This window comes from Nelumbo nucifera, chromosome 5 (genome assembly GCF_055504915.1).
Source record: "Nelumbo nucifera cultivar China Antique chromosome 5, China Antique-T2T, whole genome shotgun sequence".
NCBI lineage: Eukaryota > Viridiplantae > Streptophyta > Magnoliopsida > Proteales > Nelumbonaceae > Nelumbo > Nelumbo nucifera.
In genome coordinates, this window is record NC_142653.1 from 53,485,222 (window position 1) to 53,546,169 (window position 60,948).

The 60,948-nt window shown below is 37.9% G+C and overlaps 1 protein-coding gene, 1 long non-coding RNA gene and 1 pseudogene across 4 annotated transcripts; 2 read left to right on the top strand and 1 right to left on the bottom strand.

The window, feature by feature from the left end:
• The window catches only part of LOC148791621 (G2/mitotic-specific cyclin S13-6 pseudogene), a 5,078-nt pseudogene extending 349 nt beyond the window's left edge, over positions 1–4,729 (bottom strand).
• Positions 4,730–8,587: 3,858 nt separating this feature from the next.
• On the top strand, positions 8,588–17,527 carry LOC148791622 (uncharacterized). 3 transcript variants are annotated; one of them, XR_016075975.1, is made up of 3 exons: positions 8,588–14,282; positions 14,443–16,123; positions 16,245–16,679. It is a non-coding gene; the product is annotated as an uncharacterized LOC148791622 (long non-coding RNA). The 3 variants fall into 3 exon arrangements; XR_016075974.1 differs by having other exon boundaries at positions 8,589–15,717; positions 15,930–16,123; positions 16,245–17,527; XR_016075973.1 differs by having other exon boundaries at positions 8,589–15,396; positions 15,512–16,123; positions 16,245–17,527.
• A 13,177-nt stretch (positions 17,528–30,704) lies between these two features.
• On the top strand, positions 30,705–60,708 carry LOC104596743 (uncharacterized). The gene is made up of 5 exons (XM_010258020.2): positions 30,705–33,497; positions 47,080–47,507; positions 55,765–56,647; positions 56,744–56,899; positions 59,353–60,708. The coding sequence occupies exons 1-5, from the start codon at positions 30,803–30,805 to the stop codon at positions 60,531–60,533; spliced, it is 5,343 nt and encodes a 1,780-aa protein (XP_010256322.2). The 5' UTR covers positions 30,705–30,802; the 3' UTR covers positions 60,534–60,708.
• The last annotated feature ends 240 nt before the right edge of the window (positions 60,709–60,948 follow it).

Here is a 60,948-nt window from a genome sequence, read left to right on the forward strand (position 1 = left end):
CAGGCCTGAGATCGAACTTGTAATGAACTTTTATCAACTAGTCAATGTCAAAATTGGGTTCCTTGGGCTTATCAACAATGCCAGAAGAATCCTTGCTTCAAGCAGTTAGGATTGAAACAAGAGTCTAGATTTTCTTCCTCGATGAGCTCTCCTTTTTAGTGCCTTCTTCTGTTTGAGTCACTTCCTTTTTGGGGCTTATCTCCATTCCAGTGTCCAGGGTTGGCTTCACAAAAACCTTCTTTCGAGCAGGCTTTGTAGCAGTCGCTCCTTTTGGAGCAGCTTTGCATCAACCACTCATTTCTTAAACATTGTAAGAAATGAAAACAATATTTTTGAAATATGGTAAGAATCATCATCCATGCGGAGACCAAGGACAGAGCATGGTTTACGTTAGGTCCATCGACCTAATCACAAAGAGCCTATAGTTATATTGGTTTGATACTAGGGTGCCAAGTGACTATCTCATCTACTGGGTCATTGATAAGCTTCATAGTTAAATAGTGGCCAATGAGAGCTCCTTCATTTTGGTGCTTAAGCAACTCCCCTATATCAATCCCTTTTTTATTTTTAATGGTGTCGATTATTTCACTTACTGCAACAACCTTACCACCTCTCTCTTGAATGAGCTTTGCTGCCAAAGACCTAGATGCAAAATGTCAAATCTGAAATGGCCAATGAGAACCCACATTGCCAAAGCCCTAAAAAGATTTACAATTCAACAAAGCCTCTGTTGGCAAATGTCCAATAACCCACATTGCCAAAGACTTGCATGGAAAATGCCAAAATCTGAAATGGACTTTCCATGTTCAGCAAGTAAAGCCTCTGTTGCATAAACAAATCTACAATGTCCAAGAACCCACAATTAAGTATGTTTTCTTATCTAGTAGTTAAGTTGAAGAGAAATATATTTATTTGCTTATGTTATTTTGATGGCTTGGATTTGATAAAAAAAATTTGATTGTAAGATAATGATTAAGGTTTTTTTTGAAGAGATTAAGGAATCAAGAAATTGTGGCCAAAGTAGTTATAATCAAAGACCCATGTAAAAAGGAGATACTGAATTGAGTCAAGATTTTTGAGAGGTATATGTTGAGGTACTGATAATTCATGAGGAGCCTTTAATAAGACCCCATGGACGTTATAAGACAATTAGAACATCTATTGGAGCTACTATTGCTTGGCCTTCGTTTTTGGTAAATATTACAAATTTACGTATAATTATTTTTATTTCATTTTTTGTTGCTACATGTGATTAAATAGTCAATGGCTATTAATTTACAAAAAGTATACCTATTTACTTTGTTTCTTTCTTTTTGTTGCTTTTCTTTGAAAGTTGTAGAAGAAGAAAGGGTTGATGAAGACTACAAAAAGCATTTTTTTAAATGTTAAAAGAAATTTCTTTTGAACTGTTCTATATTTGATTTGTAGGTTGTTAAAAAAGAAGTCACCTACTCAAAAGGAAGAATGAATATAATGAGGGCTAAATGTTGTGTTTTTTTGTTTTTTTGTTTTGTTTTTAAAATGATGATGGAAGTCAATTGGAATTTTATGGATAAGGTGTATATTTTTGGATTTTATATATGTTTTCGTACGGGTTTTATGTTTTGATTGAATATATTTTCATACAGGTGTATCAATTGAAATTTTTATGTAGCAATATACACAATATATTGCACTTTATAAAAAAAAAATTGGAACATTTTTAGAGGTGGCCAAAACTGCCACTATTAAAGCATATATCTTTAGAGGTAGCCAAAAAGTGCCTCTAAATATTAAACTATACAAAATTTTCCTTTTCTTAGATTTCTTTTAGAGGCACATACAAGTGCCACAAAATCATTTGAGGCATTCAAATGTGCCTCTAAATTAAGCTTTTAGAGGCACTTTTAGATGCCTCTATACAGGACTTTTAGCGTCAATGCAATAGAGGCAGTCGTATGTGCATCTAAAAGTACAATTTAGAAGCAGATCTAATGCTCAACCAAGTACCTCTAAAACATTTAGCGACAGAACTTTTAGAGGCACTTACGTAGCTACCTTTTATTTACTTTAGATGAAATTCTTAAGCTTTTAGATGCAGTTATGGCTACATCTATAGATGAATTTTCTAGTAGTGAAATTGTAGATAAAATTTTTCTTGGCTTTTCTTTGTCTAGTCCCGCATCAATACAATATTGGCATTGACACTATATACAATATCAAAACTACTAAAGTATGTTTTTGTTTTATTTTCATAGTAAATGCTTTGTCACCTAACTCCTAATGCTATTTCAACAAGAATATGAATACCATGCTTTTAGGAATTTTGCTATAAGAAACTTCATGAATATGAACATTAACACTTTTGTCTTATATATAATTGGTTTACCGTAGGTGTTTGCAATATTCTATATGTATGATTCCATGGAAAATGATAGTATATAGGGCATGATTGGAGCAAGGATATTGTTTCATTTGATTTGAGTAGATAGCCCGTTGTTATATGTGATTAAATATCTTAAAGCTATTAATTTATAAAAATTATACCCGTTTATTTTGTTTTTTTTTTCTTTTTGTTGCTTTTCTTTACAAGTTGTAAAGGAAGAGAGAATTAGATGAGGATTACAAAGAGCTTTTTTTTCTTTATATGTTAAAAGAAATTTCTTTTGGATTTTATATTTGATTTGTATGATGTCAACAAAGAAATAATCTATTGAAAAGGAAGAAGGAAGATAATGAGGGGGTTGAATGTTGTATTTTTTTTTTAAATGATGATAAAAGTTAATTGAAATTTTTACAAAACAATCACAATTTATGGATAAGGTGTTTCTTTTTGGATGAGGTATATATTTTGATATAAGTTTTATGTTTTGATTGAAGAATATATTTTCATACAAGTGTATCAACTGGAAGTTTTCCAGAACAATATTCACAATTTGTTAGACTTTTTTTTTTTTAAATTGGAACATCTTTAGAGGCGACCAAAAGTGCCTCCAAATATTAAAGCATATATATTTAGAGGCGGCTGAAAATGTCGTTAAAACATTTTAGTTGAGATTTTTCCTCTTCTTAGATTTCTTTTAGACGTACATAATAATGCTACAAAATCATTTAAAGGCATTTAAATGTGCCTCTAAATTGAACCTTCAAAGGCACTTTTAACTGCCTCTATATATAACATTTTGCGCTAGTGCAATAGAGACAGTCATATGTGCATCTAAAAGTGCAATTTAGAGATGGATTATCTATCAAGCATCTGATTCTCAACCAAGCGCTTCTAAAACATTTAGCGACAAGGCTTTTAGAGGCACTCACCTGGCTGCCTCTCCTTAGTTTTAGAGGCACTCACTTGATTGAACCCCAATAAGGTGAATCAACTGATAATCCTCTAACCAGAGGATAAAATCCTCGTCGGGGGATCCCTCAATCCCTCCTAATCCTAATTGTTTCTCAATCCCTCCTAATCCTAATCCTTTGCATCTAAAGAAATCCTTTGCTGCTATTGTCTCTGAATTGTGTGCACTTGAGCAGGTACATTTTTATCCTAAACCTCCTTCCTTCACTCAGTTTGGGGAACCTGCTTGTTTTTTACTTCAGAGGAGATTGCCAAGGCCTGCAAACCCTTCAGATTTTCACTAGTAGCAAAGTTTTCTTATGGAAGGCCTAGAATACCTGAGATTAAATCTCTTCTCCAAGGTCGTTTTTCTTTAAAAAACGATTTTGTAATTGGTCATCGATCACAAACACCATTTGTTCAGGTTTAAAAATGAAGAGGACTTTCTTCTTGTTTGGTTAAGAGAAGTAATCTATGTCAAGGGTTTTTTGTTTCGATTTTTTAAATGGTCATCGGAATTCAAATCAGGGGAGGACCCCTCCGTTCTTCCTATTTGGATAAGCTTTCCTAAGCTTCCCATTGATCTCTTTGGTGAATCTTATCAACGATCAATTGCTAGTAATGTCAGGAGAGTTCTCAAAGTTCCCCTGGCCACTATGCACTGCACGACGGCAACGGAGGCAAGAGTTTGTGTAGAACTCAACATCATAAAGCCAAGACCCGAGAAGATCTGGATAGGTCTAGGTAAAGGAGATTTTTTTCAGAAAGTTCTCTATGAGAATATTCCAAAACTTTGCAATGAATTTCACAAGGTTGGTCATCTTTTTCGCACTTGTAAAAAGAGCAAGAAGACTACCAAGGCTCCAAAAGAATGCCAATTGAGAACAGAAGGAGAAGCCTACCTCAAGAAACACAATGGTCCTGGTTGACCTTGAACCTGGCATACTTATGAGAAATGACAAAGAAAGAGATTCAAAAGTGTTAAGGAAAACGAGGCAAAAAATAATAAGGGTAAAATACAAAAACCTCTCCTGAAGTTTTTGATAATCATAAAAACCTCTTTTATAGTTTTATTTTTCGCAAAAATCTTTCGTCTAGTTTTAAAAAATTCAACAAATACCTCCCTTTTGTTAATGATCAAGACCGAAAATGTTGAAGAGATGATTTTTTTTCAAAATACCTATTCTACCCTTTTACGAATTAATGTGCATCTATTTTTACTAAAATAGTCCTAAGGCCCCTTTGCCTGTTCCATCGCCATCGTCCCATGAACAGGATCAGATCCTCGATGGCGGCATCGTCAAGCAAGCTTTCAACCCATATGGCATCGCTGCTTATGCCTTCATCCAGATGGGTACTTACAGGGGTGGCCTCGACACTTTTGCTGTTGTCGGTCTTGCCTCCAAGCCTCTCCATGTCTACGATAAGCCCTAGTCAGGCTTGGAAAGCTCACTAGTCTCTATAACTTCGACGCTTCAACTAACAACCACAAAGGAGATCTCTCAGAACTCAGGCCCTTGACGCAGATCATCTCTCTGCAACTCTTTGAGAATAATCTATCGAGAGAAATCCCCAAAGAGTTTGGGGATTTTAAGTATCTCATGAATTTGACGGTTTACCAGAACAACCTAAGTGGTACTCTCTCTCAGAGGCTTGGTTACTGAACGGACTTCAATACCGTCGATGTCTCTGAGAATTATTTGATGGACCTGATTCCGCTTGACATGTACAAGAACGACAAATTGAAAGCTGATGAATCAATTTTTGGTGGAGTATCGATTTTTTGGCTAAGTACCACGTCAGTGACATCTACTCCCAAGTGGCTTGTGACTCAGAGGCTGAAGTGGAGCTCCCTAGTGGCGAGCTACCAAGTGGCGAACTGCCTGGTGGCGAACTACCTTGATGAGCTGCTTGGTGGTGATTTACCTGGTGGCGAGCTGCCTTGTGGTGAGCTACCTTGATGAGCTGCTTGGTGGTGAGCTACCTACCTGGTGGCGAGCTACCTGTGAAGTGCCGGGCAAGTGCCGAACTGACCAGGTGCCGAGCTGCCTGGTGACGAGCTAGATTGATGAGCTTCCTTGCTCTTTAGAGACCTACAAGGAACTAAATGTCAAAGGACCCGAGGTGGCTAACCCGATGAGGTCGCTCCGATGCTTAAGTCAGTACTATCATAGTAGATTGCGAGCTAAAAACTCATAAAGTATGAGAGCTAGAATATGCCTACTTGCCTTTGGGGTTGGTGCCTTTATATAGGCATTGTTTGGCGTGGGCTTCACGCACCATATCCGAGATTTCTACGAGGTCGTCTAAGTGGTTCGAGATTCCTAGAGGTAACCGCCATGCACGTTGACCACCCTTTAGATCGTTCAGTACGTGGGCTAACTTCCAAGGATCGTAGGAGAGTTAGGATATGCATGCCGAATTTGTCGGTGAGCATATCTCGTAGGTCACCAGGTCGGCGCCTGTGCCAAGCCGCCAGGTCGCGCCTGGGCCAAGTTGCTAGATCGGCACCTGGGCCAGGCCGCCCGGTCGTGCCTGTGCCAGGCTGTCAGCTCGTGCCTATGCCAAGCTGCTAGCTCGTGCATGTGCCAGGCTGCCAGCTCATGCCTGTGCCAGGCTACCAGCTCGCGCCAGGGCCAAGCCGCAAGCTCGCGCCAGGGCCAGGCCGCCAGCTCGCGCCTATGCCAAGCTGCCAGCTCGTGCCTGTGCCAGCTGCACTAGGGCCAGGCCGCCAGGCCGCGCCTGTGCCAAGCCATGCCTGTACCAGGCCGCGCCCGGGCCACCAGGTGGGACACCATCAACTTGGCTAAGGCAAGTTGTTTCCAAAGCGGTTACGGGTGTCACCTAGTTGTTCTTAAGTGCCATGTGTCACAATATCATTGGAGGGCCAAATCCGCCCTCATCATTCGCCCCCACTCCCGAGCCGAAAGTAACTCGACGAGGGGAGTAGATTTCTCCTTTTGGCCCGGAATGAATAATTCGATGAGCTCGTAAGCGTCGATTCAATTCCTTAGGCTTTGGGAGTGACTTGTAGTCCACTCCTTGATTTTGCCCATGCCAAAGAGGCAACTAGGTTTTATGCGGTGAGGAGGTCTCCGCTAGTTTGGTATTTTGTCCCTTAGCTCTCTGGGAGCGTCATAGTCCACTCTCCTTGTTCTTGCCCATGCCGAAGAGGTGACTGGGTCTTATGTAGCATTGTAGCCCTTAGGCTTTGAGAGCGACTCATAGTCCACTCTCCTTGATTTTGCCCATGCCGAAGAGGCGACTGGGTCTTATGTGATGAGGAAGTCTTTTACCAGTTCGTCAGTTCACACCTGGGCCAGGCCGCCAGGTCATCACCCGTGCCAGGTCATGTCAGGTCGAACGAAGTATGTGCCAGGCTGCCATGCTGCCATGCCGCCAGGCCGCGCAGGCCACGCCAGGCGCCAGGTGGGCGCCTTAGAGCTATGATTGTGTTGCATCAGCCTCGTAATGCTAGTCACCTACCCCTACAATAAGCTACTAGGAACTCGACCTTCGGGTGGCAGCACTACTAACTTTAGGTCGCCAGCTCACATGGGAGCCTTGGAAGGCTCGACCAGCAAGGGCTGCCTTGTAGTCAGTTGGCCGCCAACTCCCGCGGAAGCCATGAAGAGCTCATCTTTGTATAGGGGACCTCATGAAGTGGACTAATGAGGTTTCATCTGGATTGAAAGTAAAGTTGGTAGAGCTGCTTAGTCTGTTAGCTCCCTGCATAGTCTTTGAGTTCATAAAAAATGGAAACTATAAAGTGAGAGCTTTAGTTTCTAAAAAGTGAGGACTTAGCCTTTTAGAGGATGAGAACTTAGCTTTTCCCACCTTGTAGCATTGTAGCGTTTCCCACAAACGGCGCCAATCGATGAATCGATTTTTTGGCTAAGTACCTCGTTAGTGACGTCTGCTCCCAAGTGGCCTGTGACTCAGAGGCTGAAGTGGAGCTCCCTAGTTGCAAGCTGTCTGGTGGCGAGCTACCTAGTGGCGAACTACCTTAATGAGCTGCTTGGTGGTGAGTTACCTGGTGGCGAGTTGCCTTGTGGTGAGCTACCTTGATGAGTTGCTTGGTGGTGAGCTACTTGGTGGCGAACTGCCTTGTGGTGAGCTACCTAGTGGCGAGTTGCCTCTGAGGTACCGGGCAGGTGCCGAACTGACCAGGTGCTGAGCTGCCTAGTGACGAGCTAGATTGATGAGCTTCCTTGCTCTTTAGAGACCTGCAAGGAACCAAATGTCAGAGGACCCGGGGTGGCTAACCCGGCGAGGTCGCTCCGATGCTTAAGTCATACTCTCATAGTAGACTGCGAGTTAAAAAATCATAAAGTATGAGAGCTAGAATATGCCTATTTGCCTTTGGGGTTGGTGCCTTTATATAGGCATTGTTTGCCGTGGGTTTCATGCACCATATCCGAGATTTCTGCGAGGTCGTCTAAGTGGTTCAAGATTCCTAGAGGTAATCGCCATGCACGTTGACCACCCTTCGGATTGTTCAGCACGTGGGCCAACTTCCAAGGATCGTAGGAGAGTTAGGATATGCATGCCGAATTTGTCAGGGAACACGTCTCGCAGGTCACCATGTCGGTGCCTGTGCCAGGCTGCCAGGTCACGCCTAGGTCAAGCTGCCAGGTCGGTGCCTGGGCCATGCCGCCAGGTCGTGCTTTTGCTAGACCACCAGCTCATGCATGTGCCAGGCTACTAGCTCGTGCATGTGCCAGGCTGCCAGCTCGTGCCTATGCCAGGCTGCCAGCTCGTGCTAGAGCCAGGCTGCCAGGTCGCGCCTGTGCCAGGCTACCAGCTCGTGCATGTGCCAGGCTGCCAGCTCGCGCCAGGGCCACGTCGCGCCAGGGCTAGGCCACCAAGTCGCGCCTATGCCAGGCTGCCAGCTCGTGCCTATGCCAGGCTGCGCCAAGGCCAGGCCGCCAGGCCGCGCCTGTGCCAGGCCACGCCTGTGCCAAGCCAAGCCTGGACCAGGCCGTGCCCGGGCCGCCAGGTGGGACACCATCAACTTGGCTAAAACAAGTTGTTTCCAAAGCAGTTCCGGGTGTCACCTACTTGTTCTTAAGTGCCATGTGTCACAATATTATTGCAGGGCCAAATCCGCCCTCATCAAAAGCCTTGCTCATGCTGCAGAACAAGGTTACTGAAGAAATTCTGACCACTTACGCAAATTGTTCGAATCTAACTCGTTTCCGCGTAAGCAATAATTCCCTTTCTGGCAGCGTCCCTGTGGAGTCTGGGGTTTGCCCAACCTCAACATCATCAATTTCGCTATGAATCACCAGGAAGGAGCCGCTACATCCGACATCGCGAAAGCTAAAGCACTCTGTCAGTTATACATCGCAAAAAATAGATTTTCAGGTGAATTGTCGTTGGAAATCTCAGAAGTGATGGCTCTGGTTTCTATTGACTTGAGCTCCAACAAGTTCTCAGGTGACATTCTGCTTAGTATTGGAAAATTAAAGAAGCTCAACATTATTCAGCTGTAGGATAACATGTTTTCTAGCAGCATACCCGATTCATTAGGTTCATGCGTTTCTCTGAACGTCATAAATTTCGCCGACAACTCACTCACCGATCAAATTCCATCGACACTAGGTGAATTACCCTCCCTAAACTCGTCAAACCTATCGAATAACTAGCTAACTGGATCAATTCCGACGAGTCTATCTTCTCTTAGGCTTAAACTTTTCGATGTGTCACACAACAGATTAACAGGATGCATACCGCAATCTCTTGCGCTGGAAGGTTATAACGGCAGCTCCGCTGGTAGCCCCGGACTTTGGGGTCCGAACAATGGCTGCTTAATTTGGTCCCTGTCCATCAGATTCTGGCAGTTCAGTGGGGCTCCTTACACTTGTATTTTTGCTTGGTAGCGGGAATTGTTGTGTTGATAGCGTTGCTTGGGTGCTTCATTTTCATAAAAAGCAAGAGATGAAATGATGAGACCGTGCGTTGTCAAAAGACTTAGAATGTAAAATCGTTTTTTGTGTTGAGTTTCAGCTAAGAAGATATATATTGAATTTGATAAAAAAGGAGAATTTGATTGGGAAGGGAGGGTTTGGGGAATGTTTATAAGGTGATCCTGGGGAACAGGAAGGAGCTAGCGCTAAAACACATATGGAATTTAGAATCTGAGGGCCGGAAAAGCCAGAGTAGTAGCACGACAATGCTGAAGAAGAAGAGATCAGGAAACCTGCCAGAATTCGACGCGGAGGTGACGGCTCATCTCTTTGCTATCGTGTCAAATGATAGTACTGCTCACGGCTCTGGCTGCAGAGCGATCTGGTGTTGCAGAGCGAAATGGTGTACTGGATCTCCGATGCCAATTCGATGGTCCGAGTATCAGAAGATGTGATGTGTCTGGAGGGGGAGTGCACCGCCATTCTACCGCTATGCATCTTGAGAAGGAAGATGAACAGTGTTATTATGGAGTAGCTGAGACTGATTATTTTAGTAAAAACAAATACACATTAATTCGTAAAAGAGTAAAATAGCTATTTTGAAAAAATTGATCATCTCTTTAACCTTTTTCGTCTTGGTCATTAACAAAGGAGGTATTTGTTGAATTTTTTCAAAAATAGAGGAGAGGTTTTTGCTAAAGTAAAACTATAGGAAAGGTTTTTATGATTGTCTGAAGATGAACAATGTTATTATGGAGTAACTGAGACAGGGTTATTTTGGTAAAAACAAATACATATTAATTCATAAAAGGGTAAAATAGGTATTTTGAAAAAAATGATCATCTCTTTAACGTTTTTCGTCTTGGTCATTAACGGAATGAGGTATTTGTTGAATTTGTTCAAAAATAGAACAGAGGTTTTTGCTAAAATAAAACTATAAGAGAGGTTTTTATGATTGTCAATCACTTCAAGGGAGGTTTTTGTATTTTACCCAAATAAAAAACAAACGATCATTAGACAGGAATGGGCCCCAATAGGTGTAGTAAGTCGATTTGGTTTCTTAACACCAGACAAAGTTATTGAAGTCTCTGCCTCTCCTTCACAAGTAAATATTCTTTGCAGTGATGAATTAACGGTCCAAGGCTTATGCAATGCGATGGAGGCTGCTCTGCATACAACTTTTGGCACCCCGACTCCTGTTCCCACGGCTCAGTTTGTTTACGATACGAACGCCGAACTGGGGTATTTATGTACCCCGTTTTGTGTTTGCAAGTGTTTGTTTGAAATGTAAAAAAGTAATGATTATCAAAGCAAAAATGTATTTTGACACTTTTGTGCTCTGAGAAGAGAGCATTATTATACCTATTTTTTTAATACAATTTTGTGTTCTTTTGATAATTAACTTTTTGACAAATTAATGCATTGGAGCATAAGATAGTTGGAGCATTTAATGATGGGCCCACACTTTTGCACCGATTTCAAACAAACAAGATGAATGCAAAAATGGTTTAAAATGTGAACCGTATTTGCATACATGAATCGAAAAATGGATAAATATGTAGTGTACATATTTCTATTTGCATTGCGACCAAACACAGCCCAAAGCTCAATCAAGCAGTAGTGATCTTCGTCCTAAATCGGTAGACAATGACTGTAGAACTTGCATCGGTAATAGGAATGAGGTTGTTATGTTGCTAAAAGACTTCCATAGAACTCTAGAAAACAGAGTTGCTCTGGCTTTAGAGAGAGCTGGTGTGGTGGACACTGAGGTCTTGGACACTATTGTCATGGTCTGACATAGGCTTAGCTTGCCTACGCTTAACGGTCTTATTTTAAGTGACACCATCGTCACTTTTGCCAGTAAGATTATTGGGAGAAGTCATGTTTCCTATGGTAGACCACCAAAAGTTTAAAGTACTCTTTGAGGAGGGGTGGTCGACTTCCTTTGGTGCCTAACCTTGGCACTCTTAGACCCACATCCCTTGCAGGATGGCCCTAATTAATGGCTAACCACGAAAATGGCATCTTCCATGAACCGACAAGAGCCAGCTGAGAGCCCTAGCCATGAGCCTTGAGGTCATGATTTAGTGCTACTAACCTAGGTGAAGCCATCTCATTGGGCAATTTCTAGCCCTAAGCACACATATGGCTTATCCTGGCCTCCCTTGGCTTGGACGCAGCCCGGGTTTCTTCTGCTGTAGAACTAACCCCATGGCTTGGACGCAGCCCTGAGCACTCCGGAGACGGGGAACGAGAATTTTGAACTGATTTGGACAAGCCCAAGAACTCAGCGGTTGGATCAACTGAACCAATTGGTGCTCAAAATCGGGTGAAAAAAATAGGAAGATTGCTAAATCTATGCAAGATGACCTTGATTTCTCCCCTAGTTTTAAATTATGATTAGAGGCATTTTTTGGAATAGAGATCTATCTACAGATTAAGGAAACTTATTCAAATCCACAACATTTACTTCATTACTCTTTTGGAGCCAATGATTGATGCTGCAAATATCCACAATATAAAGTTTAGGCTGGGCATGGACAATGCCATCTCCAACGGATCTGGTTTATCAAAGATTTGGATTCTATGGAAGAACCCTTTTCAAAGAAGGGAAGTAAGTTCAATGCCACAATGCTTAACTGTTGAGGTCTGCTCACCTGGTTACAATTTGTTGTCATACTCAAAGAAGGGAGCTTTGGAATTATCTTACTGAATTTTCTTCCTCTTGTAATCTTCCTTGGTTGGTGGGGTGGGGTGGGGTGGGGGGATTTAATAGCATGATTGACGTGGCTGGCTTCGTTGGCATTGGCTTTCAGGGATCAAGTTTTACTTGGTCCAATGGCTATTCCTGGGCTTGGTTAGATCGCATTATGGTGAATACCTTTTGGCTTAATGAGTTTAAAAATCCATTAATGCGCCCATTCTTTTCTCTTTTGACAACGCTAATACTAATGGACCCAAGCCGTTTAGATTCCATCATATGTGGGTTAGCCATCCTGAGTTCCAAAATATAGTCAAGGAGGTGTGGGCAAATCATACGAGGGCAACTCGTTATTTGTGTTATCCTCTAAACTTAAGCTTCTGAAACAAAAACTTAAGAGCTAGAATTCTAATTTCTTTGGGGATGTGTTCCTAACTGTTAAGAGGGCTGAGCAGGCAGTGTTAGAAGCTGAAAAGGCCATTGTTTCTAAAGACAATTTCTCCAATCAACAAGCTTTGTTTAATGCTACTAACATTCTCGATCAAACTATTTTGCAAGAGATCTTCCTTCGACAAAAATCAAGGGTAAAATACCTTCAGGAGGGTGATAAAAAGTCATTTTACTGTTATTAGAAAAATGCAAATCAATGGTGTGGCGACGAAGATGTGAATTTGATAAAAGCTCAAGCCGAATAATACTTTTAGGGCCTTTTATTTGAAGAGACTAAATCACACCAAACAGAACGAATTACAGATAAACAAAAGAATAAATAAATAGTAATAGCATGAACTAGAGATTGAAAGCATATAAAGCAAGATTACCGTAGAGAGATAATTACAAGCAATAGTAAAACTAAAGGGGGTGGGGCGGGGCAGACGGTGAATGTAAAATATGATGGAGCTGGTTTACAAGTAATAGTTGAAGCAACCTGATGGTTCAACAGTGAAACTTTAAGACAGGGAGTAAAAGGATGCGATACTAATAAAAAAATGCTTGAAAAATAATCAAATGAGGCTAATAAACCAAACAATGAAGTAAAGAATTAATATGACAATTGTATGCCGCTACCGTAATTATGAGGGGATGATGGAATAGAGTAATTTGTACAAGAATATATTAAACTAGCTGGAGAGTTTGTGAATGAATAAATATGAATTCCAACCAACAATTGAATGGTCGATGATACGTGAAGAAAGAATAGCAGGGTTTCAACAATATTTACTCCTAGTCTAGACCCAAGTATTTTAATGGTTTGATTCAGATTCTCCAAATGCAGAAATGATCTAGACCTGTTTTGACGAATATTGCAAAGATGAATCATCCAATTCTGCTACACTACAGAATGAACATATAAATCAAGATTAAATACAGAGATAAACATACGTATAAGTATATAGCAAAAAGAAAAGAAAAGCTAGATAGGCAAGAGGTTTCAGGACTTCCCTTGATTGCAGTTCGGCACAGCTAAACGAATGGTCTCTTGTTTTTTTTTTCTTTCAGAAAATGGTGTGACTGGAAGCATTGCCAAGGTGCGTTGGCATCACATCTAGGTACGTCTCATGCTTGAGTATCTTGGATGACTTAGGGAGGATGGTGGGCTGTGAAGCAGCCCTGTTGTGAAGCTGATGGATCGGTTGAGATACTAGTTGCCCCAATGGAGTGAGAGAGCAGCAGAGAGGTTGACGAAACTTGATTAATCCGAACTTGGACGCTGAATGCTGGTGAAGGCCTTGAAGAAGCAGATGTCTCTCTTTTTTTTCTTTTTCAGGGCTGATTTTTAGGGATTCTAAGAGGGCTTTCTAGAGACGTTGGGGGAGAGGGAAGCCAGAAAAGGAAGGGGAAGATGAGAGAGACTTTGGGAGCAAGAATGGTAAGCAAGATGGGAATCAAAATAAGAAAGAAAAAACAGAGGAGATACAGTGATAAAGAGAGGGCGAATGAAGGGGAGGAATTATGGGAGGGGGGGGGGGGGGGAGAGGGAATGACGGGGAAAAAGAGAGAGAAGAAAGGCGAAGAGGGTGAGACGAAAGGGGGAAGAAGAAAGTGGGACCCATTGGGGTCAGAAGTAAAAAGAAAGAAAAAAGAGGGGGGGTGGAGTTTTGCTACTTACAGAGACAATTGTGGATCATGACTACTTACTGCAAAGTATCCCTCAATTGGTCACTGAAGATGAGAACCAAGCTTTGATTCAACCTCCGATTCTTGATGAAATTAAGGACACTGCTTTAGCATGAATGGCAATTCAGCTCCAGGCAACGATGGTCTTGATGGTTTTTTCTTGATGGATTGTTGGGACCATAGTAGGCCCTGTTGTTTGCTCAGCAATTAAGGAGATTTTTATCACAAAATCTCCACCCAGGTACTACACCTCCACCTTTATTGTCTTATGACCAAAGGTTAAAAACCCTCAACATTTTACTGATTACAGGCCTATAAGTCTTTACGGCTTCTGTAAAAAAAATTTTGCAAAAATTATGACTGCAAGGCTTAAACCAATCTTACCTCGAATCATTTCCCAGGAACAAGGAGCTTTTGTCAATGGAAGATTGATTGGAGACAATATGCCTATGGTCCAAGAAATGGCTAGTGAAATAAATAGGAAGACAAGGGCAGGTAATATTATTTTAAAGCTAGATAATGAAAGCCTATGACCGGATTATTTTCTCTTCCATCTCCCTTTTCTTTTCCTCCTTTTTGTTCTCTCTAGTCCTCTTATTTTTCTTCTCTCCTTTTCTCACTCCTCTCATCCTCCTAATCTTTCCGTTCCTTTGTTTCAGTTCTTTATCCTTCTTCTATCATTTGTCGTTTCTTTTCTCTTTTACATGTTTTTCTTCTTTGTTCATTTCTTCATCTTTTTTCGCTTCTGTTGTGCGGGGAACTTGGTACAAGGGGTGAACACTTGAGTCTTTTCTTGTTGGGTGGTGGGCACGATCGCTGTTTTGGTTGCCATCCATGGCTGTTCCCCGAATCCCAAATCCACTGCTGTATTGGTACAAGGGGTAATTTTGCCGCCGGTTGCAATTTTTTGGTGGCAGTTGCAGTTGCAGTTGCAGTTTCTTGGTGGCTGTTTTGGTGGCAGTTGCACTTCACCAACAGATTCCATTACGGAAATGGATGCAGTTTTTTGGGGCTTTGCGCCTTTTACGGCTTTCTCCGATTGTGCTATTTCTGACACTTGGCCCTTTTCTTTGAACGTCCCCCCTGGCTTTTTCTCTCATATTTGGTGGATGGATGGAGATGCAATTGATTGCTGTTTCTTCTGTTGGTGATTCTTAAGTCACATTTTGTTATTTGAAGTTCTTTTCTTCTCTCTGTTCTTTCTAAAAATTTGTGTATGGGCTTTCTTGCTTGGTACTGTTACAAATTGAATAGAATATATTTTACTATTGCCTTTAAAAAAATTGGTAGAAAATTGCAAATATTCGAAAAAAGATTTAGGGCTGGAGATCAAAACTTTTATATATCTTCAGGAGGTAAGCTAACTCTCTTAAAGCCTGTGTTACAAAGTTTGCCCGTACATATCCCAAGTTCTGTGGCAGCCCTAAAGTGGGGTCATTCTGATTTCGGTAATAATCTTCATTGGCGTAGCTGGGAGCAAATTTGCAAACCTTACAATGAGGGAGGATTGGGCATTCGCTCTTTATTTGATGTGAGAAAAGCTTTTAGAATCAAATCGTGCTTCAATGACTCTCTTTGGGCCCAATTTTTTACCTCGAAGATACCTACGCTCTATTCCTTTGGCTCTCTCTTTTTTGAACACAGCTAGCTCAAGATTTTGGAAGGATATGTTTCAGGTGAGGGACCTAACTATAAATCACAGCAGATGGCTGGTGGGACATGGTGAAATCTCTTTCTGGTATCACAATTGGTTAGGTCATGGTATACTTATCCATGAAACTAGCAATGTCAATGAAGCTAAGTAATTCTATAAACAAGTTAGTGTGGACAGGTAACACTAACGGAAATTTCTCTATCTCTTCTGCCTGGAACCTTGTAATACCTACAGGAGCCACTGTTAGCTGGGCCAAGCACATATGGGATGCTGGTTTACCTTCTAAAGTAGAAGATTTCATGTGGAGGTTTATGTATAACTCCCTTGCTGTTGATGAAGCCATTAAGCTTAAAGGAGTGTCTCTTGCCTCTAATTGCCATTGTTGTGGACACTTTGAACAAGAAACTATAAATCACTTGTTCTTAATGGTATCGTAGCATCTAAATGTTGGAATTTGAATTTCTTTGTTATTATTTTCGAAATTCATATTCATCAATCCCAACATGTTGGAGACAGGGTCAGTAATTGGTCGAATTTATGTGATACTAGCTCTCAAAGGAACCAAATCCTCAGGATTGTTCCCTCTTTCATTCTCTGGGAAATATGGGTGGACAGATGCAGACGACACTTTGATGGAAAAGCTATGTCAGACTTCTTCCTTCACGTCGAGTGGAAGATAGAAATAATAGGTGGGCCCAGACCTCCATGTTCCTCTTAAAAGAATTACTTGGGTGAAGTGGAATCCTCACAGATGAAGCGTGTAGGGGAAATCCGGGCTTGGGAGGTGGAGGAGGAGCATACGAGATTGCTATGGGGGTTTTATTTTGGGTTTTTCTGGTGTGCGTTCATTCAAAAAGGACTGTCAACGGTATTCAAAAATCTGATTTTGAATTTTATATTTTATATAATTGAATTTGGATAATTTGAATATTTAATTGGTTAAATTTAGATATTCTATTCTTTCCTAATAGCTAATCAGATTCGAATTCAGATATGACCTGATTAGATTCGATAAATGTCCGAATTTGATCAATTATTTAATTCTTATATATAATATAAAATATTTTATATAATTTATATATTTATATACTTTATATCAATAAAATATTTATTTTATATATTTATTAATTATCTAAAATAATTAATTAATCAAATTTGAATTCAGATATTAATTTTTAATATTCATTAGATATCGGATATTCTAAACGGATTCAAATTCGGATATTATCTGATCTGATTTGAATTCGATCCATTGCCCCTACATTCAAGCAGAAATTAACGTTGTTCGTGATGACCTTAGAAACAACAATATTGTTGTAGAGTGTCATAATAAGATTAATAATCTCTCCTTAAAGCAGATAGTGCGCCTCCTTGGAGTATTCACTATGAAGTTCAACAAACCAAACAGTTAATTTCTGATACGAATGTCTATTTCCAGCATATTTATAGATCTGCCGCCTTTGCTAATTCAGGAATTGATAGTGCTTCGAGTTGCAGGTATAGCTTTGTTAACCTTCTTCCTACACAAGCTAAGGCTTTGTTTCTTGATGAGCGCATTGGCTTTCCAGTTCCAAGGGGAATGGGATTTGTTCCTCACACTTGGGCGCCTCACATGCACATCCACCGTGCATTGAGAATATCTTTCGTGAAAAATAATTTACAAGTACGAGAGATGTTCCCAATACATGGTAGGATGTGCATGTGAGGCGCCCTGTATAAAGAGTAGATCCTGTCTCATCCTAAGGTATGTTTAATTTATTTGTGCAGTGGGTTGCGTGAAGCGTGAATTTAGAGAGAATTTTGTATCTTGGAGTTGGGGCAAGGTGGGTTATATCCTCCCCTATTGTGATGTCTTATTAATGGTTTTACTTAATAAAAATTTTAGATGACCACCCCTCCACGTTTGAGGTTAAAAAAAAGAGAAACAGTTTTAACTGACTTTATAAATGAATTTTCTAATACTATAAATACATACAAAATACAAGATTTTACAATATTTGTATTTATATTGCTTTCAAGCTGAGCCTTGATTTTAGTTTGGATATGTTTCGGTTTGGGAAAAAAGAAAATATAACAATATTCCGTGCAAAACACCCTGAGGTATTTCTAGACCTTCTATTTACACTGTATTTACACCTTCTCGATCAAGAGGAGCTTTAATAAAAATTTTTACTTTATCTTTTGAAAGGGGAAATTGTAACAATGGAGTTGAAAACAATGACTTTAAGCTGTTCTTGACATAACTACACTGCTCAACGACCTATTATCTAGCTAGATGCCAAAATAGAGTTTATTCCAATCTCGATATTGTAAAATGATGAGAGACAGTTGATTACATGCATATCCAAATCACAAACCTGTGCAGCCTATGGATCACTTTTGTTCTATAAATAAATGTATCAAGGCTTCCTCGAGATTATGCTTTTAGATATTGGTCGTATATGTTAATGAAAATATATAATACTGACAAAATATTGGCCATGCTTAATTATATACTAGCAGAGCTCATAAACTATCAAGTTCGAGTTTGAGCTCAACTCAAATTAAAGACTTGAGCTCGAGTTCGGCTTGAGTCAAAAGGTTGAAAGTTTGAGTTTGGTTACTTTTGATTGTAGGTCTCCCTAACAGTTGAGATGCCGATTCGAGGTCTTCCTTAGCTATTGTAGTGTCGAGGTGAGGTTTTCCTAACAAGCAAGGTGTCGAGCTAAGGTCTCCCTTAGTTGATGAGGTGTTGAGCCAAGGTTTTGCTCAATTGTCGAGGTACTGAGTCGACGTCTCCCTCAGTTGCTGAGGTGCTGAGCCGAGGTGACACCCTATGTACATACACAGTTAGTCTCATGATACCTTTCATTGTAGGTCTCCCTAGCAGAGATGCCGAACCGAGGTGCCAAGCTAAGGTCTCCCTCAACTGCTAAAGTGTAGAGCTGAGGTTTCCCTAAAAGGAGAGGTGTCAAGATAATGTCTTCCTTAGTTGACGAGGTGCCGAGAGGAGGTCTCCCTCAGTTGTTGAGGTGTTGAGCTGAGATTTCCCTTAGTGGTTGAGGTGCCGAGCCGAGGTCTCTCTCAGTGGCCAAAGTGTCGAGCCGATGTGAGACCCTATGTACACACTCAATTAGGCTCGTGAGACCTTTGATTGTAGGTTTCCCTAGCAGTTGAGGTTCCGAGTCGAGGTCTTCATAGAAATCGAGGTGCCAAGCCGAGGTCTCCCTCAATTGTCGAGGTGCCAAGTTAAGGTCTCCCTAAATTTCCGAGGTGCCAAGCCGAGGTCTTCTTGAATTGCCGAGGTCTCCCTCAACTAGTAAAGTGTCAACCTAAGGTTTTCCTAGCAGACAAGGTGTCGAGCTGAGGTCTTCCTTAGTTGACGAGGTGCCAAGTTGAGGTCTCCTTCAATTATCAAGGTGTTGAGCTAAAGTCTCCCTCAGTGGCTAAGGTTTTGAGTCGTGAACTCCCTTAGTGGCCATAGTGTCAAGCCGAGGTGGCACCCTATCTACACACTCGATTAGGCTTGCAAGTCTCACTAGCCGATCTTTATTAAGCTCAAGCTCGGCTCAATTAGCAAATGAGCCTATATATTAAGCTCGAGCTCAAACAGCTCGTGAGCAACTTGGCTTGTGGCCACCTTTAGAGACAGAACTGGCAGAGAAAAAATGACATTCTTATAATTTCTAAGGAAAAAAAAAGAGATGATAAGAGAGAGAGTGGCAATCTTATAATTTGTAAGGGAAAAAAGCAAAAGAGAGAGAATTGGTAGGAGAGATAGTGATATTCTTGCAATTTGAAAGAAAAGAAAAAGAAAAAGAAAGAGAGAGGTGGTAAGAGAGAGTGGCATTCTAATAATTTAAAAATAAAAAAAAAGAAAGCAAGAAAGATAAAGAATTGATAGATAGTGACATTCTTGTAATTTATAAAGAAAAAAAGAAAAATTTAATATTAAATTCCATTTCTTACATTCTCAAACTTTTTCGTACCCATTCCAATTTAATATATTTATATTGATATTTGTTAGAGAGAATAAAAGTCTGTATATTGCGGTCTCAGCGGTAAGCACCCATAAGAAGAAATTCATTTCTTTCTATGCCGGGGTGGTCCACCGTGATGAGGCTGTGGAGGATCAGCTTCAGGAATTCCGTCCACCCAGAGATCCCTCCTTTCTGCATAACATAATTTGCACTTTTGGAAAAAAAAAAAAAAAAACAAATCCATCAAAATAATGAAGAGAACATATGAATAATGATCAGATGGAAAATCACCTGGTTGATATTTCTCAATTAATACCCGACCATCCACTTCCATTGGGCGGGAATGAACCGAAATCAAAATGATGCAAAGCATAAGAAAAGCCTTCATTTTGCTTTTCATTGTTTCGACACATCTTCCTAATCCATATTTATAGATCTTTCTTTGGCATAAAGAAGGAGAAGTTTTCTAAATTTCTTCTTGCTTCTTTTGGTAAGAAGTTTTCTAAATTTCAATCTTAACAAAACACGTATACAAAAGATGTTTGAAAAACGAGGTTCTAATTTGTTTTCTACCATAATTTTTTTGTTGTGAAATTTGAAAAATAAGGGTGGCGGGCTTGACCCGCATGCAAATCATCTTCACTCAAACTCCTATTAGAAAATTTTATAGAAGAAAAAATAAGATACGAATATATAAGTCCAACTATCAACATCTCAACTATCACATTAAAGAAATCAAATAGTTTTATTTATGTTTCTGTGGTCCCTATAGTTAATTTAAACTTGCATAGGAGTACTTACTATTAAAGACATTAACAAACATGATGTCAACTTGACATATTGCTTTTGTTTTCTTTTGACTGTTGTTTTTTTCTTTTAATAATTTGTTAAATTCTATAGAAATTAAATTAGATTGGATCGGATTTAAATATCCAATATCCTTAATTGATTTGAATTCAATTTGACTTTGTGAAATCCAATTGGATTAGCTATAAATTTATATAATCGATTGGATTTGAATATACCCTGATTCAAATCTAATCCCATTTATTTGCATCCCTAGCAATTAGTAAAACAATATATGCTTTAACAATGTTCAAAATATCAATATGATACATCCAATAAAGTGTATATCATTATCAGTTTGCATTGGTCCATATCGTATAAGCCAAGCTCTATTTTTTATTTTTGTTTTTTGAAATTTTGATTTAAATACCCACTTGTTATACTGTTAATTATTCGTTGTTCTAATAGTGGTCATTTAGATTTTAAATTAAAAATTAAGCCCAATAATTACCACCATTAATGCTATTAATTGTCGATTTTTCAAATAAATAATTAAACAACATACACTGTATTTAACTTGAGTGCTTTATGTAATTCAAATAAATAATGTCATATATGCGAATAAATGCTCAACTAAAAAAATAAAAAGAGAATGATGACCATTAAAATGAATAGTTTGTAAATAGTTATGATATATATATATATATATATATATATATATATATATATATATGTAAGCATGTATGTATATATGTATGTGTGTATGTTTGTGTGGAGTTCAACTTCAGTTAGTGCAAACCTCTGCTGACATCGTTTGAACAGCCTCTTACAAACTTGCATTGGAAAAATCTCCCTATGAATTAAAGCATATAATACAAGATTGTAAAGGCTCTTAATTGCACTGACCAAAGCCAAACCCGTGTGTGTGTCTTAGATTATTAATGCATTACTTTATTTTTTTTGTATTAAAATATGCACTTCTTAGGTATTTATACCTTATATATTTGAACATTGGACTTAGTGCTATTAATGTATTTATGGGATTTGAAGAGATTTCCCCAAGTATCCAAACAAATACGATGCATATCCAAAATATATCACAATATATATACGTTTGTTAAAGTGTAATTATACAAAATGCAATACTGACATTTTGACCCTTGGCACCAATTCATGGACATGTGTTTGAGATGATTTTGTTAAATCTCAATAAAACTCGAATTGCTCGTGAAACTGGAAAGTTAGTTGGGTAGTATGGTGGAGGAAATATGCTGTGTATGGCACATGTGGAGCCATGGTTTTCATAACCGAACCGGACCGGACGGTTGGAATGGAAAAAACGGGAATCAGTCACTTGATCGGTTTCATTTTTCTTCAAAATCATTGATTTTGGTCAGTAGATCGCTGAAACGGCTGGTTAACTGTTCAAATGGTTTTGACCGTTTTTTTATTTTTTTATTTTTTTGTCATAACGGACTGGCTGTTCAGATCAAACAGTCAGATCGTTCGAACCGGTAACTGGAATCCTGACCAATTTGATCATCAGTTCATTTTTAAAAACCATGTGTGGAGCATAAGCTTTAAATGAGAAAGCCTATGATACCAGAATGTGAATTTTTATAAATACCATCTAATTGATTAATACGTTTATGATTCTGATTGATCAGTTATAAATTTTTTGGATATAGTATTGTTTTGGTATTATAGTCGAACCCACTTTAGATATATATTCCTCTTTTTGGTAAAGCATATCCCTCTTATTTCAGCCAATGCATATTTTAAATTTTTATATTACTAATTAAAGAATATTAATTGGATAAACCAAATAGTTCGTTCCTCCATCCGTCATACCTTCTACATGTGATGTTCCCTGTCAAATCTAGATCTTGAAATTGAATGCATGTTGTAAAAGAACTAAGAAAGCTCTTGTAATGATCCGAATACTTGTATCTATAATGTACAAATTAAGTATCCATCAAATCAAATTACGGTATTATGTGATGAGTACACGGGCATATTGGTCATTACAAGAGTTATACAAGACAAAAGAATGCTTTCAAAGTTATTTTTTAAGAAACAATCTTCCAAGTTGAGAATCATTTATTTGGAGTCATGGTTATTTGTCATTTCCGACATATATGCTTCCTCTATTAACAATTATACATTACTTAATTAAAACTATATGAAAATTCATTCTTTCTCCATTTGAGTTGGAATTTATTTATCTCATAATTCCTTTTTTTTTTTTACAACTATACGCTATTTAATTAAAATGGTAGAAAAGTTCTCCACAGCCCAGGGCTCGCCTTTCACACTATTTCTCCCCCTCGGCACAATTATACACTGTATCATTCCTTCTCCCTTTGAGTTAGTATTTGTCTCATAGTCCCTTTGAGTTGGTAGTCTATCTTGTGAATGGATCATTTTGGTCCACGCCATGAGATGACTACAACGTTCTGTACATATGCTGTGGATAGAACTTAGAACTGATCGATCCATAATGTATCATGGACCAGCCCCACCCACAACTTAATATCTCTTCTACACATATTCCTCATAGTTGAATTTGATCCCTAATGTTTGGAGAATATAATATTGATATATAAGATACATCACTCTTTACCCTATAATATTATTCAAGGCATCATAATATAATATTGTTGAAGCTCTTTTCCACCACTTGAAGCTCTCCTCTGTCATTGTGCTCCATTAGAAACGACATTCAATGATTCTCCCCCGCCACTTGTCTTGTAATAATTTGTTATTTTGTTTTTTTAAATATTATGTTTAATATTTTTATTAATAAAATAATTTTTATTTTTTTAAATTATTATTTTTATCATTATTGTTAAAATTAATATTTATTGATTAATTTTCAATTATCAATGTTTTTTTTCCAAATTGTAAAACTCAGACATTTATGATCAACTATATAGAATATTTCATAAACTGTATATGAGATATATAGATTCAAAAAGTGTGGAATGCCACTGTGGATGTGGATTGAAGCAATCCACACAGTTTGTCCACAATTTAGAATAGTAATAGACTAAGGTGTGGTGTGGATTAGTCCTTGCCACAATAGTGTGGTTCCACACCCACCAATTCTCATTCACATACAGAACACCCCCTAAATTAAAACTATATGAAAATTATCCACAACCCAATGCTAGCCTTTCATAGCTCTACTCTATTTCCCCCTCCGCACACTATTTTTTGAATATATAAACATATCTATCATGCTTTCTTCTTTTGACTTGGGAGTTGATTTTTTATCGTATATATAGTTCATATTTCTTAACAATTATACACTATTTAATTAAAGCTATAAGAAAATATGCATATTCGAGCACTCACCTTCCACTCTATTTCCCCCTCTACACAATAATTTTTGAATATATGAACATATCTATCATGCTTTCTTCCTTTGACTTGGGAGTTGATTTTTTGTCTTATATATACTTCACTTTTGTTGACAATTATACACTACTTAATTAACGCTATAAGAAAATTATGCACAACCCAGCACTCGCCTTCTACTCTATTTCGACCTCCACACAATATTTTTTGAATATATAAACATATCTATCATGCTTTCTTCCTTTGACTTGGGAGTTGATTTTTTGTCATATATATAGTTCATATTTCTTGACAATTATACGCTATTTAATTAAAGCTATAAGAAAATATGCACAGCCTAGCACTCACCTTCCACTCTATTTCCCCCTCTACACAATAATTTTTGAATATATGAACATATCTATCATGCTTTCTTCCTTTGACTTGGGAGTTGATTTTTTGTCTTATATATACTTCACTTTTGTTGACAATTATACACTACTTAATTAACGCTATAAGAAAATTATGCACAACCCAGCACTCGCCTTCTACTCTATTTCGACCTCCACACAATATTTTTTGAATATATAAACATATCTATCATGTTTTCTTCCTTTGACTTGGGAGTTGATTTTTTGTCATATATATAGTTCATATTTCTTGACAATTATACGCTATTTAATTAAAGCTATAAGAAAATATGCACAACCTAGCACTCACCTTCCACTCTATTTCCCCCTCTACACAATATTTTTTGAATATATGAACATATCTATCATGCTTTCTTCCTTTGACTTGGGAGTTGATTTTTTGTCTTATATATACTTCACTTTTGTTGACAATTATACACTACTTAATTAACGCTATAAGAAAATTATGCACAACCCAGCACTCGCCTTCTACTCTATTTCGACCTCCACACAATATTTTTTGAATATATAAACATATCTATCATGCTTTCTTCCTTTGACTTGGGAGTTGATTTTTTGTCATATATATAGTTCATATTTCTTGACAATTATACGCTATTTAATTAAAGCTATAAGAAAATATGCACAGCCTAGCACTCACCTTCCACTCTATTTCCCCCTCTACACAATATTTTTTGAATATATGAACATATCTATCATGCTTTCTTCCTTTGACTTGGGAGTTGATTTTTTGTCTTATATATACTTCACTTTTGTTGACAATTATACACTACTTAATTAACGCTATAAGAAAATTATGCACAACCCAGCACTCGCCTTCTACTCTATTTCGACCTCCACACAATATTTTTTGAATATATAAACATATCTATCATGCTTTCTTCCTTTGACTTGGGAGTTGATTTTTTGTCATATATATAGTTCATATTTCTTGACAATTATACGCTATTTAATTAAAGCTATAAGAAAATATGCACAGCCTAGCACTCACCTTCCACTCTATTTCCCCCTCTACACAATATTTTTTGAATATATGAACATATCTATTATGTTTTCTTCCTTTGACTTGGGAGTTGATTTTTTGTCATATATATACTTCACTTTTGTTGATAATTATACACTACTTAATTAACGCTATAAGAAAATTATGCACAACCCAGCACTCGCCTTCTACTCTATTTCGACCTCCACACAATATTTTTTGAATATATAAACATATCTATCATGCTTTCTTCCTGGGGAGTTGATTTTTTATCATATATATAGTTCATATTTTTTGACAATTACACGCTATTTAATTAAAGTTATAAGAAAATATTTCCCCCTGTGCATAATATTTTTAGAATATATAAACATATCTATCATGCTTTCTTCCTTTGACTTGGGATTTGATTTTTTTGTCATGTAGTTTATTTTTCTTAACAATTATATACTACTTATTTAAAGATATAGGAAAATTATGCACAACTCAACACTCGCCTTCTACTCTATTTCCCTTCCACATAATATTTTTTGAACATATTAACATATCTATCATTCTTTTGAAGGGATGGGAGATTCATCATATGGATGGCCGAACCCTACAGGAAGGTTGGGCGAAATTTCAAAATTTTTTTTCACTCCCATCCAAGAATCACATTCCCTAATTTAGAAAACTGTATTTTTAATGTTCGTTATTGAATCCAAAATTGGACTAAATTTAAAACCAATAGGAAGTGAGGGATATACTTAATACGAAGTAGCAGTAACTCCCAATGCAAGTGTTCACGCCCAAAGAAAAGACCAAAACCTGCTTCCACTGAAGATGACATAGTGTGTAGTAAAGCAGGATCAACAATGTGATTCTTTAGCAAGAACCTGAATGTTTTAGCAAGAATCGAGCAAGGACTAGTGAGCACAACTTCAGATTATTCTTCTACCAATAAGCAATATCAAGAACTCTTCTTGATCAAATTCACAAGTAGAGATTAAACTGGGTAAGGTGGCAATAACTGGGAAGAAATTTGTAATTTGTTGTTGTGTGTGTTAAATCTGAAGAATTCACCCCTTATTTATAGCCTTCTCTGGATCAACCTCCTAATCTAATTAGGAGAGAGTTTCCTAATCCAAATCTTATATCTGGATTTGTACTCTTAAATGGATAAGACTTGTATTATCCTTCAGCTAATCCTAATTAGTTTAAAACTGAATTCGCCCCCTTTTAATTAACTAAGCCCAGATCGAATTGGACCTTAGGCCTATTAAGCTTATGTGCTCACTTACTCTTTAATCTACTATCCAGTTGGCTCTCTTTGTATGGCATGGGACCCTAACATTGATTTACACATCAGTCACATGGGTTCAGCCCAACCTCTATTATAAGGCCTGGCCAAATTCACTATTGGAGATTGTCCATCACCATGAGCTCTTAATGGGCCCAACATTTACATTAAATGGTTCTTAGATCTAGCCACCTTATAAAACCCAAGAACTGTGAGCAAATGCAAGATTATACCATCAGGTATTACTCTCAATGGTCTCACACTTAAGCTCTCAGCCTATAATGACCAAACACTACCCAACAAGAGATGACCTCTCCCTCGGCTGCAAGATGTAGTGCTGCACCCTCCACTCATATGGATCATTGGAATTAAAACCTTTTGCAAATATTTTAAAATCATAAAATATATGTGTGTGTGTGTATGTGTGTGTGTGTGTGTGTGTGTGTGTGTATCTCTATATAAATATATTTTGCAAAAACAAATTTCAATCACCCACTTAGGTGAATTCTCAAACTGTGCCAATATACCCAAGTTTTGACCCCTCTAAGGATTTCATTGATTGACATATCAAAGACAGTCAAATCTGACACCTAGTGTAATACCATAATCGAGTATAGGGGTCAGGTGTAACATTCAAGTTTTGCCCATCTATCTCTAAGGTCCAAGGCAATACTAGAATTTAGTCTGGTTCAAGGTTTCAAGAAAACCCACACTACATGGTGGTACATCAATGTTAGCCTTGGCAGGATAAATCTCCTCAAATCTTTTCAACGACTATTAAGATTTTAAACTAACACAAGTCTTATATGTGTCCAGTTTAAGGTATTAAACAGAAATACAACATAATGACATGAACCAATTATGTACTTTATTCATTTACGATAAATGTCAAAAGATACAACAATCTGATTGGAGCTAAGGGCATAACTATCTAACAGCTTTCTTTTCCTTTGACTTGGGAGTCGAATTTTTGTCTCATAGTTATTTTTCTTGACATACATGCACTACCTAATTAAAGCTTAAGAAAGTTATCCACAACCCAAGGTCCCCCTTCTAATCTATTTCCTCTCTCGCACAATATTGTTTGAGTAACCAAGCAACTGATTGAATAGTAAAATTGATAGTGGGTTGCCAAAGATATTGCTCAAAGACTCTTTGGGTGATCAACCGACCCCCTCGATCTCAAGTCTCTAATTTTTGTCTTTTTTTTTTTCTAGTCTCCACATAATGAAGGCTTAGTTTGGAAAGAGTACAAATATAAATATGTACAGTATAAACACAGATTTTGCATTCTACTTATTTGTTTTTGTACTCCTTCCAAACCGAGCCTAAGAAAAAAAATTTGAGAATCAATGATTTGGAGCCTGAGCTTACTTGTCCTATGTATCTAACGTTTTCCCTTTATCTTGTCGGACAATTTTTTTGTCTCATCCATTATATCATCTCTTTGACTAATTAAAGCTATAAGAAAGTTATCTACAACCCAAGGCTGATTTCCACTAATTAAATCTTATCAATTCCATCTAATATGCTAACTAGTTGCTACAAGAACGGCTCAAAGTACATATATATCCATATTACAAGAAGTTTTAGAAAGGAAAATTAAAGAGATGTATTGGGACTTGCGAATACCGTTAGGGAATGATAGTATAAGGTTGAATGAATGAGATATATAAGATAGGGAAGCTTACATAAATCTTAAACATATAAGAAATAAATACTTTAATGGTTTAAGTTTCAATCAATATAAAAGACACATGAACTGGTTGTAATTTACACATTTCTTATTTTCGTATTTTGACTGCCTATTTAGTGCTAGGAAGTGTATTGTTGGGGCACTCTTTAGCTCAAAATTTGTCTTACGAGTTACGATTACCATTTCTGGGATGACGGACCATTTGTTTTGTGACATTTTAGATGTAAATAAATCATTATATATTAATCAAACGAGATGGGAATATACAGAGAAATTAAGGATGCTTTTGACACTAACATCCATTCGACCAAATTAATCAAACGAGAATACATATATAAAATGCTCATATTGGAATAAAAAAAAAAAAAGCGTCCATGCCTTCTTACATTTTATACAAGATCGTTTTAGGAGTTCACACCATTTCCAAACAAAAACATTACAAACAGATCACTACAGAAGGCAATAGAGGGTGTCCAAGTAAATGATAATCAACAAAAACACAATTACAAGTCCCAAGCTCTTTAATTAGAAATTGGGTTTCGTAATTTTAATTTTGCAGGCAAAAATTATATATAATAAATTAATTATGGCATACAAATCCGGATTGGTGCCAACGTGGTCTTTTATTTAGGATCAGTGCATGGGCAGCTTGAGTTAAGACATGGATATTGTAGACGTTCCAATAATTGTGCAAATGCTAGCTAGAAAGACAAAATCACAATCCATGTTGCAATGTTGTAGAGGAGATATTTTGTTTTCACTCTTTGATTAGTGCAGAAGGGAAGATTGGTCCTCCCCCCTTTTTTTTATTTGAAGTGCAATTGCACTAATTCAATTATCTCGGATCAAAAATATCAGAAGATACAATATGTACTTGCAAGTACTCGGTCTCTTATAAGATAAAGCCAAAGGCACTATGGCTATGACTCTGGATCTCCCGCCCACAAGAACTATGCCCATAACATATTACCCTTGTGCATTGGGGACATCTCCCCATGCATAATACCATGTAGGAGAATGAGATGTTCTTCATGTGTGGCTGCGATGTTATATGGATAGACGTGGGCAGAATTATTGTGGGCAAGAGAATTCAGACTCCTATGCGATGAGCCACTTTGTTAGGAATACTCCTGACCTAAGTTATCGAGATGGAATAAGGCCATATTTGGTTTAATTCTCATTCTTATCCAAGATGAAATTATAAAATGGACAAGAATAGGTAAAAATAGGCATAATGAGAAAATATTGTTATGAATCAAATGTTTTTTTCCTAAAAATGAATTCTTTTCATACTACTGACAAGTGTCCTATGTAAAACTACTTTTGTAAAAGTATTTTGATAAGAGTGATTTCATAAACATACGTTGATAAAAGTACTTTCATAAAAGTGCTTTTAAAATTACTTTCATAAAAGTGGTTTTATAAAAATACTTTTGTAAAAGTTCTTTCATAAAAGTATTTTTATTAAAGTGCTTTCGTGCCATAGATATTTATAAAAGTGTTTTCATAAAAGTACTTCCACAATAATCCACTAGTAAATATCTATGGCAATAATTTTGTAGGCACATCCCCACACATGGCGCCTCACACTGACCTCACAGGCACATCGCACTAGGGGTGTAAACGGTATTCGAAAATCTGATTTTGAATTCGATATTTGATATAATCGAATCGAATTCAGATAATTCGAATATCTAATCGGTCGAATTCAGATATTCTATTCATACCAAATAGTTAATCGGATTCGAATTCGGATATGACCTGATTCGATTCGATAAATATCCAAATTTGACCGATTATTTAATTCTTATATAAAATATTTTATATATAATAATTAATTTATATATTTTATATCAATAAAATTTTTATTTTATATATTTATTAATTATCTAAAATAATTAATTAGTCTAATTCGAATCAAATCGAATATTTGAATATTTAATCGGATTCAAATTCAAATATTAATTTTCAATATCCATTGGATATCAAATCGAATTCGAGTATTAGATTTTTTAATCGAATTCAAATTCAGATATTACCTGATTCGATTTGAATTCGATCCCTTTATACCCCTACATCCCAATGTGTATTGAGAACATCTTCTATTATTTTACGGGAGATGTTTTCAATGCACGCTGGTGAGGCCGTTGTGAGGCGCACTGCACGAGTAGCAGATCCCAATTCTTTGTAACCACTAGGACATTGTTACTATCATTGGTTAGCTTAGCTCGGACCTCGTCACTAATTAGTTTTGCTTTAATTTCTTCATTCTTTTCTATGTCCGTATTGGCGGGCGGGACTTGGCTCCCGTGTTTTATCTTCTACTCAAAAGAAGACGTAAGCCACTGTTGACAAAACCCAACCACCGAAAAGAGAAGCTTGGTTGCTTGGACTATAACAAGCTGGGCTGTTTTCCAAACAACTTAGCAGAGACGTCAGTTGTTGGGGACTTTGGTGTATCGGATAGCTGATGTGGTTATTCTTTCTTTTCTTTTTTTTTCGCTAAAATCCGCTCTTTTTAAATGTACCGCCAAATTATTGTTTTTAGCAGATCCAGACATTCTCTTCCCAACTCTTTGTATTAGAGCGCGTTTTCTTAATTAGGACTACCTTTGTCATTACAGAAGTCTCAGAGATGAGTTCAAGTCTGCTTAGGTTATCTATTTATGTCTTCTTTCTCTTGTTTGCAAGCTTGTTGGGTTTAGAAGTTTCCACCCTCACCATTGCTACCAGCTTAGGAAACGAGACCGATAGATTGGCCTTGTTAGGGTTCAAGAATAATCATATCTACGATCCCTTGGGAGCTCTAAATTCTTGGAACGAGTCTCTCCATTTCTGTAAGTGGAAAGGCGTTACATGTGGTCGTAAGCACCAAAGGATTACCTTCTTAGATTTAAGTGACAATCGTTTGGAAGGAATTCTACCTCCATACATAGGAAACCTCACCTTTCTTCGAGGTATCTACCTCTCAAACAATGGTTTCCATGGTACAATCCCCCAAGAAATTGGTCGCCTGTTCCGCTTACAATTCCTCAATCTCTCCACCAATTTCTTACAAGGAGAAATACCTACCAATTTGACTCGCTGCCATGACCTCAGAGTGCTAGATATAAGAAAGAACAACCTCACTGGAAGGATACCCAATGAGCTTGGGTCTTTGTCTAAGCTTACACAGATGTTTCTTAGCAAAAATTCTTTGACCGGACGGATTCCACATTCTTTTGGAAACCTTTCATCGCTCGAAGATCTTCGGATATCATATAATGCTTTGGAAGGAAACATTCCGGAAAGTATGGGCCAGATGACAAGATTAAAAACTGTTGTTTTTGATGAAAATAAGCTCTCGGGTACGTTCCCTTGCTCATTTTACAATATATCATCTATTGAATTGTTTTACGCTACATCCAATCAATTGCACGGGAGGCTTCCAGCTGATATAGACCTCACCCTTCCAAATCTCCAACAGATTGGTATTGCTTGTAACCATTTTACTGGACGAATTCCTCAGTCCCTTTCCAATATTTCAGGTCTTACGCTTATTGATATCTCCTCAAACAATTTTCTTGGACCAGTCCCTGCTAATCTTGGTAATCTTCAATATCTCAGTACTCTAGACATTGGTGGAAATCGATTGGGAACAAGGGAAGCTAATCACTTGAGATTTCTCACTTCTTTGACCAATTGTACTAGTTTAGCATATTTGGAACTATACGAGAATGATCTTAGAGGCCCATTTCCCAACTCTATTACTAATCTCTCGACCCAGCTTACTCGACTCATCATGAATGGAAACCAAATTTCTGGAAGCATCCCTGTTGGTATTGAGAATCTCATCAATTTAAATTATCTAGACATGTCGTTCAACTTTCTGACAGGGAGCATTCCCCCTACTATAGGAAAGTTAAGGAAGCTTGAAGTCTTGTTTCTACAAAGAAACAGATTCGTAGGAGAGATTCCACCCTCAATATGCAACATCACTCCTTTGTATAATCTCCATTTAGAGGAGAACAGACTTCATGGAAAAATTCCTTCTTGCCTAGGTGATTCTATTTCTCTGCAACAATTAAACCTTTCTTATAACAAGCTTACAGGTGTTGTACCTAAACAGTTAATCGGTCTTTCTTCTTTAACGTTTTACCTCAACTTGGAACATAACTCTCTCTCTGGCTCTCTACCACCGGAAGTAGTTAAGCTGAAATACATTGAGCAACTAGCTGTCTTTGGAAATAAGTTATCTGGTGAAATTCCTGCTGCTTTAGGCGCTTGTAGTAGCTTGCGATATCTTTATTTGGGAGCCAATTTCTTCCATGGAAATATTCCTTCATCTTTGAGCTTATTGAGGGCTATTGAGGTGCTTGATCTCTCACTCAATAACTTATCAGGACTGATTCCAAAAGAATTTGAGAATCTTCCCTTTTTGGAGAGTTTGGATCTGTCCGTAAACAATCTTGAGGGTGAGGTACCAACAGAAGGGGTCTTTGCAAATTTAAGCAAAATTAATGTGGTTGGGAATAGTAGGCTTTGTGGTGGTATTCCTGAATTGCAATTGCCGAGCTGTTCCACGTCCATGAAAGGAGGAAAGCCTATTGGATTTAAGGTACTGGTTGTAGTAGTTAGTGTGGTGTTTTCTTTCATATTAAGTTGGTCCATTCTTTATTGGATAAGAAAACCCAAGAGAGAATCTTCACCTACACCCCCTATAGGAGATAGACAATTGAAGGTATCTTATACTGAGCTTTTTCAAGCTACTGATGGATTTTCAGAAGCTAATTTGATTGGTTCAGGAGGTTCTGGCTGTGTTTATAAAGGAAATCTCATCAATCGAGGTGAAAGTGAAACAGTTGTAGCAATAAAGGTATTTAGCCTTCAACAACCAAGGGCTTTGATGAAGAGCTTTATGGCTGAATGCAACATACTGAAAAACATCCGGCATAGAAATATTGTCAAAATTATAACTTCATGCTCAAGCATGGATTCCAAAAGCAACGATTTCAAGGCCCTGGTTTTTGAATTTATGCCTAATGGTAGTCTAGAAAAATGGTTGCATCCGGACGTAGATTTACACAAGGAAGTCAAGACTTCAAACATTCTACAGAGACTGAACATTGCAATTGATGTGGCATCTGCACTGGATTATCTGCATTACCACTGTGAAACACCAATTATCCATTGTGATTTGAAGCCAAGCAACATTCTTCTTGATGATGATTTGACTGCTCATGTAAGCGACTTTGGTTCAGCAAGGTTACTTGCAGAAGGCACCAACAATTTTTCTTGCAACACTAGCGGGTCATCTGCAGTAAAAGGATCTATCGGATATATGGCTCCAGGTAACAACTAAAACATTCTATTTGTTGATAATTTGGATCAGCTAGTGATGTAAATAAATCAGATTGAGTTGGATATACCTAAATCCAATTCTGATTTATTAAATTTTAAATATGCATCAATTTCGAATTGAAAACAGATATGGAATAATAGTGATAAAGTAAACTATAATTGTCAAAAATATTATATATTATCAATAAAAATGAGCCAAAAAGGAATTTGATATTGTACAACAAGAATAAAAGGAATTAAATATACTTCTATGAAACTTGAACCCATCAGTCTTCAGTAAAACTACGTCCTTCAAACCAGTTTTATTAATAAGTAATATAATTCAAATATATATAGATGTCTAAATAGGATTGAATCAGATCATATCCGATCGGATAGGGGTGGACCCATATTTGATCAAATTTAATCGGATTAATTGAATTGGGAACACCTGTAATTAAATTTGTTGCTGCCAAGGATGGGACCAAGAGCATTAAGGTAACTTCGCTTTTGACCGAGGTCGAGGTATCCAACATGAGAGCAAGGAGAAAGCACATGTTAGAGGCCCCAGGTGTTATCCCAAGGGTGGAGACTCCGACAATCAAGTTGTCAAGTGCTTGAGAGGGATCGGACCTGCAAGCTTGAGACGAGGGCTCAAATGAAGTCACTTGAGAGCAAATAGGAGCAAGGTCCTCTTACCTTAAGCTGGGCACCCCCTTTTATACTTGACCTTGCCATGGAGTGGTCAGAGGTTGTTGGGAATGGGCAGCCAGGATTTCATCTGACTAATGCCATGTGGCACAATCTTGGGCCTTGCCATGTGCATCTATGTCACTTGCCCCCCACTCTTGAGGCCGTGATGGATGAGGTCAAGCGATGTGTTAAGCAGAGACCTCGGCTTCAGCTGAAGAGAGTGCTACAGTGCTCTTCTAGAGGCATAGGACAGAGCAAAGGCATCAGCCTCGGCTGCTAAGTGCTTCCCTAGGTAAACCTATGGAGATTGCTTCCTTGTTGACTTCTCTATTCTTCTCTTGGAGGATCTCAATGGGTCGAGAGCACAGGGCCATATCTGACATGGGCATGAGACATCCACGTTCATTGGATGTGCTTTGTATGGGCATTGTTGTGCATCCCTATGCGGAATGGGCATCAATCACCGATTAGTTGGGTCCATGCGTGAGGCAGGTTGTGGGTCACCCAACTTGGGTTGTTCTTGACTTGGATCATCAGTCGGGTTGGCTAATTCCTTCGGTGTCATTTCACATTCCTAAGGTCCACACCACATGGCATGCATCAGTTCGAGCTGTCAAGCCAGCAATTCCACAACCGTTGGATTGAAAAGATCTGAGCCATATGTTTTCCTTTAAATAGGGTTTTTGGTTGAGGTAGCTCCCTACCATTTGCTCACTTCCGCTTAAGTCTCTAGAGACCTCGGCCACCAACCAACCAAACCCTTAGCCTTCTTCCTCAAACTCAGCTTATTAGATAAAGGACTTCTCTTGGAACCATGTCATACTCAGACTCCGGTCCTAAATGCTATGAACCTCCTGACCTTACTAACACCAGCACTCCCCATTCCACCTTGTCCAGTAGTGAGGATACCACCAGTGAACCCGAGAGCTCCCCTCAGGTGCCTGAAGTTTAGGTACTAAGGGAGAGGGCTGCCCCTGGAGGCGCTGAGTGTAGCTGGCAAGGCGGCAAGGAATCTCCCCATGAAAGTAGTAGCTTTACGAGGCCGAGGGACGACGTCACGGGGAATGCCTTGCCAAACCTTGAGGTGGTTGAGTTAGAGGAGGCTGAAGACCCCACTCCTGAAGAGCTACTTAAGGCTGAACGCCAAGATGGAATGCCGATGCGTTATCCACGCTCCGATCTGGACAGCGAACTCAGCAAAGAGCAAGGGATTTTGCTAAAATGTACCATATTACTCAGGGCTATAGGCTTAGAGTCCCTAGCGTCGACGACAAGCCGTGTTAGCCAGCCAAGGGGAAAGTGTGTGTGCATGAGCACTACCTCCACTTCAACCTCCAATTCTCCCTTCCTCCGCTCATCTTCGAGCTCCTTAACTACTGCAATATCTCCCTTTGTCAGTTAGCTCCCAGCGTCGTTAGGACTATTATAGCTGTGTTAGTGATGGCCTGCCTCCAAGGTGTATGTGTCACCGTGAACATATTCCAATGCATGTTTGCCTTGAGGAAGCATCCTACTGGGGCCAGCTTATTCCACTTCCAAGGCCAACGAGGTAAAGTAGTGGACAACCTGTCATCCGTCTACAACTAGAATAAGAAGTATTTCTTTGTGTCCTGTTTGAAGGGTTGGCCTTTCAGGTCTGACTAGGGGAAGCCTGATCTCATGGCTGAGAGGATACGACCATATAATAACCACAAGGAGGCCAACGTGATGATCTAGGTTCGGTTGATGGGGGCAGTTCGCACTGAGCCCTTAATAGTAGAGGAAGCCTTGGTGTGGGCTGGTCTCAACTCCACTCGCCTCAGTATGGGCACTCTTGCCATTGGCTATTTATGTCAGATTACTCTTGTCCTGGTACTAACATGTTATGTTATGTATTTTAGAGATGAATGGTGGCATCAAAGACCACATCACATAGATTGATAAGTCCACCAAGAGGGGCACAGGCGAGGACTCGTCGAAGAGGCCTACCCCAAAGGAGATGGCTGCCCCAAAGGAACAACCTCGAGCAAAGGTGCCTAACAAGGCCAAGAGGATAAGGGTGGCAACACCCAAGAGACATGTCAAGGCCTCCCAACCTCCAAGGGGGAAGAGTCTAGCAATGAAGGACTAACAAGCCGAGGGAACTACTAGGAGCTCTCAGCAATCAGATCTCCACTCTTCTAATCGCAGCAATGACATGCCACTAGTGAGTCACAAAATCTTCAGCCCTAGCTAAAACGTCCTAGAGGGCGATTCCCTCAGCATCTAGGGGGTCGGTCGAGCCCTAGTGATTGGGATTCTCTCAGTAGGGGACAGGAAATCCTAGACCCAAGTGTCCACCTAGGGGGTCTAGGATATGTTGTTGGATTGGTTGGCCAAGGTGAGGCTTCTATTCCTTATACTTGGTCAAGTTTCTTCTTTACTTTGCTTTCTTGACTAACAATCGTTTGTCCCTTGTAGACATCTTCCACTGTCGTCAGCCTATGCGACAAGGTGGAGGTCCTCCTTTAGCAGTTAAAGACATCCTAGGAGGAGATCGACAAGCTAAAGCGTCAGTTGACCGAGGTGCTAAGCGACCAAGAGGCATCTATTGCAACGACACCTGAGGAGCGTAACCGTAGGAAGGAGATGAATGCCAAGGTCTCAACCAAGGAGTAGGTGAGGGCTCTCTGGGTCTCTCTAAACGAGACTGGGGAGAAGCACTAGAAGGCAGAAAAGAAGGCTTAGGAGGCCTCGGCTAAGGCTGTTGAGGAGTGGAAAACCATCAAAGCCTATAAAGACGAGATGGCCAAGTTCAGCGTTACTTACAACTTGAAGGGCAATAAAGACACGAAGGCCCAAGTGCTGGTGCTTCAACCAAACTTTGACATCAGCTTACTAGGGGTCCAGTCCAGTCCAGGAGTGACGAGGCATCCGAGGCCACGGGGCCAGCTAAGGCAATGTAGCCCTTCGAGGGCCAGGTCGACAATAAGTAGCCTGCACAATCTAAGGCAGCCAACGAACATGTGGACGTTAAGGCTTGAGGATGCTTTGCATGGGGCCGAGGTCTCGTCTAAGGAGTTTCATTCTTTTTTTGTCTATTCTCCCCATATAGCTTTGGATTGTCCTTTTGTTTTTGCTTATCTATTTTTGGTAAGGGGCTCGGCTTCCTCCAACCAAGGTTGACTTTTTGTAAAGCTCATATAGTGCAAACAAATGAAAAATAGATTAAGTTTTTTTGTCTATCTTGTGCCTTCTTATTTTTCTTTTTTTTTTCTTTGCACTTGCGGCCGATTGCTCCCCCCCCCCCCCCGAAAGGTCACAAGTAGCAAAAAAAACATGCTATTAGGTCAAGCTTTGCTGTCGAGGGTTCAGGGACCCTTTACCTAGAGAGAGGGAAAGGGAAGCAATTGCCTTAGCTCACCCATCTTGTCCTTCTTCCCTATCGAGGTAGTTAAGCCAAGGTCGAGCTTTTCCGCCAAGGACTAGGGGCCCCTTTCCTTGGTGAGAAGGAAAAGGAGGCGAATGCCTTAGCCTACCAGGCCTACCTTTCCTTAGGAACTTAGCAAATGGACCTGCGTTCAGCCGAGGCCTAGCAAGCATTGCCTGGCCGAGGTCACAGAGTTCCTTTGACTTAGTGAAGTAGTGTTGCTCATTTTAGCATGTTTGTTATCCTTAGTTTGCATTAGGTAGTAAGCCGATGTCACGGGTCGGTACTGTGGCCGAGGTCCTAGAGGTTCTTTGCCTTAGCCAAAAGGCAAGTAGGTGTATGACTCTTCGAGATTCATGTGCCTTAGTCATTTGGAGTGTCAGAAAAATGACTCAGTTAGGCTAGATTTGGAGTCACCACCCATTAATTTAGGAAATGGAGGTGATGGGACCTCTGGGATTTACATTTAAAAACGATTTGATTTATTAGTGACTCCAAAGTTTGAAGCACTGGCTAAACTAGTTCGGGTAAGACTCAAATGGGGAGGGAAGGGGTTAGGCACCTCTCTCCTAGGTTCAATAGGTGGGGCCCACATGGGGTGCAGACAAGCACAAATGCATAGAATCTAATATTAAACTAAACACATTGAATTAAGAGAACATAATCACATGTTGTACACACCTTAAACATAGCAATGATTATAAGCATCAATTGATAAAGCTAGAGAATACATAGAACAACAGAGAACAATGAAATGATCTACTAGCATTCAGCATCTTTAACTATTCTATATGAAAGGATTTTAAATTTCAATAAATAGAATGAAACCAAAGAATGAACGGAATTAATGATAACCACTAAGGGAAAACTAAAAATAAAACAATCACCTGAAAGCCTATGACACACTAACGATTAAAAACCAAAAATATCAACTGAAACCTGCATAAACATCACATTACTAAGGAAAATGAGAGGCAAGTCTAGGTTGGGAACATTGAGAGATTATAGAAGCTTATAGGAGTTGATTCTCCATTGGCTCTTTCCCTCTCAACTTCGGTTAATCCATGGCAAAACACAACGCAGGAGAAGCCATACGAGGAAATAAAATAAAATAAATGAAAACAAGAGAAACGAAAGGTAAAATACTTGGTTCGGATTTCAGCCTCTATTCAGTAAAGGTTATGTGCTATAGCTAATCATGTGGCCGAGGTTTTAGGGGTCCTACTAATCAAAAGAAACGAAAATGTTTTACACTAAATATTTAAGCCAAGGTGGGAGGAACTTTGCACTTTTTATTGATAAACTTTTATACATAAGATCATATTGGTAGTACATTTGAAGGTTCTTGGAGTTCCAAGTACGAGGTACCGATCTTCCACTCAAGTACTCCAACCAAAAGATGCCAAAGCCAACCACCTACTTGATCTTGTAAGGCCCTTCCCAATTGGGGCCAAGTTTTCCAATGCCAGGCTTGAGCACCATAACCTTTCTGAGGACGAGGTCACCTTCATGGAAGTGGCGCCCTTACACTCAGGAGCTATAATATCTGGCAACCCTTTGTTGATAGGCTACAACCCTAACCTGAGCATGTTCGCGAACGCCTTCCAACAAGTCTAAATTGTTTCTCAAATCTTCATCATTCTCAGCCTCATTATATGGTTCAATTCAAAGCACCAGTTGGCCAATCTCTGTTAGGATGAACAGGATCTCACCAGTGGTGGTTCGAGTTATCGTCAAATAGGCCTAAAGGATGCTATATAGCTTATCGACCCAAAGACCCTTGGCTCTGTCCAACCTTGTCTTCAATCCCCCAAAATGGTTCTATTAGTTATCTAAACTAAGTCGTTGGTTTGGGGGTAGCCAACTAAAGTGTATTATTGCTTTATTCCAAGACTTGCATGCCATACTCTAAACCTTGCATCATTGAACTATTTGTTGTTTTCAGTGACGAGCATATGGGGGATGCCGAAAAGGCAAATGAAATTCTTCCAAATGAAGTTTTGGTTCATTTTGGTCATGGTCGTCGCCAAGGGATCAGCTTTAACCCACTTGGTGAAATAGTTTACCACAACAACCAAGTACTACATGTTCCCAATGGCTTGAGCGAAGGGTCCAAGGAGGTCCTTTCCCCACCTAGCAAAAGGCCAAGGACTATTGAGGGATGAGAGGTTTGTGGTTGGCCAATGGGAGATGTTGGAGTGTCTCTGGCATCAGTCATAGTTCTGCACTAGTCCAGCAGCATCCTTTTGTATGGTCGACTAAAAATATCCTTGCCTTAGTACTTTTTGAGCTAATGCTCTACACCTGAGGGGGTTATCAAAAATTCTTTTGTGGATCTCTCGAAACACGTACTCTCCCTCCTCTCAGTAGAGGAATCAAAGGTAGGCAAGGTGAAGGATCTCCGATATAATTTTCCTTCGAGCAAGACGTAGTGGGTTGCTTGCCGTCGGACTCTCCTTACTTCATTCTTATCAGAAGGGAGTTGCTCATGTTGTAGAAAAGTGAGGATGGGGTTCATCTTGCAGGATTCAACTTGTACTGGACACACCTAATTCTCTTCAATGCTAGGCCACACAAGGTTTTCAACATGTAAAGTATGGCCAAAGGCCGACCCTAAGCTACTTACTAATTTAGATAGGGCATCAGCTCTCGTGTTCTCGGCATGTGAGACTTACCGTAGGGCAAAGTGTTGGAAGTGGTTGGATAGTTCCCAAACTTTGGCCAAATACTTAGCCATATTTGGCTCTCTGGCCTCATACTCCACATTCACTTGGTTCACCACAAACTGAGAGTCGCTGAAGACTTCAATGTGTTTGTCTCCAAGGTCTTTGGCAAGCTATAATCTGGCGAGTAGGGTTTCGTACTCAGCTTCATTGTTAGAGGCAGGGAAGCTAAACCGTAGTGCATATTCCACCTAGTTGTCATTTGAAGTGAGAAGTGTGAGGCCTTCTCCACTTCCCTTAGCATTAGAGGACCTACCCACAAATAGTCTCCAGGTTGACTGAGGTCCCTCATCTTCTATGGGAGCCTAGCCAAGGTCTTTGCTAAGTTACACTCCACCAAGAAATCTGTTAGGGTTTGTGCCTTGATGGCAGGCTTCGACTGGTAGTGTAAGTCAAACTCAGACAACTTAATGGCCCACTTAGTCAACCGACCCGAGGTCTCTAACTGGAGAGTACAGACTTGAAGGTTTGGCTAGTCAATACTGTGATGTTGTAAGCCTGGAAGTAGGGCCTGAGGTTCCTGGCCAAGACCACTAATGCAAAGGTAATTCTCCACCTTGGGATATTTTGTCATGGCGTCACAAAGGACCTTACTAACATAGTAGATCGGCCTCTATACTCCTCCATTTTTTTGTATCAAAATAGAGCTAACAACCTTGTCCCCATCTGAGAGGTACAAGAGTAGAGTTTATTTCAATAGGGGTCGTGTTAGTAGAGAGGGTGAGGAGAGATTGGACTTCAGCTCGTCAAAGGTTTTTTGGCATTCTTCAGTCTACTAGAAGTCTTTTAGCTTCTTAATGGCTTGAAAGAAAGGCAGCCACTTCGTTGGTGAATCTTTGTGTTTTCTTGATGGACCGAGGTGGCTCCTTGACAAGTATAGCCTGTATTTTCTTTGGGTTAACTTCTATTCCCCACTAAGTGATGACAAAGCCTAAAAACTTGCCCAAGGTGGTGCCAAAGAAACACTTGCTAAGATTCAACTTCATGTTGTATTTTCTCAGCATTACAAAGGTCTCGTCAAAGCCCGAGGTGTGTTGGTTGGCCTTCGGCCTCTTCACCACCATGTCGTCAACATAAGCCTCAAAATTCCTTCCCATTTAGTCGTTGAACACTTTGTTCACTAGTCGCTAGTAGATGGCTCTAGCGTTTTTCAGTCCGAAGAGTATGACCCTGTAGAAGTAGGTGCCTTGCTCGATGATGAACGAGGTCTTCTCCTCGTTCCCAAGTTGCATTTTGATCTGGTTGTATCTAGAGAAGGATCCCATGAAGCTTAATAGCTCATAAACTGTGGTGGAGTCAACAAGGTGATCAATCCATAGAAAAGGAAAGCTATCTTTAGGGCAAGCTTTGTTGAGGTTTGTAAAGTCAATACAAATTTGACATTTTCCATTAACCTTCTTAACCATGACGACATTAGACAATCATTTAGGGTAATGTACCTCTTAGATGAAGTTGGCATCGAGTAATTTGTCTACCTCCTCTCCGATGGCTTTCCAATGCTCTGGTGTAAAGTTCTTCTTTTTCTATCAAACTGGCCTACAACTCGGGTCCATGCTTAGCCTGTAAGTAAAGATCGATGGGTCAATTCCTAGCATTTCAGTGGTAGACCAAACACGCACCGTCTAGAGGAAGGTAGGACCCAACACACATCGTCTTCTCAAGCTGCGCCTTGTCTAGGGGAAGTGAAATAAGTCCTTGGTCGGTTGACCTTAGCTCGCTAGTTCATCCCTAAGGTCAAGCCTTCCAATAGCAAAGCGTCTTTATTTTTTCCTTTTAGTGCTACAACATAGCAGTATCTGGTTGTCTACCGATTTCCCTGACTTCGACACCATGCTCAGTAGGGAACTTCATGGCAAGGTTATAGGACAAAATGACTGCCTTGAGTGCATGAAGGGTTGGCCTCCCAATGATGGTGTTATACAGGGAGCTTATCTTTATGACCAAGAGCTCGGTCATCCGAGTCACCTACCGAGGCTCTGTCCCTACTATGGTTGGTAGGGTTATTCTTCCTTTTGGTTTGATGACAATGCCGGAGAAGCCAACCAATGGCATGTCAGTTAGTTGTAGTTGATCTGGTGTCAACTTCATCTTGTTGAAGGTTTTATAGAAGATGATGTATGTTGAAGAGTCACGGTCTACAAGTATCCTCTTCACTATGTAGTAGGCGATATTATAGACACCACCAACACGTCGTCATGGGGCACCGAGACCCCCCTTCAAGTCATCATTTGAGAAGGAGATGAGGTTGTATGGCTTTGGCTTCTTGGGTGCCGAGCTTTGGATGTTAAGATGCTTGGCATATGCCTTTCGGGTCGAGACCGATGCTCCACCCGAGTTCATGCCCCCGAAGATGACGTCAATGAGCCCTACCAGGGTGTGATGCTACTACTAGTGCTACTGTTGCTATGAGGACGAGGCGCTGATATCACCCTCCACAAATTCTTTCAAGTGACAATAGCTAATGAGTGACTAGATCTCGTTTGAGCTCATAGCAATTCTTGGTGTCATGGTCGGTGCCGCAATGGTACTCACAATACTTCTTTAGGTTACCCCTCTTTGAGTTCCTTTTCATCTTGGCAAGTCACTTCATGTATTCATCCTTCCCTACTTGCATGAGGATATGCGTTCGAGTGGAGTTGAGTGGCCTGTATTTGCTGAAGGAAGGGACCATCGACTTCTTGTTAGTATCTTTGTTTTTGTTGTAGTCGTGGCTACAACTGTCTTTTTCCTTTCTCTTCTTCTTCGAGGTTTCTTGGCTAGTGTCAGCCTCAAGTTCTTAGAGGCACTCACAAGCCTCGACCTCCTCGGCAAAAATGTACTTCTGCGCCTTTTTCAAGAATTTTTCCTTATTCTTGAGCAACATCTTAGAGATGGACCATTTGAAAGGTCCAGGCCGGAGGCCATTGATAGCAGCATGCATGGAGACCAAGGGGTCGAGGTCTTGGACTTCGAGCTCTTCTTGAAACAATCAATGTAAGCTCGGAGGGGAGGTAGGATGTCTTCAACGGGAGCTTGCTCGCCTGTCGGTTGTTGCTGTTGGACGTTAAGGGGTCAGCCTTACGGGGCCAAGGGGGTGTTGGACCAGCGACACATGAGTGGAGTGCCCACTATACTACCCCTGGCTCTCAACAGGACGACCACCTTGTGTGCAGCCTCCTATCGGGTGCCCCACCTCGTCCAGTCTTTGAATTATTCAGTCCAATTGGTTAAGGACCAGTTTGAATTGGTCCATGGTGACTAGGTTTTTAGCATTTTGATTATTATCTTGTTTGTCATTCATTTTTTTGAAGATTAGTGGTTTGAGTTCAATGTTCTCTTAGGGGAAGTCTTGAGAAGTTGACACAAATAGCGCCAATTGTTGCTGCCAAGGATGGAACCAAGGGCAATAAGGTAACTTCACTTTTGGCCAAGGTCGAGGTGTCCAACATGAGACTAAGGAGAAAGCACACGTCAAAGGCCCCGGGTGTTATTCTAAGGCAGAGACTCTGATGATCAAGCTAGTCAAGTGCTTGACAAGAGTCGAACCAAGCTTGAGATGAGGGCTTAGAAAGGTCACTCGACAGCAAGAGAGTTATAGAGCAAGTAGGAGCAAGGTCCTCTTTTCTTAAGATGGGCACTCCCTTTTATACTTGACCTTACTATAGAATGATTAGAGGTTGTTGGGAATGAACGGCCAGGATCATGTCCGACCAATGCCACATGACACAATCCTCGGTCTTGCCATGTACACCTATATCAGAATCCAAATTAATTGAAAATCCATTAAAAGTAAATCTGTAGCTAGTCAAGTAGTTCAACTAGATAGAGAGACTAACCAATGCATACCCTCATTTTCGCAATCCGGTTTTGAATGGCACAATCTTTTTCTTAACAACGTAAGGTGTGGATTCCAATTAAAAAGAAGCAAGAAAATACAAGTGAAAAAAGTAACCCAAGGCCAAAATCCACAGCTGGCCACACACTACAAGAGGTAAAACAACACTTGGCCTTATAACAAAGCGAAAAAACAAAGGCCAGCCATAGAAAAGACTTTACAAGCCACCCAAAAAAATCTGGGCCGGTCCCATCCCTCACCACCGAAGCCCAAAAGACTGCAAACAAAGGCCTTTAAAGGGTGACCTTTCTTCCCCGAGTTCACATCTGCCCCCACTGTATGCGCCCCCAAAACGTTCCACATTTGAGATGTTCATGGGGAGATGTTCCCAATATATAGTTGGAATGTGTTATGGGACGTTTTTGAGGCACATTCTGTGGAATGCCCAACAGCACATCTCAGCATATATTGGGCATGGGTCAACCTGCTAACCCAATTGTTAGGTCTAATTAGGACTATTTATGTATTTTTAGAAATTTCTACTCTTTAATCTTTAATATTTAGTGTTTACTCTCTATTGTTTATTACTTGAATTGTTAAATGTTTGAATTTTTTATTTTACTTTTGGAATTTTAGTGTTAATTCTTTTAATTTTGACATTTTTATTATATTTTTTCTTTATTTTTAAAATTTCAGTTATTTTTTGGATAACCCGAATTGACCCATAGATCAATCCTAACCTGAACATTTAGGGTTAGGGTCTAACATTTGCCAACCTAACCCAAAATATTTTGACCCAACTTAAATCCGACCCACCCAACCTAATTGCCAGATCTAAACACAACAGAATCTCATAAATCCTTTGCCGACGAACGCCTGTTAAAAAATTTTGAAGCCCGGGCCCGGCTGGTTTAAAGAACCATTTCGACCGTGTTAGAGTCTTTGCACCAAGAAATTGGGCCTTATCCTTCCTAGGGCCCAAATCAGGTTTTAGCCGTTCCCAAATAGTGGAGAGGGGAACGACTAAGCTGGGTCCGCTAGAATTTGAAGGTAGAACGTCAGTCCAATCCAGACCCGGATTCCAAACCACATCCAAAACCTTGACAGGCTGTACCTCTTTCACCCACGATACAGTAGTCGGTCCAATAACCGTACCCAAAAAAATGGCTGATTTAAAATTCAAACTTGAATTTGAGCCAGAAATTCCCTCCTCCAAACTTTGACTGCCTGTCACCTGCTCCGTCACCGGTTCTAGTGGCACAAAATCATCCATTGAAATGTGCAACTCAGGAGTTGCCGACGGGAAGTTCTGGTTTTCAACACTGGTTCCCACCGAAGTCATAGCTCCACCCCTGGAAAGACCAAGACGCAAATGCCGCCGATGACGGCTCTGCTTGTGTCTGTGTCCAATTCTCTTCTGTTGAGTTTCAACTTGAGGTCTTTCACATACCTCAGGTTCTTTCAGCAGATCTAATTCTACCTGCTGCAAACATGGCTTCTCAAAGGACCTGGCCACTGCATTCCTAAAAGAGCAACAGGGGTCTCGCCAATAAGCGTACAGCATAATCTAAATTAGGTAATAGATGGCTAGTTGATGTTTTCAAATGGAATTAGTATATGTTTGGCATCGATGCTATAGATACAATACCGTTTTTTAAGAAAATGTGCCCTTTTTTCGTTTGAAAACATTTCTGTTAGTTTAATGTTTTTTAGAGTAATAACAACATTTTCTATTTGGTATCAATGCTCTATGAAATGTTTTCAGCACTGATATCCATTATCCAGTGGCATGTCACTACCATCTCATGTCCCTGTTGACAATTCCAAGAAATGCCAAATTCAGTATTGCTCTAATCCATGCCCTTTTGATTTCTAAGACATGTCTTAAAGCACCATTTTTTATGGAAAAACGATTCAAAAAAAATTGGAACCCCATTTTTTCTAAAGTATTGCCATTTTATGGAGCAAAAGCATCAATGCCAAGCAAACGCTTAACACTTAAATATCCCCTGTGGACTGATCCTATCATCCTACTGGACTTAAAAATACCCTTGATGAGTGAAATGTAAATTGCAAACACAAAAGGAAAAAAAAAGTTAAATCCTATTTTAGCCTCCTATGTTCTCTTTAATTGATAAGACCTTGTTCTAAACATGAGTTTGTTTTGTCATACTTTCTAGCAAAAACTATAAACAACTATCATGATGTTACAACCAGAAGAATTTTTTTCTTCTACATGAACATACAACCTAACATTACCGCCACCGAAGGTATATTTTAATGAATAATATCAGTATAATATACATGGGTTCAACTGATCAGTGAGTAAACATGACTGTTCAACCTAGGTGAATCACAAAACCCAAGTTTCCCATAAGAGAATACTGCTGCAACTGTTCAACCCAGGTGAACCACGAAACTCAGCTCAAACCAACAATAAACAGTATAATAAAATCAAAAGAGTGACCGAAATAAATTTGTAGGACTCAAACAATGGCTGAAATAAACAAACCTACTTTCATCACCTAAAATAAATTTGTAGTACTAAACTGACTAACTGACTCATCAAACTGAAACACAACCACACAAAGACAATGGTAGACCCCATCCTTCCCTCTATGCCCTATTTGTTTGCATAATCCTACAATTGTTGTATTTGGACATATGGATTGGAATAAGTTTTCAGCTATTCTTCTACCTTGTTTTTTTATCTACTTTGATTTAAAAGTCAACTTACTTTCAATGATTCTTTTATTTCTTTCTCAAAATTTGAAGTAAAATAAAGTTGAAATCAACTTACTTTCGGTGATTCTTTTATTGCATTTTGAAAATTTAAAAAAGTTATAAAGTATGTTTAAATCTATTTTAAAATTACAATCTTTAAGTGAATTTATGAAACTCAACAAAATTTAGCAATACATTATACTTTTTCAATTCTTCACAATCGTAAGAATTAAGAGACGTACACATTTCAGAGTACGGTACAAGTGGTGAGGTGGCAATACATGGAGACGTGTACAGCTATGGTATCCTTTTGTTGGAGATGTTCACAGGAAAACGACCTACACATGAGATGTTCACAGGTGATTTTAATCTGCATAAGTTTGCCAAAATGGCTCTTCCTCAACATGTGATGAAAATTGTGGATTCAAGGCTTATATCAAATGAAGAACACGTTAAGGAGAACACTAGCATTAATTATTCCAGTTATCGGACTCACATGGTCGATAAATTGCAAGTGTGTCTAACTTGGGTAATCAGAATTGGAGTCCAATGCTCTATTGCAACACCAAGAGAACGAATGAACATAAGGGTTGTCACCAAGGAATTGAATTTGATTAGAGAAGTCTTTCTTGGAGTTAAGGTTCATGGAGTGAGACCGAATTATTCAATTGAAGGTATGGTTAAACTCTAACATTACTAAATCTTGTGACAGTGTATACCCTCAACTCTAATAGTGATTGTAATTGATTGTAAATATGAATAAAAGTTCAATTACTAGATGTGTCATGTGGTATGTTTATGTTAATTTAACCCTTGTACTACATTTTAGGATCATGTTTAAGACACCATATTCGGTACATAGTCTAATTGTTCTTAACTAAGGGATAGACTTAGGTGGTCAAGTTTTGGATTATTCCTAACTATTGGATAAGTGGAATAATTGAACCATTGCTTGTGATCCCTGACTTGATAATGAGACTCGGCTAGATGTTTAGATATACTGTTTTCTATTTGTCAATTAGTGAGATCCTTTTAGGGTCAATCATTTTGCCAAACAAAGAGAATACATGTGAATATACCCTCTTTAATAGATAGTTAATATTATTGATATTTAAATTTTAAAGGCTGTTGAAATCTGCCTTGCAAAGTAAAAGTGTATATATAAATGGTTTATTTTGAAAGGTATTTGTAAAATAATCCTTTCTTGGTATCCACTGGTAAGAGGAAATGATATTGAGCTATATGTTAAGGGAATAAGTCATTTCTGAATTCCAATATTGGATTTTAATGGATAAAAGATCATGTAGCAAGTGTCTTATTAGACCCAAAACCCTGATGAACATATAATTTGATTAGGACCATTAGACTTGGGCTCATAAGGTGGCTGAGGCCTAAGTAATTAGTGTTGGGTATTAATGGGTTGAAATGTTCAACAATTCATAATTAGAATGAATTCGGCCTAGTGGCCCCAACCCACTTAGTGTGGGTTAATGGGTTGTATGATGGTCCAGTCCAATTGGCATATGGATCCCATGTCATGAATGTCTTCTCTTTTATCCCTTGAGAAATTACAATCCTATTTGGAGTGGTTCAAATATAGTTAAAGACTAAAGACTTTTATTTTGACTAGTCAAACTAGGACTGAATTGGTGTTCTATCTAAAACCAGCCAATACCCGATTCAATTCGGACTATTCTATGGTTTATTAGCGATTAATGAGAAGTATTTCAGAGAATATTAAAGGCTAGAAAATTAGATTTTTTGGGAATCTTCTAGTATAGAAATCATCCATTAAAAAAGGTGATTTTAGCAACCAAATACTTTTGTGTTCTCAAGGATTGAGTTGTTCAATATCAAAAGTTGCACCATCTTCGGCTGCATTCAATATCAAAAGTTCCAACCTTTCTCATTACTTAGGATCTAATTTGTCTTGGTTCAAAATATCAAGGTTGAACTTGAGGAGAAAATACAGTTTTCTCCCATCCGATTTTGTTTCACAACTTTCAATTGTGATCAAAGCTTTTGGTTTAAAGTCTGGAATTTGAAGCTTGCTCAAATTAGTCCAATAGTAATCTGATTATCTTGATAAAATCTTATAAAGCGATTACTCTTTTCTCGGCTTGTTTGATTGGAGGTATAATGGTTTACACCCTAGGGCCATGTGATCTGAAATTAGGGTACATAATATGTTAAACTATTAAGTATTTCTGCTGTGGTTTGCCCAAAATTATCTGTGTGCTTGTTTGATTATTCAATTTGTATAATTCAAAATTGTAATTCAGCTTGGGTGGTTTCTTGATCTTGATCTGGTTTTCCCAAGTATTTACTTTTATTGTTTAGGTTCAATATATTAGGTTTTCTTATTTATTTTGGAAGACCTGAAATTGGATCAAGGAGTAGGATGATGGAGATTATAGTTCGATGCACAAGATGGATATCTTGGTTTTATTTGCAAGAGTAGATATTGATGGAATTGCTTAAAGAGGATGACAAGAATTCGGCCTCACCACTACAGCTTTGTTTTATTATGTGTTTTTATTAATGCTCTTGCATAATATGTTTGGTTTTGGTTCAGAACATTATTTCAATTAACTTAAAAGTTGCAACACTTCAATCCCTGGAATCGATGGCTACAAATTGTTCATCTTGATGAATGATTTCTAGCAATGTTGGGAGCAACTTGTTGCATCCCAAATTCAAACCGTTGCTGTGAAATTGACCCATGTTTGGGACCCAGCCCATGGACACTAAAGAAAGATAAGTCCATTATATTGTTGACAACATTAGTATATGGGCCTAATTGCTTATTGCAACAAGGTCCATATAAGTTGGACTATTAAAAGGTCAGGTGATGGTCATTGTCCATTTAATTAAGTGGGCTTATAGTAAGGGTGATTATGGGCTTGGCCGGGCTTTGCACTTATGATAAGGATTATAGTTTAGGCCCAGGCATGGCTTAATCCAAGGTTTCGGGCCTGAAACATAAGTCCTAGCTCAGGTCTACACGGGTCCTGGTCGGGCCGGTCCTGATTTTGGGCCAATGTCTTTCATATATAAAATATTATACATCCATAATATTTTATATTAAACTATATAACATGCATATAAATTTATTTTATACATTATATAGTATAAAATATTATATATATTACAAAATTATACAAGTCATATTATAATATTTATATATAAAATATATAATCTAATGTAAAATAACATGTATACATAATGTATACATATGTATACATTATACACAAAATGTGTAAGTTTAAATATATGCGGGCTGGGCCAGGCTTGAAGTATTAAGCCCAAGCCCGGCCCTAAAATTTGTGGACTTGATGTGGGCTTGGGCCTAGGTTGGGCCTGAACACAAAACCCAAGCCCAAACCCAGAATTTTCAGGTCGGGTTTGTACGGGCCTGAGTACAATTATAATTTTATGGATTATTAAATTCAATAAATAATTAATATTTTAAGAATTTTAATAACAATATTATTTCAATAACTAAATAATATTCTAAATAACTAATTTCACTTATATCAATTAATAATTACAGAAAATAACTATCAACAAAATTATATTTATTAGTAATAATTTTACAATAATAGTATATATTCATTATATATTTATATATACTATAAGTAATAATAGTGTATATTCAATAATGATTGGAGATTAAACAATTATTATTTAACTTTTGAAATTTAATTTATCGTATTTATTGTATTTTTGTTATAAATTTAGTTTTAGTAATTATGTATTTTTTATAGTTTATAGATTAATACTGATTAGATATTAAACTATTATTTGAGATTAAACTATTTACTGACAAATTTAGTATATTTTCAGTATTTATTATATTTTTGTAATTATTGTGTTTTTATTATATATCTATTATATTTTCATTATAAACTTATTTTCAATGATTGTGTTCGTTTGCTATAAATTTTCAATAATTATTGGAGACTAAACTTTTATTTTTTATTAGAAATTTGACTATAAATTTAGTCAAAATTAGGAGTGTTCAATAATTGGCTCAGTTCAATTGCAAGTTGTTCTGCCAACAAAATTGATTTGGTCAAGTCTGTAGTTTTTCACTAAAAATCGATTGACCATTAGTAAAAACCCACCAACTGAAGTTGTATCAATTTGGGTCTATTTCTGGTTTAGTTTGCTTGCTCAAAAGATTTAAACTTAAAAATTAACTTTAAATTTCATAAATTATAATGATATTATTAAGAAATAAATTACAAAAATTAAATCTATGATCTAAAATATAAAAATATCTATGACAAAAGGTGATTTTTAGGGTTATTCCATTAATTTTATTTTTTACATTTTATTAATTATATTTTGTAATTCTACTTAATTTTAAATTATTATTAGCTTTAATGTTTGCTAAGAAAAAAAATTATTTTAATTATTCATTTTTGTCTTTATATTTGGTACTTTTTGTACTTAATTGTAATTTTTTACTTTTTATTATTTTTTTATTTTAATTATTCTATGGTTACAATTTATTCAAAATAAACATTAAAAATTTAATAACTTGCATTATTTTATCCTTTTTTATTGATTTTATCAAAAAGCAAGCTAATTTTTAATATTAGTTTTGTAGTGGAAATTTTAACTAAATAAACTGATTTTATAATTTAATTAGATTGTATTATGTCCAATTAAAATTATAATATAATTAATTGAGTTATTGATGGAACACCTATCCATTTATTGAAAACCAAATATTCTGGATTCATCATCATGCCTTTTAAAGAGGATAATTGAATTCCTAGTATGCCTTCGTTCTTAAAGAAATGGAATAGTTATCATAAGAAGATTGCCTTTGAAGATTGACATTAGATATTTGAAAGGAGTAAGGAGAGGGTAATGACGTGGGTTAAGGAGTTAGTTGAGAATGATAAATGAGAGAGAGAGAGAGAGAGAGAGAGTTAAGGAGGAAATTTTCTGCTTTATAGAGCCTTGCCATGTGGCACAATAAGAGGTCAGGGTTGAGGTAATGGAGGAAAGAAAGAAAGCGAATGAGAGACCAATGATGGATAAGGGAGAAAGGAGAGAAGCTTAAGGAGAGAAGAAAGAAGGGGGAATGGGAGAAGGAGAGGGGTGTTGAGGTAGGACCTAATCACTTTATAATATACTAGCACAGACCCATTTGATGTGCAGATTTTGTTAAGTGAAAGTTAAACAGTACAAACACATAAGAGTAGACAATTGTTTTACATTTTAACTTTTTAAATGATTAATAATTATTTATATTTTTATACTATTTTTAATAATTTTTTCTAATACAAAAACAACAATAATAAATTTTAGCAAGGGCTGTTCATAAAACCAAACTAACCAAACCGACACAACTCAACATGATTTGGTTGGTTTTCTAATATTTCTTGGCATCTACGGTTCAGCAATTTCCCAACCCTGATCAGGTTATATTAGTTTCAGTTTAGCCATTTTTGAACTGACTAAAATCGAACCAACCCAACCATAGTTATTATTTGAAATTGAAGCATAAAGAGAACATGACATTCTAGTTGGGTCAAGTGAATCTAAATCTATATTATTTCTCACTATTTTAAATAAAAGTAATTCAAATTTAATAAATATTAGTTTTAATCAGGACCAATGTAATGTACAAACTTTGTAAAGCGAAATTGAAGCAAAGGGATCCTTGTGACATTCCCAATTAGGCTAAAGCAATCTAACTCCAATCCAATTAATTAAATTTAATAATAATAAAAGTTAATAAGTAATTAACTTTAACATTTTTTGATTGATTTTGTTGGCATATTAATGCAATTATTTTTAAATGGATTTTAAAGTAAATCACATTGTACTTTTATTTATTGTAAATTTTATAATTCCAATTTATTTTATTAACTATAAATATTTTAATTGTTTATATTAAACCATAACTAAATCTATTTTCATCTTTTTTGTGATATTTTTAATGATCATAGTATTATTAATAATTAATCACAAATGACATTTAAAATTATAACTTTTGTGTTAATATTTTTATAAATTTATAATACAATGGATTATTAATAAAATTGGCATGTCAAAACCAAGTTAAATCGGGTAAATAATTGGTTCTAACATGTTTGTTGGTCATTTGAGTGAGTTAGTCAACTATGAACGAATTGGCCTAGTCATAAGTTGTATTGAACATGATACATTGGTATTGTTTAATGGAGAGGTAAGAGAACAACCGTCCAAGAGACGGATCATGTACTGGGTCAAATTACCCGCAATAGTGAAGAACATAGTGTTCAATGTGGGTACATTGAAATGGGCCAATCTTGACCCAATTTTGATGGCCTTCTCTGCCTGACTAATAAAATGGACTATGCAGAAACCATTTCATCAATACGTATGCATTTTCTTTTTGTTTCTAGCAATAAATCAGAACCCATGAATTGCAAAATAATATTGTTTAGTAGAGAGGACTATTAATGGATCGAATTTACTCAACAAAATTGAACCGACCGAACATGTTGGTTTGGTTATGTGGTTTTATCACAATCAATAATGGCTTAAGACTGGTTTTTTGGTGTTGTGAGTTGATTAACATCTGAACCAATTATATAATTACTAATATAAAGATCTTTTGTGATTATTATTTTATTTATCGTCTAAAAGAATAAATTTTATAAATAGTACACTAGTTAATTATTGTTAAAAATGCATGTTTCAGCATATTAATTTAAGTTTTGTTAAGGTTATATTATCAAAATGAAGTTTCTAATAAATTGTTATTATCATTGGTAATTATAGGTGTCAAGTATAATTCGGTCAGGTCAGACCTTATTATCACAATGTAGACATGTGAATTTTTAAGCCAAATAAATGGGTTTAATTTACATGACAGCCTCTAAATTAAATATGGGCCTCCATGGGCCTAAGGCCTAAATCTACATAAATATGTCTGATGGCTTAAGGATCCAAGTGTATTAAGTCCAATCTAGCCCATCTCTTATAAAGTGGTCCCATTGGCAAGGCCACTAACTCCTACATAATGGTGCATGTATAGGGGTTAATCCTAACCCAACACCCCACTCATATGAGATTAGTTAACTAAGTGGGATGAGGTGGCAATCCTAATTTGTGGCTATAAATAGTCTTGCCTAAGAAGAGAAAGGGTTCATCTTTTCACAATCACATTGCAAGAAGCTTTCAAACACTAATATTGAAGATTGCAAACAATCAAAAGTTCCTACAAACTCTTGCAACTGCAAGATTAAGAAAAAAGAAAGAAGGAAAAAGCTTTTTCACTCTCAACAACACACTTGGATTCAAGCTCTCCCAAGAAGATCAAGCCACCACAAAAGCGTCCTTCTTAGAGAAACATCATTTACAATTGATCAAGCGCAAAACCCGGATTTAATACTCTACATCAAATCTCTCAAAGCACCAAAATCAAGGAAATCTATGTCAACATTTCAAGAAGTACGAGAAACATGCCAATGGCCTTTGTCTTCACCGAATTCAACCGTTAATCAAATGTTACTCACATTATCGAGTAAAAAATCAAAGAGAGTTCATTCCCTTGTTTCATTCTTTATTATAAATTTTTTTTTATAATTTATTTTTATATTTTGTATTAATTAAAATATACGAAATTTATGTCAACACACAATTAATATTAATTTGATTTGGGTCGTTCTTATTGTCTTGATTAATAATGGGAATGGGATTGATACACTCTATTCTGAACAAGACCCAACCCATCGATGACTCTATCAATAGACTTGGATTCTTATTTTAGAAATAAAACCTACTTTTCTTTTATCATTTTTATCTTTCATGCTGACATGCACTTGGCAATTTAATGGACCTTGGGTATTGTATATAGTCAAGACATTGTCCCTTTCTCCACCCCCAATGTGTGATAATGTAAAGTTGACCGGAAATAACATCAATTGAAATACAACTTGTACAATATCATTTTACTCTTTCAGTTTTTTTCTGATAATTATATGGTACCAATTGACTCTTTCCATAGACAATCAATTTGACTGATCAATTAGGTTATGTTTGGTTTAAAGGAAAAGGAGATATTTACAAGTTTCCTTGTCTTTTCCTTCCTTTCCTTACCTTTTCCTTCAAACCAAATACAGCTTTAATATCTCCAATTGTTCTAAGAGAGAGAGAGACTTTTAGAAAGAAGCATGAGGGATAATTATTGAGAACATTGATTTAAAAGAGATTTTAGGAATTGGAGATACTTTAGATGACATTTAGGCAAAGAAATAAGAAAAAATAGGAAAACATATAATTTCCCTTGATAGAAATGTAAGGCATTGAGGATAATATATTCAAGTGATATAGATGGTGGAAAAAGGGTGATGATGTGGCATTAAGAGAGGGCTAAAAATGGGCAAGGGATCGACAAAGAGGGCTTGACATGGGACCTGATCACTTTATAATATAATATAGAATATAGATAATATATATAATTTATTCTGTCATAGAGCTGCCCCTGTATACACGGCTCATTCCAATATCATCACGATGTGGATCATGATTTTTTTTCTTTTTAAAATAAAAAATATTTCATCTGGACGAAGACTTTGCAAATACAAAATATATATTTGAAAAGTCTTGGTGGGGACCATACAAATCATGGCGTTAGTATGCAAAATTGAAGAGAGACTTAGGTTGACTTTGGAAGGAGTACAATTGCAAATATGTAGAGTGCAAAAATATATGTATGTATTTGCAGTGTACATATATATATTTGCACTCTTTTCAAACTGAGCCTTAATGACATTTTTAATTGAATCAAGTAAATCCAAACCAAGTCGAAATGAGATGATAAACATTACTTTTCCATTCTCAGAATTCAACTCTATTTGGCTTCTTGAAGCCTCGCAAGAAGCAAATTAGAGTCTTGCGATCATCTCAACAAACAGCAAATTAAATAGCTCATGGCTTGTTCTGTGCTGCTCCATCTTATCTTACTAACGGCGTCCGCCTCGGCATTTCCTGGAACCAAACCAGGGTGTCAAAAAAGTTGTGGAGAAGTTAGCATCCCATATCCGTTTGGTGTCGGAAATGACACTAACTGTTTCAGAGATTCAGAATTTCAGCTCGTCTGCAACATCTCTTATCACCCTCCGGTGCTAATGTATGGTGACTTTCCTGTTTTAAATATATCGCTGCTGTCTGGAGAGATGACCCTCCAAACGAAGATATCTGAAGACTGTTACTATGAGAACGGCAAAAATTCTGCAGATGACAGTTCGATAAAAACATTGAGTGACGCGTTCAGGTTCTCCTATACCCGGAACAAATTCACGGCTATCGGTTGCGACACGATAGCCTTCATGTCTGACACAGAACTTGCTACCATCTTCGGCAGTGGCTGCATATCTTGGTGTTTGAACACTGAAAATGGTGAACGTTCTTGCGATGGCAAAGGCTGCTGCCAGACGGAGATCCCAAAAAATCTCGAGACATTTTACATGTCACTTGATAGCTTTTCCAACTACACGAATTCCAGGTGGAAGTACACAAGATGTAGCTACGCCTTCTTAGCCGACAAGGAATGGTTCAAATTCTTGGAGTCAGATATCTGGAATTTTAGTAAGAGAATAGAAAGCAATTTCGACAAGGTGCCCAGAACACAGGTCGTAGTTGACTGGGCAATTAGGAACCAGAGCTGCAAAGAAGCACAAAAAGTAGATCCAGCGAGTTATGCTTGCAAGGAGAATAGCCACTGCTCCGATTCTAGCAATGGACCTGGTTATCTTTGCTACTGCAAATATGGTTACCAAGGGAACCCATATCTTCCCGGCGGATGCCAAGGTAAGCTATACGTTCTTCTTCTTCTTCTTCTTCTTCTTCTTCTTCTTCTTCTTCTTCTTCTTCTTCTTCCTAATTTCTCTGTTTAATGGGTGGCAGATATTAATGAATGCATTAACAACCCATGCAAGGGATTGTGCACAAATACCCCCGGGAGTTACAATTGCTCCTGCCCTCCAGGAACACATGCAAATGGTACAACCGATTGCATCTCTTCTTCCGGCAAAAAAATTCCGATGGAACGCTTGATGTTAGGTAAAGTTCTCTTACTCCTATTTTCTTCTTTCTTTAGCTTGGTATTCCTCTCTTACTCCTGTTTCTTATCTATTAAAAGTTTAAAACTAACATAATTAATTTTGTGACGTTTGTATTTTTACTTTTTTGTTCAAAGAATTTATTTAGATGAACACAAAATCTGCTCTCAACCCATAAGGTGGTGTTTGACTTGACAGAAAATCAGAAAGAAACGGAAAGCTGGGGGGAATGTTCAAAACGAATCGTTAGCCTGGATTGGATTTAATCCAATTTGAATTTCAGTCCATTTAGGTTGCATTCCACATATCTGTTTAATTACGATGGAATCATAGTTGATTTGAAAGTTTGATCCATTTATGGGATCCAAGTTCAAACTTCAAAGATTGCTTGAACTAATCTCCTAGGATTTTTTTTTTAATTTATTATGGTCGAAATCTCCAAGTTTCATGCAAAAATGTGTGTATATGATTTCAATTTAAGTTTCTTTACTATTAAGTAAGATTTTAGATTTAAACGAAATTATGTTTGTCTATTTACACTATAAAGTTTCTTCCTTTCTATTCAGTTTTGTAGACTTATGCTAGTTTTCCAAAGAGCTACCGAGTTTAGGATTGGACCGGATATCTGTATTTATTAATAAATTGAATTCAGTATGCCCTTAGAAATACCCTATCTGAATTCGATCATCGGACGCAGTCTGAAATTATCCCAGGAAGTTCATAGAAGAGGGGTATAGCTAGTATGATAAACTGCCTGGACTGGGTTTAAAGTCAACCCAGGCCCAATCTTAACTATTGTTTTTAATTCTCGAGTTCGGGCAGAGCCCAAGGGTTAGGGTGCAAATGGATCGGATAAATCCAAAATTCGGTTCTATTTTGTCGGATTTTTGGATAGGATGATACTGATTGGATCGAATTTGGATCATTTCTATTCATATCTATTGCACTTTTTGTAATTTTTTTATATTATTTATTTCTTTATAAAAAAACATGTATATATATATATGATGAAAATAGTTGAAAAAATATTTATATTTTTTGTTTTTTATATAAATTGTTATGTTTTTATCTATTAATAATTTATTAAAATTTTCAAAAATTAAATTGGCCCAGATCAGATTTGGATATCTGACATCCTTAAGGGATTTAGACTCAGATTGGCGTTTCTAAGATCTCCGTTAGTAAAGCATGATCCATAAAACCCAGGCCCAGCCCCAAGTAAAATTTGATACACTCAGGTTGGGATTGTGTCCGCACAGGCTCAAGTTTATCACTCGAACTTGGGAAGACTTAAGACTTGTTGGGTCCAATTTTAAAAATGGTCCTAATCATATCTAAGCCATTAGATAGGAATATTTTATGTATATATCGATGTATTTTAGCATGTATGCATGTAATGGAAGGGATGCAACTTGGGCATCTCCAACCCAATCCCAACCTAACCCAACCTAAGATTTTGCACGGGTTAGGCCTAAGTTTTCAAGTTGTAGGTTGGGCCTAGACCAGAAAGCTCAGGCTCAACCTAAACTTGGGTTGGGCTTGGGTTGAGGCCCCGGGTAGTCTGAGCTTGATCCAAGCCTGACCCAATCCAATCCCGCCCAAAAAAAAATATATACATGTGTATATGTAGAGGTACATTTATAAATGAAGTTTGTACATATTTTTAATTAATTTTACTCTTATTTCAAACCTGACTAACTTGTCCAAGCCCAAATAACCCAACCCGGCCTGGCCCAGCCCAAGCCCAAGCCCAAGCCGAGTTATATTGGGTTAAGCTCAGGTTGAATCTGGGTTGATAAACTTGGCATGAACCTCGGGTTGGAAAAGGCCCAAGCGAAGGTTGGAAGGTTTCAGATGAATGTTTACAAGGAATCTTAAGCAATTGCCGGGGTTCTTGGCCATGCAGACATAGTGGAACCTATTAGAAAAAGAAGTTTGGACGTGTCTTAAGTCCCAAAAGGCAAAGAAATCAAGGTTTGCACCATGGTTTTTAAAACTGTCCTGGAGACCGGACCTGTCAAGAGTCCGGTTATCAGGTCGAACGGTCCGATCGGTCAGCCCATTCTGACAAAAAAATTAAAAAAAATGAAAATCAGTCAAAACCGTTTAAACAGTTAACCATCCAAGTCATCAGTTTGCTGACCAAAATCAACAGTTTTTATGGAAAATCCGATTTTGGGGAAAACCAGAACCGGTCACCTGACCAGTTCCCGGTTTTTCTGGTCCTGTCCGGTTTTGAAAACCATGATTTGCACAATCTCATTACTTGCTAGCATGCAATTCTCTTTTTCTTTTTAATATTTTCCTGCATGCAAACTAGCATTTTTCCATGCAAGAACTTTCATCCTTCATTTCTTGTAATGTTTATTTGAGATGAGCACAAATATGCTTCCATGTTTACGAGCGAGTATTCCATATAATTTTCATTTCATTATTTCTTCCATATACATGCAGGTATCTCTTTGGTTCTTTTGTTTCTTGTAATTGCCAGTTCTTGGATGTATTGGGGTATGCAGAAAAGAAAGCTCACGGAGCTAAAACGGAAATTCTTTCAACAAAATGGGGGTTTGCTTCTACAACAGAAGCTTTCTTCACACGAATGCTCTCTTGAGAGGACTAAGATTTTTACTTCAGAAGAGCTAAAAGCTGCAACAAATAACTATGAAGAAAGTAGAATCATTGGCCAAGGTGGTTATGGTGTTGTTTACAAAGGAATACTACCAGACAACAAGGTGATCGCCATTAAGAAGGCAAAAGTAATAGAAAGCAGCCAAATTGATCAATTTATAAATGAGGTTCTCATTCTTTCCCAAATCAATCATAGAAATGTGGTAAAGCTATTGGGTTGTTGTTTAGAGACTGAACTTCCATTGCTTGTATATGAATTCATTAGCAATGGAACTTTATTCGAACATATCCATGATGAACAATACAAATGTTCAGTCTCGTGGGCCAACCGTTTAAGGATTGCTTCAGAAACAGCAGGAGCACTAGCATATTTACATTCTGCAGCTTCCCCACCAATCATCCACAGAGATGTGAAATCAGCCAATATACTTCTGGATGAGAACAATATAGCAAAAGTTTCAGATTTTGGGGCTTCAAGGTTAGTTCCTTTGGATCAAGTTCAATTAACTACATTAATACAAGGAACTCTAGGGTATTTAGATCCAGAATATTTGCTTACAAGCCAACTTACAGAGAAGAGCGACGTTTATAGCTTTGGAGTTATTCTTGTAGAGCTATTAACAGGAATGAAAGCACTTTCTTTTGATAGACCAGAAGAAGAGAGAAATTTGGCCATGTATTTCGTTTCTTCAATGAAAGAGAACCGTATGATGGAGATTTTAGAAGATCGAGTGGCACATGAAGGAAATATTGAACAACTTCGAGAAGTGGCTCGATTAGCAAAAAGATGCTTACAGTTAAATGGGGATGAAAGACCTACAATGAAGGAAGTTGCAATGGAACTTGAGGGATTGCGAAGGCTTCAAATGCACCCATGGATTGAACAAAACCCAGAAGAAACTGAATATTTGTTAGGAGATCCATCAAAATCTTCCATTAATGGTGGCACCGAATGCGATGATAGTTTAAGGAATGAGGTAATATTGTCTTTGGAAGGTGGCAGATAGTGGCCGAGTGCCTCAATTGTAGTCTAGATTAATGAGATCCGATAGGCCTCAAAGATTTTTTTTTTTTTTTTTTATGAAGCCAGACTGTAGTTTTAGTTTTAAATTGTCGTATTACGTGTATGAATTATATTATTTTTATATAGAACAACACTTAGCAAAAATATCTCATCACTTGTTTTAATTTTAAATTGTTATTTACTTTTATGATGTATGTATTTTTAACAATGAGCGGTCCATGCCATGATAACAAAATTTTATACACTAGACCATGGTTTTGAAAATCGAATTAGACTAACTAGGGAATGGTCAGGTAAATTGATTTCGTTTTGACTTGGGTGGTCGAATCATCGATTTAGAAAATGGTTTTTGGTCATTTTTATTTTTATTTTTTATATTTTTTATTTTTTAAATCAGA

What these genes read in the sequence shown, in the direction of transcription:
- LOC104596743 (XM_010258020.2), top strand. Translation starts at nt 30,803, where the DNA reads ATGAGTTCAAGTCTGCTTAGGTTATCTATTTATGTCTTCTTTCTCTTG. An exon ending in TCTTCCCGGCGGATGCCAAG is followed by an intron (nt 56,648 to 56,743) that starts GTAAGCTATACG and finishes AATGGGTGGCAG; the next exon opens with ATATTAATGAATGCATTAAC. An exon ending in GATGGAACGCTTGATGTTAG is followed by an intron (nt 56,900 to 59,352) that starts GTAAAGTTCTCT and finishes ATATACATGCAG; the next exon opens with GTATCTCTTTGGTTCTTTTG.